Source organism: Budorcas taxicolor, chromosome 15 (genome assembly GCF_023091745.1).
Source record: "Budorcas taxicolor isolate Tak-1 chromosome 15, Takin1.1, whole genome shotgun sequence".
Lineage (NCBI taxonomy): Eukaryota > Metazoa > Chordata > Mammalia > Artiodactyla > Bovidae > Budorcas > Budorcas taxicolor.
The window spans coordinates 30,185,827-30,243,895 of NC_068924.1; the positions used below are offsets into that span (position 1 = coordinate 30,185,827).

At 52.1% G+C, this 58,069-nt stretch overlaps 1 protein-coding gene across 1 annotated transcript; it reads left to right on the forward strand.

Moving 5' to 3' along the window:
- The first annotated feature begins 31,563 nt into the window (after positions 1 to 31,563).
- Positions 31,564 to 51,461, forward strand: OAF (out at first homolog). The gene is made up of 4 exons (XM_052653060.1): positions 31,564 to 31,830; positions 47,870 to 48,004; positions 49,045 to 49,225; positions 50,441 to 51,461. The coding sequence occupies exons 1-4, from the start codon at positions 31,564 to 31,566 to the stop codon at positions 50,704 to 50,706; spliced, it is 849 nt and encodes a 282-aa protein (XP_052509020.1). The 3' UTR covers positions 50,707 to 51,461.
- Positions 51,462 to 58,069: the final 6,608 nt, after the last annotated feature.

The following is a 58,069-nucleotide window of genomic DNA, read 5'->3' on the forward strand; positions in this document are numbered from 1 at the left end:
TTCTTTACCAGCTGAGGCACCAGGGAAGCCCAGGAGTGGGGAAAGGGAAATAGCAAACCCGAATCCTCCAGAACTTGATGGAGACTCTTGTCCACGCCTTCTCCAGGAAGCCCTCGAGGACTTGCCATGCCTCCGTTCCCCTCACCCCACCCCAGGTTCGCACCCACTGGGGCTTCTGCATCTCCATTACCAGGCTATTAGGTCATTCATAGACACTCACTCATCTCTCTCCCCAGCTCTGTCTGGTGTCCCTAGAACAAGGACTGTCTCATTCGCCAGCTCCTTGCGTGTTCCAAGCATGGAGAGAGTCCTCTAGAACTGGACGTGAATGTAGGAACCTGAGTATGTGTGGAATGCTGGCACCGTCATTCAACTGTGTCCGGCGCAGGGCCAGGTGTCTGACTTTCAGTAAAGGTAGTCCCTGGGGAAAGCAGTGTATGAAAAGAGGACTTGCAAGGAGGCGTGTTGAGTGGAAAACAGGGGCATAAGAGGATGGGATCACGAAGCAGGAGGCCTCATGACGTCTGTTCTACAAAGAGCTGAGGAGGAAAGGTGTTTGCTAGGTCCGCCAAGGCACGGAGCATTTGCAGAACAGTCTTTTCACAGAGGGAGTCAGATGGTGGAGGATGGGCTCGTAGACTTCTGAACTGACCCAGCTGCTGCTGCTGCTAAGTCGCTTCAGTCATGTCTGACTCTGTGCGACCCCACAGACGGCAGCCCACCAGGCTCCCCTGTCCCTGGGATTCTCCAGGCAAGAACACTGGAGTGGGTTGCCATTTCCTTCTCCAATGCATGAAAGTGAAAAGTCAAAGTGAAGGCGCTCAGTCGTGTCTCTTAGACTCTTAGCGACCTCATGGACTGCAGCCTACCAGGCTCCTCCGTCCATGGGATTTTCCAGGCAAGAGTACTGGAGTGGGGTGCCATTGCCTTCTCCAAACTGACCCTGAGGAAGGACCAAGTGTGATGTCTACAGCTAGAAAATATGTCTTCTCTCTGGCCTGGGGGCACCTCCAGGCAGGCTCACGGCTCCAGCTGTCTCCGTTGGTTGCACCAAGCCCCACCCGGCAGCAGGAGGTGCCCATGAGCTCTGAGCTCAGCACCACGCCACCGCTGCAGCTCAGCTGATTGCTGTCACGTTAGGTGTTAGTAAGGTGTCCGACTTCTCAAAGTTCCTCGTCTGCAAAGTGGTACTGAGTGGGGATGATGACACATCCTGGGCCTCGTGTGGTTGTCGTGAGAATTAAATGAGGTGCTGCTTGCAAAGTCTTTCAGCGCAATACCTGGTACCCGGTGTGGGGAGAAATCTCCACCAGCTGCTGCATTCCCCCAGCTTAAAAAAAAAAAAAAAAGGATTTACTTATTTGGCTGTGCTGGGTCTTAGCTGCAGCATGCAGGATCTTTAGTTGCAGCATGTGGGATCTAGTTCCCTGACCAGGGATCAATCCAGGGCCCCCTGCATTGGGATCTTAGCCACTGAACCACCAGAAAAGTCCATCCTGCATCCCTTTTGAAGCCTGTTTTTCCCACGTGTAAACTGGAGGTCAAATTCTTTCTTGGCACTTCATTTCATCCACTCCTCCACCTCCAAACATGAGCACCTTTTCTCTTTAGAAGCTGTCCATTCAGGCATGGACATGGCGACTCCCCTCTGTCCTAAGAATTGCCCTGCTGGGCCCTGTCTCTCTCTGTTTCTCTACCTCCTTTTACATTTTTCCACGTTCTTTAAAACCTCCCTCTCCAGCCCTCACCCCTCCTCCTCTCTCTTCTTTTCCCAAGTCCTGCCTTTGGCCTCTCTGTCTCTCCCTCCCTCCCTCCCCTTCCCCCCTCTGCTGCTCATTAAAAAAAAAAAAAAAAATCATTCTAAAAACGCCAAAAATGCACTCATCCTCCAAGGACCCCAGTCCAGCACAAAGGGCTGGTTCTTCAGGCTTCTCTGGTGGCCTCCCTGTTGCCCACTGCCTTTGACTCGTTGTGGCCTCATTCACATGACTGGGAGGGCTAACTGGGGAATTTCCCATGTGGTCGGGCAGGGAGGAGGCTGGGAGGGCAGGAGTTGGATGCAAGAGGTTGAGGACGAGCTGTTTCAAATCTTCCCGAGCTTTGGTTTATCCTCAGGGAGAAAAACAAACTGCTTACTTGATATCACAAAACCTAAAGAATTTTATCAGATTGGCAAGAAAGATGTAGGTTGGCAATCGGTGAGACTGCAGACCAGGATGTCCACCATGTGGAATGTTCCATCTGGAGAGCAGAGTTGGAGAACAGAGCAGGGGTGGGTGGGGAGCCCTTTGGGCCTGGACGCAGGGGAGGGGCCCTCAATCCCTGAGAGGCCCTCTAATGTGCACACACTGGGGTTCTTCTGGACGCCACCCACACACAGCCCTACCTTCCCACTCAATGCCCTCTGGCCAAGTCCCTGACCCACAGGGCACTGACCTGCAGGGTGCCTAACTCCTCCCCTCCAAAGCCACTGTGACTTCACCCCAGTCAAGTCCAGAAAGAAACACATCTGATGCACTCAGGTTTGGGGCAGGAACCTGGGGCAGAGGACAGGAGCAGAGGATAGCGTAGGAGCCCTCTCAACCCCACAGGAACCCCCCTTCTCACAGGGGCTCTGGGCTGCCCCTGGACTGTGGCCTTCCCAAGGCTGCCCAGGAGATGTGGCAGAGGCCTTGGCTGCAGCCTTTCCGGCCCTCCTGTCCTCCGGGATCTCAGAATTTCCCAATCGCCTCCCGGCACTTTTACTCAACACCCTCCCCTCCTTTCCCCATCCACCCCTTAGCGGCTGGGCTGCTGGAAGCCAGTGGTGTTCCCGAGTTAATCAAAAACTCCTGGACTTTGCCCTTGAATGGAGGCCATCATCCCTTTGTCCCAGGGCGACAGGGTCAGCTTGCTCCTCTCGGACTTAAATAGCTGTAGAAGACTAAACGGTGGGTGAACGTGAGACCTGAATTAAAGTTGATCCAGGGCCTCCTGCTACTACCAGGCACTGGACTGGGTGCTCAAGAGAAAACTGACCTCCCAGCTGTCCTATTGGGGATGCGTGTGTGTATGCTAAGTTACTCCAGTCGTCTAGACTCTCTGAGACCCGACGGCCTGTGCCCCACCAATCTGCTCCGTCCATGGGATTCTCTAGGCAAGAATACTGGAGTGGATTGCTCTGCCCTTCTCCAGGGGATCTTCCCCACCCAGAGATCAAACCCACGTCTCTTAGGTCTCTCACAGAGGCAGGCGGGTTCTTTACCATTAGCACCACCTCCCCTGTTTTGCCTATAAGAAACTGAGGTGCAAAGCCTTGAAGAAGCTTGCCCCAGACCTTGAAAATATGAAGAGTGGAGAATGCTTTGAACCATCCAATGGAGTTATTTTGGGGGGGAGGGGGGGTTGGTTAACTCATGATTGGTTTAGAACATTCTAGAAATATCCATAGCTTCTGGACAGAAAGCTGAAAATAGGTGTGATGTTCCAGCTCAAAGAGATGAGTGAATTTATGCACAGCCTGGGCTCATAGGCAGAGGTAGGGGCCCCAGGAGAACCAGGAAGGCCCTCGAGGATTGATATTCTTTTAGACACGGAGGCCATCAAGATGGTGCTGTGTATGGATGAAGAGCGTCAAAGAGCACCCCAAACCCAGGACACCCCTACAAGGGTCCTGGAGAATATTGATCTCGCCTGAGAAGATCAGGACTTTGGGATACATTGCTGGAGAGGCCAAGGACATAATTAAGCCCCATCTGGAGCAGACAGGGCCTGAAAATTGATGCCCAGCAAAGCAAGGGCACTTAGAGAGCTCAAGTTCTCCGGCTCCCCTCCACACGCACTGCCTGGCCACCCACTTGCTGGGCATCCTGCAGCTGCACTAAACTCACCCCTCCTGGACTCCCCTGGTGGTCCTGTGGTAAGGAGTCTGATTGCCAAATGCAGGGGACACGGATTCGACTCCTGCGCCGGGAAGATTCCAAGTGCTACAAGGCAACTAAACTTGCGTGTCCTAGAGCCGGTGCTTCGCAACAACAGAAGCCCCCACAATGAGAAGTCTGCACACACCACAACTCGAGAAATCCTGTGAGCTGCAATGAAGACTCAGCACAGCCAAAAATAAACAGATAAATAAATTAATAAATAATTGAAACTTAAAAAATAAACTTGCTCCTCTTTCCTTCCAAGGCCCAAGCAAACGTCAGTTCTTTTTGCCTCCTTCCACTTTATTTTTCCCATCTGTCCTCTCCCCCTTCCCCCTTCCTTGGCCCGCTCCCCCATCCCACTCCCCCATCTGCCCTAAAGAGCAAATTCCTATCCTGACCGGGAAGCTCTGCTGGAATCTGGGAGGCCTGGTTTCTGGCTGAGGGAGAAGAGGCAGATTCAGGGGCAGGCCTGAAGAAACTGGGAGGCAGAAGGAGGGGCTGGCCAAGGGGCGAAATGAGTTCCTGGCCGGGGAGAGAGGGAACTGGTGGGACAGTGGCCTCAGAGCCTATGAGGCTTGCAGAGAGATTTTGGGGTGCAGGACAGGGGTTTCTCAGGCTCCCTGTCCTACAGAGGGGGCCATGGTGGTGAAGGGGCAGCTGCGGAGGGGGGTCACTCCCACCTACACCAGCCCGCAGTCCCAGCTCAGCACCCCCAGGTGGTCTGGTCCAGGCTGCCATGGGAAGCAAAAGTCCAGAAGAGGGGCCCAGCCAGGGGGAGACCCAAAAGTCAGAGGCAAACAGGCAGCCCTGGGCCTCCCCGGCACAGCAGCCTCGCCAACTCGGGGTGCTCACTTGGGGCCCTCAGGCTCCCCAGGCCTGTGTCTGAGAATACTGGAAGTCCCAACAGCAGGGCTGGCTGGCTGCCTCCCTCCGCCAGGCCCAGGTTAACCCTTGCACAGCTGGGCAGCTTCCTGTCTCATCCCTTCGCTTGCATCCCAGCACAGGGCAGGTTTCCTCTGCCTGCCTGCCAGCTCCTCGAGGCTGACACCTTCCTTGTCCCTGGCTTCCTCCACACAGGCAGTCCCCTGCCTCCAGTCCTCCCAGAGAGCCTGGCAGTCCCATCTCTGCAGATGACTGAGCCTTTGGCCTCTTCCCAGCCCAGTCAGCCTTTGAGAAATAGGCTTGGTGTCCAGAATTGTAATGGACGGGCCTTAGCAGCCCTCCCATCCAGCGCCTCCTTTACAAGGAGGAAAATGAGGCCCAGGGTCACACAAGTGCTGAGGGCAGCTCCTGATCACCTGGTGAGGAGGCAATCCGGGGTGCCCAGGGCCCAAGAGGAGATGCGGGCAGCCTGAGTCAGGGAAAGGGCAGCGGATGCAGAAGGACAGAGGCACGGCCTGGCTCTCTCCCTGGGCAGGACAGGCCTGGCCTGTTACCTGGAAGGGCAAGTATTGCCTGAGATTGTTTGTGGGGGGTTTCCAGGTGGCTGGAACTGAATCACAACCTGCATGCGCCACCCATCCTCATGTGGGTGCAGTGAATCAGCATGCATTGTCCTGCGGGTGTGGAGTGGTCAGCATTGCACACGTGGGACGGGCCCCAGAGCATTGGGTGTCTGTGTCTTCAGGGACCGCTCACCCGTACTGGCTCACCAGTGTGCTTATATGTGTCCCTGCCTGGCCTCTGCGGGTCTTACGGAAATTAGGTATGTACAAGAGCGTGCCTGCATATGTGCACACACCAGTGGAGGGCTAGCTACTTGGCTGTGTGCTTCAGACAGAGACAGGGAAGCACTGTTCTGCTCCGAGCTCCAGCCTACTCCAGTGCCTGAGTTTCCAGCTGCCCCAGCTGAACTGCACACAGATGTGGGCTGCTTTGCTGCAGTCCTAAGTAGACCTCCCGGGATTTTTCCAGAGGAAACGCAGAAATATTGTGGTGTCTGCTCTGAGTAGTAGGAGAGAGAATGGGGATGGGACTTGACAGTAGGGCTCCAAAATAGAGGGACCACAGGCCAGCGGGAAACTGAGGAAGTAAGAGCCTCCCCCAAAGGACGGGCTGGGACCCAGGGGCAGGGGTGTCTGATGGTTTTCGGCTGTAGGGCCCCGGGTACCACTGGGGAGAGTGATGTCTTTGGTTGTCTCCAGTGTCCAGAGTGCTGGCCCCAGTGCCCAGCCCACCGCGGCCCCTCCTCTCCGGGCCCCTCCCTCTCGGGGCCCTGGGCAAGTGCTCCATTGCCCTCTGGGCAAACACACACCAGCACCTCCATCCCCTCCGCACCATGAGCTGGGAGGCACCACGCATACACAGGCACCCCAGCCACCATGGCACCGCCACCCACACACCGGCCACACACACACACACATCGTCACCACATTCATACACACACACACACACACACACACACACACACACACACACACACACACACACCCTCGTATCATATGCCAGTATTTCAACACCGCAATCAAAGCCACCATACAAACGCCCCCACTGCACACAGACTCCAAACCATACACACCCTCTCCCACAAACAATGACCCTGCATGCCCACCCCACCCCCACTCTTCATCAAAGTTTGCCCCCATAAACAGTTCCAGACCTTTCCAAGCCAAGGAACAGTCCTGATACTGTTCTTAGGCTTCTCATCAGAGCAAACTATTTAAAGCTTTAAAAGAATTTGACTGGTTCTGTCCCACAATTGCCTGGACTGGTTTAAATGCAACTCGCCCCCTCCCACTACCACCCCCCCACCAGGGATGAATTCTCCCATTCAACCCATCCCTCTCCAGGGCACAGAAGTGTCTCTCTTCTGGGCAGTGACCCTGGGCTGGACCCTGTCTGCCCTCTGCCCTCAGAGGTGGGAGGCATCCTTGCGCATCTTCCCTCAGCAAGCCTTCCTAGAGCACTTACTCTGTGCCTGGCATGGGCAGGGCAAGTGGGAGGCACAGGGCTGGAAGGGAAGCTTTCTCTACCCTTGGGAAGCTCACCGCTCAACAGCAAATGGGGCGTGGGCTGTACTGAAGCCACCAGACACCCTGCCAGGAAGGGAGATAAAGTCCAGAGGTAGGAGAGAAGGCTGCCAGCCCCCCAAGGCAGGCAGCCTTCCTGAGGGAGTGGCTTGTGGGCAGGCCTCCACCTCTGGGGGGCATTTACCTCTGCCTGTGTAGGAGCAGGTCAAGAAATCTGGCCTCAATCCCAACCCACATCTCTAGCACATCATCCTGTTTTACTGAGTGCATAACACTTCTCTAAATTTACTGTGTCTGAATATCTGTTTTTAGCTGTGTCCATCCTGTAATATAAGCTAAGAGAAAGCAAGTCCATTGCACTTAGGAGGGGGTCTGTGTGTTTGCACGCTAAGTCTCTTCAGTCGTGTCTGATTCTTTGTGACCCCATCGACGGTAACCTGCCAGCCTCCTCTGTCCATGGGGTTCTCCAGGCAAGAATGCTGGAGTGGGGTGCCATTTCCTTCTCCAGGGGATCTTCCCGACCCAGGGATTGAACCCATGTCTCTTATAGCTCCTGCATTACAGATGGATTCTTTACCACTAGCACCACCTAGGAAGCCCAGGAAGGGCTCTGGTGCTCTTTAAGTGAAGGAAAGTGAAAGTGAAGTTGCTCAGTTGTGTCCAAATCTTTGTGACCCCATGGACGGTAACCTACCAGGCTCCTCAGTCCATGGAATTTTCCAGGCAAGAGTACTGGAGTGGGTTGCCATTTCCTTCTCCAGGGGAACTTCCCGACCCAGGGATCGATCCCAGGTCTCCCACATTGCAGGCAGACACTTTACCATCTGAACCACCAGGGAAGCTAAGTGAAGGAAGGGAGATAGAAAGGGAGGGAGAGAGCTTGGTGTCCCAGTGCCAGGGGACATGGAACGCAGTGTTGCAGGAGGAGACGGTGCTGGGCCTTGAAGGCCAAGCTGAGGAAGCTGTTAGGTTTGGCACAGGGCACTGATAAGAACAGACCAGTGAGCCCCTGAATTACCAAAAATGGAATCCAGCTGCTCGCCACTCCAAAGCCAATAAAAAGGCAAGGTTGGAGGAAAGGAAAGTTTGCTTTATTTCAGGGGCAGGCAACCTGAGGGGGAGGGCAGACTCTTATCCAAAGACTAACTCTCCCCCACTGGGAGTCAGCGGCAAGAGCTTTCATAGGTGGAGAGACGGAGCTACATGCAGAACCACCGCAGTCAGCTCAGACTGTCATCTGGAAATTCATCATAGGATGACTTGACCAGCATCACCTCGACTGTCTTAAGCACAGTTAGTCCTCAGTTCCAGAGCCGGTTTTTTCCTATTTCTTTGAGGCCAGTTATTAAAATTGTGGCGTGCTAATAAGTGCCCCCTGGCACTGGGACACCAATCTGCGGTCTGGTCATCATATAGTTAACTTCTTCCACCTGGTGGGGGTTTCAGGATTTATGAGACAGCTTACAGGATGTGGCTCAGAACATTATCTATAGCCCTGGACGAGGAATCAAAGGTCCTTGACTTGACTTTATGACTAAACTATTATTATTTAGTCTTGTTGGACTGTTTCCTTTGCTTCTGCACTTTCTCACTTCTCTGATTAAACTGGTTCTTTAGCTAAAGTTTTTCCATAGACAAAAGGCAGGCTGAGGGCATGGCGCGGGGGCGGTGGGGGGGGGGGGTGGCTGCAGGGAAGGAGCATAGGGTCCTGCTCTGTTTCACCTGGGCCAGCTATTTGAGAGTGCAAAATGCTTTTGATTGGGGGGCATCAGGGTCTCAGAGGCAGCAGATTGATAGATAAACTCCACGCAGTAGCAGGATTTGAGTGCATGGCTTTTTGCTTTATGGGGCTCTATATAAACCTATTACAGTGTTAGATTTACATCATAGGAGTGAGACAGACAAAAATAGAGCTTCAAACTAACAAGATAAAGTCAGATAAATTTCTCCTTAGCTTCTCACTCAGACCAGCCAACAGGAATCAGTCCTAGGTGGAGATGGGTTATGATGCAAAAGTTCTGTCTCTAAGAAAACACATTTCTATGGAGCAACCCCATTACTGCCTTCATCTAGAGCACTGAAGGAATTTGGGCACACTAGATCTGAGAGGGCAGTGGCTTTGTCCCTCATCCTGTCTTAGGGGCCCCCTTCTACCGTTAAGAGTATGGACCAAGTTAGTACCAGGGTCTCACTCTCCCTGGGAAACAGTTCACTTGATTATTTTATTTTTTTTAATATTATTACTTGGCTCTACTGGGTCTTAGTTGCAGCACTCAGGATCTTTAGTTGTAGCGTGTAAACTCTTCATTGCAGCATGTGGGATCTAGTTCCCTGACTGGGAATCAAACCCAGGCCCCCTGCATTAGGAGCATGGAGTCTTAGCCACTGGACCATCAAGGAAGTCCCTATACTCGATTTTAGAACCAAAAAGATCAGTGGGAGCTGAGAGCAAATCCTTTTGTGAGCAACCTGCCCACTTTCCCAAGCAGGGCAGGATAAATGCTATAGGGGGGTTTCACCCTAAACATTTTACCTTCAGAGGGAGGTTTTATCTCAGCAAACATCAGCCAGGAGGGCCTGGAGGTGCAGAAGGGGCACCCCGTGGCATCTTTAACGCATCAGCCTGCTGTCCTGTGTACTGAAGACTCCCCAGGCCTCCAGCTCTGCATCCTACTGCTGAGAGCTCCAGGACTGTGTGCAGAGCCAGGGCTGGGAGGAGGGATGCTGGGTTCTGGTCTTGACTCCTAGGACAGCCCTCTGAAGGGGGGCATCTCACATCTCCGCTGGAGCCAGGTCAAGTCAGAGAAGCCAGGGTCCTTCCTGGAGGGAAGGGACAGAGCAGCAGGACAGACCTGGCCAGGAGAGACACAGTGCGGGGGGGGTGGGGGGGTGGTGGTGGGAGCCCACAGGCACTGGACTTGTCAGAGAGACAGACCCAACCCTGACTCTGCACTGATCTGCTCTCCCGGTCAGGTCGCTTCCACTCTCTGCACCACGGTTTCCTCATCTGTAACATGGAGACAACCATCACCACCCTGTTTGCTGAAGAGAGATGCTTGCAGGTCCAAGGGGACAGGAGAAGAAAGGTGCTTGTGTTCCACACAGGGGGCAGATGAGGCTGCTCCCTGCTCCCTTCAGCACCAGAGGTGGTAGCAGGACAGACTAGAAGGCCCCTCACCCAGAAAGGGCAAAAGCAGAAGGGAGCCGCAGAGGATGAGACGATTAGATATCATCACTGACTCAACAGACATGAGCTTGAGCAAACTCCAGGAGATGGTGAAGGACAGGGAGGCCTGGCATGCTATAGTCAATGGGGTCCCAAAGAGTCGGACATTACTGAACAACAACAACACCCAGGATTAATTAAGAGGTTCTTGTTTCTCAGCATCTGCCTGGAGACTGAGTCCCAGCACCACCACTCATTGGCTGGGAACTCGGACCAGACAGCTCAGCTCTCTGGACATTATCTTTGACCTGGGAGAGGGGGTGATGCTGCTGGATGACTGCTAAGCTCTGCCTTTGTCCTCTGGTCCCTCCATCCCAGGCTCCCAGGGAAGGTGCCAGCCGGCTGGCAGCTGAGAGTGGCTGCAGGTGGGACAGGGGAGGCGGGCCTGAATGAGGGGCCAAAGGGGGGGCCCCATTTGTTACCCTGGCACCTTGGCTGAGCACCCTTTCTTTTTATTTCATGTGTGTATTTGCTTATTGGCTGTGCTGGCCTGTGGCTGCCTGAGGGCTTTCTCTAGTTGTGGCAAGCGGGGGCGGCTCTTCATCGTGGTGCTCAGGGGCTACTCTTCTCACTGCGGTGCCTTCTCTCGTTGCAGAGCACGGGCTCTAGGTGTGCGGGCTCAGGAGCTGTGGCACAGGCGTAGTTGCCCCACGGCAGGTGGAATCTTCCCGGACCAGGGATCGAACCCAAGTCCCCTGCGTTGGCAGGCGGACTCCTAACCACTGGACGACCAGGGAAGTCCCCATCCTTTCTTCTTTCAGTCTGCCACGTTCGTTCACTCACCTGCTTCTGCAGCAAACAGTTATACAACGTGCCAGGCACCGTCCCGGGTGTGGGGAAACAGAAGTGAGTTTGTTCCCAGCCTGGTGGAAGACCACACGAGATGTAAACAGATGGTTCCCAGCCAGCCTGGAGCATGGGTAGGGCCCCCATCCACGAGGGACAGCTCTCTCTCAGACACTCAGTCAGCTTGCTGCAATGATGGGAAAACACAGAAATTCCTCGGCACTGAACAGCTTAGGAGCGGTTAAAAAAAAAAAAAAAAACATGCCAGAAAGGTTACTGGGTGGGATAATTAATGTTTTGCTGAGAAGAAAAATATTAGTGTGTGTTTCTCTGCATGCAAACACCTCAGCCAACAAGACGATTCAAAGAAAACAAGTGGAACCATGGGGTTTTTCTCACAAAGGCTTAAAAAATAAAAGGGAAAAGAAACAGACAGTAGTCACAGACACACCTCCTCTGGTGGCTGAAAAAACATTCCCTACCAGGTGAGAAAACCAAGACCCAGCGCTGGGCAGGGCCTGGCTGCCGCTCCTTCCTGGGTGAAGCCTGACCAGCACCCACACCCCACCCCACAGCTCCTGATCCAGGCTGCCTTCTCATTTCAAGGCACTCATTTCCATTGCCAGGGCAAGGGCAGTGTCTGCCCACACTAGTCAAGCATCTTAAGGAACCAGAGATTTCTAACTTCTGAGGGGGCATTCAGGGTTTCCCAGGTGGCTCAGTGGTAAAGAATCCACTTTGCCAATGCAGGAGACACAGGAGACATGGGTTCAATCCCTGGGCCGGGAAGATCCCCTGGAGGAGGAAATGGCAACCCACTCCAGTGTTCTTGCCTGGGGAATCCCATGGACAGAGGAGTCTGGAAGGCTACAGTCCGTGGGGTCACAAAGAGTTGGACATGACTGAGCACAGCACAGAGGGGAAATTCAGCAGGTGTCACCTCCATTCACCTGGAGTCCTGCCTTCGAACAAAGGATTGCCTTGTCTGCAGCTCATGTTCACAGTGGAAAGACTTGGTTAATAGGAGGGGATGAACTATTTTTATTTCTACTCATATGAACTATATATATACATAAAAAAAGTTCAGAATCCCCAGGCAAAAGGATGGGCCCAAATGAGCCTCTCTCTGGTTTGATGCCAAAGCTGACAAGGGCTGCCAATAAGTGCCAAGAAAATCCACCAGAACCAAGGTGCCTGCTCTCTTCCCCAAGTGCAATTCCAGAGCCGTTGACCCTCAGGGGGACGGCTGTAGCTTTAGGCCTCCCTCTAGAATCCAGGAACTTCCCTGGTGGTCCAGCGGCTAAGACTCCGTGCTCCCAATGCAGGTGACCAGGTTCAGTCCCTGGTTGGGAAGCTAGATCCCACATGCCGCAACTATGACCCAGCACAGCCAACTAAATAAATCAATAAATAAAATACTACTACTAATAATAATAAACAAGTAGAATCAAGTCCAGGCCTACAAGAAACACAAGTTCTGGAAGGGCCCTCTTCCCACTGTGTCTCCAGGATGCCCGGGGGCTGGGGCTTGAAGGAAAGTTTGTAAGACAGGGTTATTGCTGTAACTCCCTCTTCTGCCCTTCCTACAGCCAGGTTGGCCCCAGAGTCCAGGCGAGAGTGAGCTCTCGGCCGTGTGTGGGCCAGGGAGAGCAATGAACAGCCAGGGAAGCCCAGTGCCCCCCCGCCCTCCACTGGGACAGGATCAGGCCTGGGTCTTGCCATCCAGTTTGGGCATCAGTGACCCCTTTCTGTAACCCCAGGGCAGATGCAGAGCCTGTGATCCCTACCACACCCAGCCACTGGCAGGGGCTTGCTGAAGTCTGTGGCTTGGCTCTGGGACCAACGGTCAGCCTGAGGTCTTCCTCCACCAGGGTGCCTGCTGCCCGCTTGGCCATCAGAGACTCCCACATACGGTCAGTGTTCTCCCTCCCTTACTTCCCCTCAACCTCTACATTTAAACTGGGTAATGGACAAGGACTTGCTGTATAACACATAGCTGCTGCTGCTAAGTTACTTCAGCTATGTTTGACTCTTTGAGACCCTTTGGACTATAGCCCACCAGAATCCTCTGTCCATGGGATTCTCCAGGCAAGAATACTGGAGTGGGTTGCCATGCCCTCCTCCAGGGGATCTTCCCCACCCAGGGATCGAACCCACGTCTCTTATGTCTCCTGCGTTGGCAGGAAGGTTCTTTACCACTAGTACCACCTGGGAAGCCCATAACACATAGACCTCTGCTCAATATTATGTAATGACCTAAATGGGGACAGAGTTTGAAAAAAGAATAGATGTTTTGAATCACTTTGCTGTATATCTGAAACTATCACAACATTGTTAATTAATTCTACTCCAATATAAAATAAAAAGTTTAAAAAGAAAAAAAGAAGACTGGTCGTAATGCTTTTCCTTTCCAGTAATTGTACTAGTACTGGATTCCTCCATCTAAACCATTTTACTGAATTTCATTTCTACATTTTTTTCTCTCTTCATCCCCTTTTTCTTTAACTCTTTTTGGTGCGGAGAAGTGATGAGGACCGTGCAAGGACACCAAATTTCCAGTGCCAGAGCCCTCTGTGGCTGTTGGGCTTGTTAAAGGTACAGAATGGGTGTTCCACTAAGCACTCCACACCTGCTCTTTGCATCTGTGAAGACTGGCCTCAGAGGGGCCCAGGGGACTCTGAAAGCCTGCACACTGGCATCCAGAGTCTGCCTAAGCTGCCAGTTTGCTTCAGCTGCAGGTCTGCAAGAAGAGAGGAAAGGGGACCTTCCCTGGTGGTCCAGTGGCTGAGAGGGCTTCCCAGGTGGCACTAGCAGCAAAGAACTTGCCTGCCAGTGCAGGAGACATAAGAGATATGGGTTCGATCTCTGGGTCCAGAAGATCCCCTGGAGAAGGAAATGGCAACCCACTCCAGTATTCTTGCCTGGAGAATCCCATGGACCGAGAAGCCTGGTGGGCTACAGTCCACAGGGTCACAGAGTCGGACACGACTCAAGAGACTTAGCATGCACACGCACAAGTGGTTGGGAATCAGTCTGCCAATGCAGAGGGCGTGGGTTCGATCCCTGGTCTAGGATGATCCCGCGTGCCCTGGGACAACCAAGCCTGTGCATCATGACTCCTGAAGCTTGCACACCTAGAGCTCATGCTCAGCAAAAGGAGAAGCCTGCACGTTGCAGTGAAGAGTAGCCCCTGCTCACCGCAACTGGAGAAAGTCCATGCGCAGCGTCAGAGACCCAGCACAGCCTTAAACAAATAAATAAGTTTTTCAAAAGAGAGAGAGAGAGGAAAGATATTCTGAATTCTGGCACAACCACTCTAATTAGCAGCAGCAGCAGCTCACCTGAGAACTTGTTAAAGTTTTCCAGCCCCACCTGAAACCTGCTGAAACAAAACCTGGGTAGGGGGACCCCGCCACCTGTCACTGACGTCGCGGCCCTCCAGGTGACTCTGATGGAGTCAGCCTCCAGAGAGCCTGGTTGGCCTTGATCCTTCCTGAGAATAGGCCTGCTGCCAGCACCACTGCCACCAGTACTGGAGAGCAAAGGTGGATGCGGCTTCCTAGGAGAGTTCCTGAGGTTCCTGATGCAGGTGGTGAGGCGGGACTCTGGGGGAAGGTTCTGGAAAGCAGCCCAACATTCATAAGGACCTGGAGATCTGGTCCATTCCACAGATCCCCAAGGCAGCACTGTCCACCAAACAGTCAGTCTGCTAAATCCCTCTCTCTTCCCAGGAAAAACACCCCAAACCTTAGAAAGTTAGGTCATTTGCTCAGTCTTTCAGAAAGCCAGTGGCTGAACCCATACTCAAGCAAGAAGGAAACTGACCTGAAAGCCAAACCCAGCATCTGAGGCTACAGGGATTTGCTGGTTCATTGAGTCATTTGATAAACAGCACAGACTGCCTGACATGGTACAAGCTTATCTACATCCAAGCCTGTGTGGTAGGGGTGACCACTTTCATTTTTCTGATGGAGGGAAATTGAGGCTTCCAAGGGCACAGCCGCTCTCCCAAGGTCCACAGCTTGGAAGCAAGGAGCTGAGTCAAACTAGAACCCAGATGGCCAGCTACAAGCCCAGAGCTTGACCCAGAACTGATTTCTCCCCTGAAAAAAAAAAAACAAAAAAACCCTAATGGCCAATGCCAGCAGCTCCTCTTGTCCCTGAGAAAGCCCATGAACAGTGATGGGTCCCCAGCAGTTCCGCCAGGGACACACGCCAACTCTACCCCCAGCACCAGCCTGCTGTCTCCGAAGGTAGAGAATCCGCCTGCAACACCAGAGACTTGGGTTCAATCCCTCTGTCGGGAAGATACCCTGGAGAAGGGAATGGTTGCATATTTCAGTATTCTTGCCTAGAGAATCCCATGGACAGGGGAGCCTGGTGGGCTACGGTCCACGGGGTCACGAAGAGTCAGACATGACTGAGCAACTAAGCACACACATATCACCCTTCGCAAGGCTGAGCACCCACCTCGTGACCCCCACCCCTTCCTTGGGCCCCGAAGTCTCTCCCCACACCCAGTTCTGCACGGCCTTGGGCAGGGAGGGCCCCACCATTAGTTCCAGACACGAAGTCTCCTCTATTTTTGTTTTTTTTTTAATTTGCTCCTGCGGTTCTCCCTGGATGAATGCCCCCCTTTCCCTGGATTTACAGCATCCTCCTGCGGTGAGGTTGATGTCACTTTAATGAGAGTTACAGCTGCCTTCAACTGTGACTGCTGCATTCCAATTTATGGCCAGGCCTCTGGGAGCCCAGCAGGACTTCTCCCTGGCAGGGAGGGGCGTGGCCTGGACTGGGGGTGGAGAGTGGAGGAATGCAGTCTCCTGCTTGTGCCTGGGGACAGCCAGCCCAGCTCTGAACTAGGGCCCCAGGCTCGAACTGGGGCAGCAGGGAACACTAAGAATGGGGGGCGAAGGGAGAGGAGTCTTGTGCACTGTAGGGAAACAAGATCCCTCAGCTTTTCTGGCCCTGCCATGCCTGTGAGAAGCACAGCTCCGAACTGGAGGACCCAGGGCAGAGGAAGGTAGAGGCATTCACAGAAAGCCTGTGGTTCTCTAGTTGAATCCAGATGTGGATGGAGGGAGGGGGAGAGAGGGAGCGGCCCTGGAGCAACCCTGGAGGGAGGAGGGGAGGGGAGAAGGGAAACTGGGAAAGCAGACCGCCTGGCAGGAGTGCCAGAGATGTCCCGGGATCATTTCCGGATCTCAGTGTCCTCTGACGAGGGTCTAAGAGTGTTGCCCCAAATTGGTCTCCATTGTCTCCAGGTAACGGATGAGAGGCGACATTGCCAGTGGGCTTGAGCACCTGCTGAACACCCGCTGCCACGTTTATGGAGAACATGTGGACTTGCCCTCCGCCCAGCGTCTCTCTGCTACGACCCCACGGGTGGGGGTGAATGCCTAGGCATTGAACACAGTGCTTCATTTAATTATCACAACAAGTGATGAGATGGGAGTTATCACTGCCTTTTTTATTATTACCTTATTTTTGGCTGCACTGGGTCTTTCGTTGCTGTGCACAGGCCTTCTCTAGTTGAGGTGAGTGGGGGCTGCTCTCTAGTTGCTGCTAGAGTGCTTAGACGACAGCTCAGGCTTGGGGCTGTCTGATTCCGCTGCTCACGCTCTGCCACCCATGTTGGAGCCACTGCATTTGCCCAAGACCCACCTGTTTCTAGAAATCTGAAGTTGGCTCAAAATTGTCCTAAAGCCATGCTGCAGACAGGCTCCTGGGGGCAAGACCTTGGCCATGCGTTTATAACACTGCAGCCAGCTATGCCCACCTCAGTGCCCTCCTGAGTCTGCTCTCCAGCGGCCTTAGAGAGGGAGGCTGCGGTGCCTGAGAAGGCCCAGGGTGCAGAGTCCCCTAGAGGCCACTGACCCTGGAGAGAGGAAGGGCCTGTCTCCACCCCCCACCACACCTCCTGGTGGCCTCATCCTCCCCAGGAACAGGAAATCCGTGATCAGGTCCAAAGGCTCAGCTGGGAGTGGGAGCCAAGAGCAGCATCAGTGAGGACATCACCCCAGCCCACGCCATGTGGGACCAAGCACAGAGGCAACATCTGACCCCTGAGTGAGAGGCCGTGGCTTGGATGGGACCCAGGACTGTGAGGCACAGAAGGCCCTGGAGAACAGGCATGGGAGCCCAGACTTTGGAGTCAGGTGGCCTGGGTGTGGCCCTGGTTCTGCTACACTGGCTGCGTGACCTTGGACAGAACACTGTGTCTCATTGTGCCCTCCTGGAAAGTGGGGGGCATCATAGCTCCTGTCTCCTAGGGTGCAAGTGGGTATTAAGTGAGAAGTGAGTAAAGTGAAAGTCACTCAGTCGTGTCCAACTCTTTGTGACACCATGGACTATACAGTCCATGGAATTCTCCAGGCCAGAATGCTGGAGTGGGTAGCCTTTCCCTTCTCCAGGGGATCTTCCCAACCCAGGGATTGAACCCAAGTCTCCCGCATTGCAGGCTGTTTCTTTACCAGCTGAGTCACAAGGGAAGCCCAAGAATACTGGAGTGAGTAGCCTTTCCCCAGGGATTGAACCCAGACCACGACAGTGAAAGCCCGGAATCCTAAGCAGGAGGCCGTCAGGGAGCTCCCTGTGTATTTCTAGCATTTATAGTGAGTGCTCCCGAAATGTTCGGTGATACATTTCTAGATTCCATTTCTCATACCACTGCTGACTCCCGTCTCAGTCTCCTTATGCTTATTATAGGTAGGACGATCCTTTTGGATGAAACCATTTAGTTTCCCCAGTATCCCCAAACCTCTCATCCCAGGGACCCAAGGGACTATCAAGGTACTAATTAGCAAAGTCTCAGGACAGGCCCAGGCGGTGAGGGAGCCTTATTGACGTTAATTGGTACTATCAGATCTTTGCCCAGTCAGGATGGAGCAGTGCAGGCTGTGACAGTGTCTCTGCCCTTGGGGTTCACAATCTGTCCAAGACTGCACCGCCCCCAGTGGCTGTGGTCGGTGGCTGGGTAGGCAGCTCCTCCCCTCTCTCGCCTTCACAGGGCCCAGCGTGTGAGAAGGGCAGGGGTGAGGCAGGGATAGAGCTACCGTCTACCATACCGTCTCCTATGAAAGGGTGGGGACCATGGTCTCAGACCAGCCAACACTCCGAGTGCAGCCATGATGTGGGCACTGAGAGATGCCAGCCTCTGCCAAGGGCTCCCAGCTAACTTAATGAACCCAGGGAGCTTGTTTGAAATCCAGAGTCCCAGGCAATACCCTCTATGGTTGAGGTCCCAGCACCTGTATTTTTAATTTTCTTTCTTTTTTTATTGGCCGCACCTTGAGGCCAGAACTTCCAAGACCAGGGATGGAACCTGTGTCCCTTGCTGTGGAAGCACAGAGTTTTAACCCTGGACCACCAGGGAAGTCCCGGGGACCTATATTTTCAACAAGCATCCAGGGGATTCTAATAAGGCTGGTCTGCAGGACCTCATTTTAGAAAAGACTGGTCTGATGTTCGTGTGTCCAATATTGCTTAGTGCAAAGTCAGACGCACAGTACCCAACAATAATAAATGCTGATTGATGAAAAAAAAATGAATGAGTGAGTGAGTGGGCAGAATAGAGACTGAATATCTGTAGGGTCTAAATCAAAGATCCGCCTTCCTCTAGGAATTCCCTTCCTTGGGGAACCTTAAGCCCTTCCTCCCTGGCTCACTCTCTTTTGTGGTTGGGACCAGATTTCTTCTGCTGAAATTGCAAGTGGCTGTCTAAATGCTAAGGAAAGTTCTAGGCCATGCAGAAGAAGCCCCACAGAGTCCCTTTCCCTACTTCATATCTAACCAGAGAAGTCAGGGATCCCTGAGGTTTCTATTTCCAGAAAAACTGCAAGTATACACAAAGGTTTGCCTTTCTTGTTTCCAGAGTTCCGGGCCCTGAAGCTATCCGTGATTAAGGATCCCTGATGAGGTGTCCTTTGATCTGTGAGTCATCTTAACTGCGGGAAGCTGGGCAAAGGTGAGGGGAGGACCCAGAGGAGTGTCTGGGCAGAGGGAGAGGCCGCCAGGGCTCCACAGGCACCCCCCTCGCCAACCTGGGAGAAGAGGGGCCTGGAAGCCAAGGTTCGGCCTGGATTTCTTTGCTTCCTTCTCCGTCTCTCTAGGAGAGCTGAGGGGAACAGGGGGCAGGGCTGGGGGTCTGACAGACATGGGGCAGGAAGCATTGACGTGACCCAGGAGTACCACTGGGAAGGCAGTGAGGGAAGGAGAAGAAAAGAAGTTTTTCTTTCTTTCTTTCTTTTTAAACCTTTTTCCCTTCCCTATTTTTTCTTTTCTCTTTTCTGTCACCACCATGCATTTGGAGCTGATGCGATGAGTCTGTGTATACACTCACTATACCATTTTCTTTTTTTGACCATACTACAAGGCATGCAGGATCCTCTTTCCTCAACCAGGGATTGAACCTGTGCCCCCTGCATTGGAGCCTGGGAAGTCCCAAGAAGCTTTCCTAAACTCCATTTGCCGCAGGCACCAGGCTAACCGTGCATCTCATCACATTTAGTCCTCGGTATAACCTGCCTGCAGGAATTCACATCCGCTTTTCACACCGGGCACAGAGCCTCACTGGGCGGGGGAAGGGTGTCACCCACTCAGCTTCTCACAGCCAGTAAAAGGCAGAGCCAAGATTTCAAAACCGGGATCCTCCCTAAACTATGAGACTGAGACGGGTTCAAACTGCAAACTCTAGGGACAGTTTTTGCTCTGTCCTCCTCAGGCACCACCGACAGCCCTTTCTCAGCTTCCCTTCTGTTATTTGCAGGGAATGAGAGGGAGGTTCCAAGTGAACGGTGAGAATCAGACGCCTTTCCCTCTGCCTTCACCCTGAGGGCCCTGACTAGGTCCCCCCACCCCCACCCAGGCAAGGTCTAGCATTTGAAAGCTGGCTTGGTCTGATTTGTTCAAGGGCATCAGGGCAACCACACACACACACTGCGGCGGGGGGGGGGGGGGGGGGGTCCGGACTTTCAGATCCCTGATTTCCAGGAGGAAGCAAAGAGTTACAAACAAAATGGAGAGCTAGTCCCTGTAGAGATGAGACAGACGCTGGGGCATTTAGGTAGAGCTTGAAGCCCAAGGCCTTAGAGCTGGACTTGGCTTCCATGTGGAGCCCCACTCCTTTCTGGTGTGACCTTGGGCAAGTACTTTGACTTCTCTGAGCATCCATTTCCTCACCTATTAAATTAGTAATAATACCTGCCTCCCAGAAATACCCTAAGAATTAAGTAAGAAAATGAACCCAAAGTTCCCAGGCTCACAGTAAGCACTCCATGGATAGTCACACGACTTTTCACTTCATTTTTTAATAAGTGCGGTATTTGGGGAAAGTAATTTGACATTCCAAAGAGGAGGCATTTAAAATGAGAAACAATTTGTAAAAGCTAGGAGATGATTAAATCATCTCCTTTTCTCATCTGTAAAATGGAAATCATAATAGTACTTACCTCAAAGGGTTGTTCAGGATTTGGTGAAAATTCATGAAAAGCCTTTGACATTCTCCAGCAGAATATTAGCATGAATCATGTATCAGTGATTCCTATTACTGGTCAAACTCTCCTGGTTTGCACAGGGGTGCTATACGCAGGTCAGAGAAGTTGTCCACACTGAGGAAAAGGTAGAACGCTTAAATTCAAGTCAAGGAGATTTGTGTTATACATTCGAAAGAAGTTTCTAGTTGAAAGCTGGCTAAGATCCCCTCAGGACATTATGGGATCCTCTCCCCTCACAGACATTTATAGAGAGATGGAACACTGTTTCAGAGGCTGCTGGACATGGCCCTGGCTGGAGGTGTGAATTAAAGTTTATGTCCAGGGAGTCAATCTTTGCAAAAAGCTCTGTTATTATTCGTATTATACTGATGCATCTTAGAATCATATTCATGTTTCCTTGTAAATCTTTTCTACAAGATCATATAGAAGAAAATGATACAAATGAATAATGAGAGTGAGCTATCAACTATTTGGACACAGTATGTTCCATAACTACTAAGAATGACGTGAACTGCATTAATATATGGAAATACATGTATGAAATAATGTTGAGAAAAGCAGAACAGGAAACACAGAGCTTGCTCTGAGAACTTGATTGAAGACCTAAAGCTCAGAAGATAACCTGAAATAAATATTGATCAAATTTTATTTTCTCTCAAATGGCCTAAAACGACGATGTGTGTGTGTGTGTGTGTGCTCATTCACTCAGCTGACTCTTTGCAACCCCATGGACTGTAGCCTGTTACGCTCCTCTGTCCATGGAATTTTCCAGGCTAGAATACTGTTTGTTTCAATGCTGTTAAGCATCATGAGCTGTTTGTAAATTTTGGAGACTAATCCCTTTTAGGTCACATCATTTGCAAATATTTTCTCCCAACCTGTGGGCTGTCTTTTCGCTTTGTTTATTGTTGCCTTTGCCATGCAAAAACTTTTGAGTTTAAGTAGGACCCAATAGGGGCTTCCCTGGTGGCTCAGCTGGTAAAGAATCCTCCTGCAATGCGGGAGACCTGGGTTCCATCCCTGGGTTGGGAAGATCCCCTGGAGGAGGGCATGGCAACCCACTCCAGTATTCTTGCCTGGAGAATCCCCATGGACAGAGAAGCCTGGTGGGCTACAGTAAATGGGGTCCCAAAGAGTCGGACATGACTCACCACAGCACAGCACCCCAGTGGCTCAGCTAGCAAACAACCCACCTGCCAATGCAGGAGACACAAGAGACAAGGGTTTAAACCCTGAGTCAGGAAGGTGCCCTGGAGAAGGAAATGGCAACCCACTCCAGTATTCTTGCCTGGATAATTCCATGGACAGAGAAGCCTGGGAGGCTACAGTCCACGGGATCGCAAAGAGTCAGACAGGACTGAGTGACCAAGCACAGCACAGCACAGGTCCCCTTAGATGGGGAAAAAGTGAAAATAGTGGCATGTTTTACTTTCTTGGGCTCCAAAATCCCTGCGGATGGTGACTGCTGCCATGAAATTAAAAGGCACTTGCTCTTTGGAAGAAAAGCTAAGACAAACAGCGTATGAAACAGCAGAGACATCACTTTGCCTACAAAAGTCCATCAGTTCCGTACAGTCAAAGCTATGGTTTCTCCAGTAGTCATGCACAGGTGTGAGAGCTGAGCCATAAAGAAGACTGAGCACTGAAGAACTGATGCTTTTGAACTGTGATGCTGGAGAAGACTCGTGAGAGTCCCTTGGATAGCAAAGAGATCAAACCAGTCAACTGTAAAGGAAATCAGTCCTGAATGTTCATCAGAAGGGCTGATGCTGAAGCTGAAGCTCCAATACGTTGGCCACCTGATGGGAAGAGCGATTTATTAGAAAAGACCCTGATGCTGGGAAAGATTGAAGGCAGGAGAAGAAGGGGGCGACAGAGGATGAGATGGTTGGATGGCATCACTGATTCAATGGACATGAGTTTAAGCAAACTTTGGGAGATGGTGAAGGACAAGGAAGTCTGACATGCTGCAGTCCATGGGGTTGAGAAGAATCAGTCACAAATCAGCGACGAAACAGCAACAACAACAATTTGCAAATATTTTCTCCCAATCTGTGGATTGTCTTTTTTTGCATTGCTTATTGTTTTCTCTGTTGTGCAAAAACTTTTGAGTTTAAGTAGGTCCCATTTGTTAATTTTTGGATTTATGTCCATTATTCTGGGAAATGTCTTGAAAAAGATATCGCTATGATTTATGTCAAAGGGTTCTTTGCCTGTGTTTCCTCTAGGAGTTTTATAGTGTCCAGTCTCACATTTAGGTCTTTTCATCCATTTCAAGTTTATTTCTGTGTATGTTGTTAAAGAATGGTCTAATTTCATTTTTTTTTTTTTTTGGCATGTACCTGTCCAGTTTTCCCAACACCATTTGTTGAAGAGACTGTCTTTCCAATGTTGTATAGTCTTGCCTCCTTCATCACAGATGAATGGACCACAGGTGCATGGGTTTATTTCTGAGTTTTCTATCCTGTTCCATCAGTCTATGTTTCTATTTTTGTGTCCTTGAAAAAATGAAATAATGCCATTTGCAACAGCATGGATGGACCTGGAGATGATCATACTGAGGTCAGTAAGCCAGAGAAGGAGAAATATCGGATGACATCCCTTATATGTGAGATCTAAAAAGAAACGATGCAAATGAACAGACTTGGGTAACTTACAGCTGCCAAGGGGAAGGGGATAATAAGGGAGTTTGGGATGGACATATGCACACTGCTAAATTTAAAACGGATAACCAACAAAGACATACGGTCTAGCACAGGGAACTCTGCTCAATGTTATGTGGCAGCCTGGGTGGGAGGGGACTTGAGGAGAGAATGGACACACGTACATGTATGGCTGAGTCTCTTCATTCTTTACCTGAAAACAACACTGTTATTTGGCTATACCCAAATACAAAATTAAAAGTTTAAAAAAACATCATGACAGCAATGGTGGTTCTGAGGTCCCCAGTCTGGGGGAGGAGGAGGTTCTTTTTCTATTAGATAAGGAAGAGATGTGACTCCCTCCCCACCACATTCTGCCCCAACTAGGACCTGACTCTCCCTTTCTCTGATCTAATAGAAGCCAGATGCTATTTTTCTATTTGAAAAACAGATGCTAAAGGCCCTGAGCAGTACCTGTGATGGGAAAGCTGACGGTTCTGTTCAGTTACGGCCCCTGTCCACGCCCAACATGCTCATATTCACTCAGCTCCCTGAAGAGAAAGAAGCAGGTCTTCTCATCCGAAGCCTTAATAGGTACGTTCATTTTGTGAGAGCAGTAAAATGTCTGGCTAAAATACCTGTTTTTGGTGTTTTTTTTTGGTAATAAATTTCCTCAGGGCTTTGCATAAAGAAAAGCATATTTACCCATGAAAAATGTAGCAGACACAAAGCACACTGCGTTGCTGGGGCCCCTTACTTTCCTGCAGGCTTTTTGCCTAAGGTCTCTGCTGGAAATGAGCAGGTGGCTCTGCAAGGCAGGGACAAGACCCCTCTTCTCCAAGGTCTCCAAGCCTTCTACTGGGGCTTGAGGGGACCAGATGCTCTCCAGGACACACATCTATTTCTTTCTCTGTGCTATATTCATCTTTTGTGGTTTTCTAGCCGTAGGGAGCCATGCTAGCCTCTGCAAATTACCTGTGGGCTTCCGTTTTTGATGAGGTGGCCCAGCCTGTTTCCCCTGGAGACCCTGTTCTCTGTGGACCAAATGGCCAGTGAGATTCTTTTTTTTTTGCCAGTGAGATTCTTAAGAGCAGACTATGCCTAAGATGCTCACCCGCAAAGCACAGTGCCAAGTACACAGGGCTCCAGAAAACCTCATTATTGAAACCCTCTGTGTACCAGGTGCTATGCTGGTCTCAAGGTGAATACAAAGATGAGCCCCCTATCCCCAGCCATGAAAGGAAAGCCCTACGTGGGGTCACAGAGGAGGCTAAAGACGGCTTCTAATCTGAGCAAAACCACTAATAGCGGGGCCGGCTTCCCAGGTGGCTCAGTGGTAAAGAATCTGCCTGCAAATGCAGAAGACACAAGAGACTTGGGTTTGATCCATGAGTGAGGAAGATCCCCTAGAGTAGGGAATGGCAGCTCACTTTAGTATTCTTGCCCAGAAAATGCCATGGACAGAGGAGCCTGGCATGCTATAGATCATGGGGTCAAAAAGAGTTAGACGCAACTGAACACTCATGCCTTAGCCCTTATGTATTTATTTTTGGGGGCAGGGGGAGCCTTGCCTCACGGCATATGTGATCTAGTTCCCCGACTAGGAACCAAACCCATGTCCCCTGTAGTGGCAGCATGGACCCCTAACCACTAGACTTCACTTCCTTTCTTTCATCCTTCTGGTTCAAGCACAAATGCTGTGGAATCATTAAAACAAAAGGCAGAAAGTGAAAAGTACCTGTAGAGATACCAAAAAGTAACCAAAGGGCCTCTTCCCCCCATCCCGACCCAATAGCCCAAGCCAAATGTCCTTGACCCCTCCCTCTCCCTCACCCCCAAGTCAAATCCAATTTCCAAATTCTACTTCCAACATGCAGCTGAAGTGCAACACCTCTCTCACCTGCTGCTGCCACCGTGGTCCAAGCCATCATGACCTCTCCTCTGGACCTCTTCCACAGTGCTGATCATGTCATTCCCTTATAAGACAGCTTTCAGTGACTGCCCCCTTGTACTTAGGAAGAGAAAACAAAACAACACTCACATCCTACCGTTGCCTGCAAGGCCCCGCATTATTTCCAGCAGCTCTCCTCCCCTCGTCTCACCTCAGGCACTTGGCAAAATTTCTGGGAAGTCCACCAGGCTCAGGCTGGTTCAGAAGTTATTTCCTTTGCCTAGAACATTATCTTTTCATATCAAGCCTGATTCATCTTTTAAAATCAACCTAGACAATGCGGGTCTAGGCTAGAGTTTCCTCCAACTCTCCACACTACCGGTGCCAATGATAATCTTTTAAATAATTGTCATGTATTTATTTTTGGCTGTGCTGGGTCTTCTTTGCTGCCTGGGCTTTTCTCTGGTTGCGGCAAGTGGGAGGCCACTCTTCAGCTGCAGCGTGTGGCTTCTCACTGCGGTGGCTCCTCTGGTTGTGGAGCGTGGTCTGTAGGCTGCGTGGGCTTCAGGGGCTGTGTCTCCTGGCCTCCAGGGCACAAGCTCAATAGTTGTGGCACGTGGGCTTAGCCGCTCTGTGGCATGTGGGATCCTCCTGGATCAGGGATCGAACCCAAGTCTCCTGCATTGGCAGATGGGTTCTTTACCACTGAGCCATCAGGGAAGCGCTAAAATTATCATGTAAGTACTTGTTTCTTGGAATTCCCTGGCTGTCCAGTGATTAGGACTCGGTGCTCTCACTGATGAAGGCCCCAGCTCAGTCCCTCATTGGGGAACTAAGATCCCCACACAGTGCAGCATATGTATACATATACATATGTATATATATATATTTGGTTCTGCACTTCTTTTTTTCAATGCTCACTTCTCTTGCAGCTGTAGGTTCCATCCCAGGATAAGGAAACACTGCATCTGCATCACTGCTGTGACTGCAGCATCTAGCAGAGTGTCTGACTACATGACTAACTGGTGGATGAATGGATAGATGGATGATGCATGGGTCGACGGATGGACAGATGTGTGTTGGATGCATGGATGCATGAACATCCAGTTAGAAGAGCAGGAACAGCCTCCTGAAAGAACTATCTTGGAGAAGAAGATGGTTATGTTTGGGAACTTCAAGAGTCTGAGTCTGAAATCAATGAGCTGAGATGTACCTTCTCTTGCAATTCTGATCACGAAGGCTTCCTTTTCCTCCCTAAAAGTCATCAATTCAGTCCAATTCCATCTAAACTTCCCCTCAGCCCAATTTTCTGCCTGGGAAGAATGGCTTCTCACCCAGCGGTCCCGGTCTCTCTCTCCTTTCTGCTCTCTACCCTGGCCCGCTGCTTCTCCAATTCACTTTCCCACCACGCCCTTGGATTTATGTAACTGAGTAATTGTGTGATGCTGTACATCTAATTTGCACTTGTGCTTGGGCAGGGAAGTGACGAGAGCTTTGCGGTGGCCTTGAGGGGCAGAAGAGATCTCCCTCGCCCCATCTCCACACACCCTTCTCAGGCTCAAAGCGCCAGTGGCCAACTCCATCTGCACAGGCCCAGCACCAAGCCAGTCACAGAAAGAAATTAAAAGAAAATTCCTTCCATTATTGCAAAGTCAGGCTCCCTATTGCATTCTCCCCATCTCCAGGCAGAGATCACTGGTTCAGTCTTTCAACCTTCTGCAGGGCTCTGTCAGCACCTGTTTTCTTGGTCACAGACTGGGAAATGGCGTGGCATGTCTCTTCCTGCCAAATCGAGGCACACTAAGACCAAACAGCAAAGGCGAGGTGCTTGCCTGGGTTGGGCTGCCCACTTCCCAGTTTCAGTGGTCTTCATAGCTGAAACTGGAAGACCTAAAAAGAATAAACAGAAAAGGTATTCTGGTAATATGTTGTGTGTAAGTGTGTGTAGAGGGTGGGCCAGGGGAAGGGGGAAGCTTGTGCAGGTCAATCAGAGACTTAATAGTTGATATAAGAGGAATGAATAAACAGTTTAAAATATTGGGTCGGCTGAAAAGTTGGTCTGGTTTTCTGTAAAATCTTATGGAAAACCTAACGGTCAGCCTAATGATAACAGCCACCGTTTCTCAGGCCTCGAAAGTAAGCGTCGGTCACTCAGTCACATTGGACTCTTTCCCACCCCATGGACTGTAGCCCACCAGGCTCCTCTGTCTGTGGGATTCTCCAGGGAAGAATACTGGAGTGGACAGCCATTCTCTTCTCCAGGGGATCTTCCCAACCCTGGAATCAAACCCAGGTCTCCCACGTTGCGGGTGGATTCTTTACCACCTGAGCCAGCAGGGAAGCCACCTTGGGCCTCTGCTACCTGACAAACATGATGTGAAGTGTTTTGTACGTAATGTTCCATTTAATTTTCAAAACGACCCAGTGATGGAAGCACTTAGACACCCATGTTATAAATAAACAGGCTCACTGAGTCACAGTGCTCCTAAGTGGTTAAGCTCTAGAGCTGAGATGCTGATGTCTTGCTTTGAACTACAACTTATAACTGCTTTCCTAGGGCTAGAGATCATGAAGGAAACTGGTTTATAGTGTGGCAGAGGACTCACGATTAGACATAAAGAACATTCTGACAATGAGAGCTGTTGGTTATAGTCAGAGTAATTGGGCTCATTAGAGCTCTTCCTCCAAGGGCCTTTACATTTAGATGAATGGAGGCTTCTATGCCTGGCTGGTTTAAGGGAAGCAGTCTCTGTTCCCAGCATGGGACTGGCTTGTTTGAACTGACAGCCTCACTGGGGTACAAGATTACCACACACAGAACCGTTAGATGAGAGAAGATAGCACAGGATGTGTGCCCAAACGCGGCTGGAAGAAAGCAAGGGCTGCAGGCAGGCAGATGCTATTGTGGTTAAAAGCAAGGACTTTGTGGTCAGGCGGCCTCATGTTTGAGTCCTTTCTGGTTCCCCTACGTGTGTGACCCTGGGCATGTTACTTAACCTCTGGATGCCTCGGTTTCCTAGTCAGTAAAAAGAGGCTAAGAATAGAACACACTTTGGAGTGTTGCCATGAAAATTAAATAAGATGATACATGTAAAGTGCTTGGCACAGAACTTGGACACAATAAGAACACAATGAATGGTAGCTGCTATAATAATTGTTATTGTTGGAGTTCAGAGTAGGGAGAGAATAGAGCAGAGCTATAGGTCAGTAGCCTGGGAAACTCTTCCTAGCAAACTTGAGCTTTTTGTCCTAGTCTTGAAGAGTTGGTCAGGCAAAATCAAAAGAAAGGTGAGGGACAGAAGTAGGGCTTGCAAAATGGAGTGAGACTTCAAATTCTCTATCTTAAAAGAAAAATTTAGTGTGATCTGTGGTTGAACTCAAGGAGGACACTGATTATGCAGAAGAGGTGGCAGAAAGAGATGAAGTATCTATCCTTGCTTCCAAACCCATAATTCGAATAGTGACAATAGATTCTTTCGAATTGTGGTGCTGGAAAAGACTCTTGAGAGTCCCTTGGACAGCAAGGAGATCAAACCAGTTAATCCTAAAGGAAATCAACCCTAAATATTCATTGGAAGGACTAATGCTGAAGCTGAAGCTCCAATAATTTGGCCACCTGATTCAAAGAGCCAATTCATTGGAAAACACCCTGATGCTGGGAAAGATTGAGGGCAAAAGGAGAAGGGGGTGGCAGAAGATGAGATGGTTAGGTAGCACCACCAACTCAATGGACATGAGTCTGAGCAAACTCCAGGAGATAAAGAAGGACAGAGGAGCCTGGCGTGCTGCAGTTCATGGGGTCGCAAAGAGTTGGACACAACTTAGTGACTGAACAAAAACAGCAAAAGACAGTCTTAAAAACCTAGAAAAGAAACCAGACACACAGGGCTTCTTTCCTTACTTCTTCCGGGATCTCACTGGGGTGAAGAGGAAGGGGCCTGGGAATATGGCTGGGGGCAGAGCCTGATGATGGATGGGGGACAGGACCTGAAACAGGAAGTTAGGAAATGTGGGTGAGGCCCTAATGACTCATGTGAGCAGACCTAATTCTAAGGCTGGATTGAGATGAGTGTCCTGTCAGGCAGGAGGCCAGTTTTGAGACCCTGGGCATCCCTCCAGCCCTGCCAGCTCTGGGTGGGAGGCCCTCGGGGGGCACTCTGTGCTAATCCACTGTTCTCTTGGCAGCCCACCTCATCTCCTTGGGAAGATAAACTCCTTAGGGACCAGGATATTTCCTCAGGAAAGATGCTGTTTGTTTTAGATCCGCTAAGCTTAACTCTCTGGCAGGTTATCAGCTATCAACCCCTGAGATCAAGCATCACTGGGCATTTGTTAAAAATGCAGATTTTCAGTTCTTTTTCTTAAGAAGTCAGGTTGACTAGATTTAGGGATCTAGGTATCTGTGTTTTTAATAGGCACCTAGGTGATTCTTTTCGTAAAACAAATTTGGAAAACATCAAATTAGATAATCTTCTGAATCCTTTTCAGTCTTAAATTTATGCAGCAGAGTGTAGTAAGAAGTCCAGTTCAGATGCTCAGTCATGTCCGACTCTTTGCAACCCCGTGAACTATAGCGCGCCAGGTTTCCCTGTCCATCACCAACTCCCAGAGCTTGCTCAAACTCATCTCCATCAAGTCGGTGATGCCATCCAACCAATTCAACCTCTGTCATCCCCTTCTCCTGCCTTCAATCTTTCCCAGCATCAGGGCCTTTTTCAATGAGTCAGCTCTTCACATCAGGTGGCCAAAGTAAACTGTAGTTTCGGCTTCAGCATCAGTCCTTCCGAAGAATATTCAGGACTGATTTCCTTTAGGATGGACTGGTTGGATCTCCTTGCAGTCCAAAGGACTCTCAAGAGTCTTTTCTGGCATCACAGTTCAAAAGCATCCATTATTTGGCGCTCAGCTTTCTTTATGGTCCAACTCTCACATTCATACTGGAATGTACTGGAAAAAACATAACTTTGACTAGATGGACCTTTGTCAGCAAAGTAATGCCTCTACTTTCTAATATGCTATCTAGGTTGGGTATAGCTTTTCTTTCAAGGAGCAAGCGTCTTTTAATTTCATGACCAGTAGTAAGAAGAGCTCTGGGCTAGTAATAAGGAAGTGGTTCTGGGCACCCCTTGCAGTTCAAGGCATCTAACTCTGCTGGCACCCTCATGGTCCCTGGGTGCTTGGGTACCTGTTGTCATTGTTATTAACCTGTGCTGGGGAAAACCTAGATGAGAAGACGGCTGAAGAGAAGGGTATTCAACATCTGTGGTAGAGATCTGGGAAAGATTAGGGGACCACAGAATAAAGAGAAGTGAAGCGAACATCAAGGAACAATAGGTTCTGAACATCCCCCTGGCGTTTTCTCTTCTGGAACTGTCAGGACTTTGTAGGTCTCAACAACACCCGCTCTACCCGGGGGACACTAAGGCCCAAAGAACTTTTCAAATGTTTCCAAAGCACACAGCTAATCAGAGGAAGCAGGAATCCACATCCCTCCTGCCTTCACCCAGTTCACTGTTGGAGTGCATGGCAAGGCACCCCATTTCTGTGGGCTTGTGGGAGAGCCTCTGATGGTCAGGCGCATCTTGAGTCCCTGGACATCCTCCAGAATGGTCTGCAATCTACTGTTTTCCTGAATTTGCTCAGCCTATCGGTGGGAGAGAGAACAGGGGTCTGGGGAGGTGGGCAGGACTGGGGAGAAGTCGCGAATGGGGAAAGTAAGGGCGCCCAGACGGAAAAGAACCTGCGCAGGGGCTCAGAGAATGCGGACACTTCAAGGGCCATGTCCAGAGAGGCGGCCTGACTGATCAAGATTTCACACCTGATGGATGTCAATGCCAGCAGAACCTCAGCCCCTCTCTCCTGATCTATGGCAGTCAAAAGGCTGAACGCGAGGTGAGGTCCGATTTTGCAGAAGCAGTGTAGAAATTCGCCCCCTCGGAGAAACTGAAAAGACCAAACAAAACCCCTAAAACACCAAGCCCGATTCTTTCATCCACGTGGCACAAGAACGGGCCAAAAAGAAGGACGGGGCCGGGGGAGGGGAGGCGGGGGAAGAGTCACCCGTCCCGCCCCTGCTGGGAGGAAGGGATCTGCCAGGAGAGTCAACTCCCGGGCCAGCCCGGTCGCTGCCGGGGCGCGACGGGGAGGGAGCGCGGTTGAGAAACCCAGTTCCCACCAGGCCGCCGCGCGCCAGTCCGCCCCGTGCCGGTCCGCCCCGCCCGCCGCCGAGCGCGGGGAGAGCCGCCGCGGGCCCTTTAAGGGCCGAGAGGTGCGCGGTCTCTTTAAGGCAGGTCCTGGTGGTTTCTGTTTTCTGAAGGAAGTGACGGGGGGTGGGATTGAATGAAAAGTGCAAAACAGAGTCTCGGAGCTCCGGAGTCGGGGGCCGCGGGAGGCGCCGCGCTGGGACTGGGAGGCGGACCGGCCCCGGGAGCGCGGAGTCCGCCTCGGAGCCGCCGGGGGGCGCGCGGCGGAGCGCAGCCCACGTGCCTCGGCGCCACGTCGCTGGCGCCCCGCGGCTGAGCCCCCAGCCCCAGGGGGAGCCGCGCCCGCGCGCCGTGAGCTAGCCTCCAAGTTCAGGCAACGTTTGGCCCCGCAGCCCCCTGCCCGCTCGCGGCGCGCCGGGACCGCGAGGGCGGCGGCGGCTCCCGGGGATGCGCCCGCCCGGCCGCTGCGGGGTCCCCCGGGCGTCCCCCGCGCTGCTGCTCCTGCCGCTGCTCGTGCCGCTGCTGGGGGCGCCGCGCGGCGTGGGCGCGGGGGCCGGCGCTAGCTCGCCGTCGGAGCTGCGGGTGCGGGTGCGGCTGCCTGACGGCCAGGTGACCGAGGAGAGCCTGCAGGCGGACAGCGACGCCGACAGCATCAGCCTGGAGCTGCGCAAGCCCGACGGCACTCTCGTTTCCTTCACCGCCGACTTTAAGAAGGTGAGGCACCGTCGGTTGCCCGGCGGCGAGGCGGAGGGGGAAATCTGCGTGCCTGAGAGGGTCCCGTCTGCTGGCCGGAGAACTGGGCCAGGAGAGGGACAGGGACTCGACTTAGCCAAGGTCACGCGGGCTCTTCTCCACACCTCTTTGCCCTGCTCCCCAGCGCCCGTCATTCTCCCCCACGAACTGCTCTGCTGCCCTTCAGACTCTCCCTTGCGGCCTTTCACCTTTTTACCCTGGGCGCCCAGGCCCTCTGACCAGCTGGCTCCGCACTTCCTCTTTCAGGTCTCCCCGCGCCCTCCAGGTGCTGACCCTACTAGAGTCAATGTTAATAACCCTGTTTCCCTTTCTGGAGTAATTCCCTCAGGCTTTATCAGGAAAAAGTCCTGGGCCAGGCATCAGAGGTCCCGGGTTCTCACTGTGACCTAGGGCAAGTCCCTTTCCTTCTCTAGGCCACCTTTCACACCTCTGTACAGGAACAAGAGGGTGACTCCAGGTCTCCCAGCCCTGACATCTTGGAGTCTATGTACCACCTCTCCTTGTTTCACTTCCCTGGGCTGGGGAAGGGGGTTCCTGGGTGGAGCTACGTGTCCCCCAGGCCAAGGAGAAGCCACCTCTTCTCTTTGGAAGGAAAGTCTGGGGAACTTGCAGTGGAGGACCTGGAGAGAGGCCCTGGGTGAGGTCCCCAGGCTCTGGGAGAGATGCCACCTCTTACCCTGCTTGAAGGGCTGACCAACCCTCAGTTTTGGCTCAGATTCTGGGGAAGGGGATAAAGACCAGCCTGTCCTGTGTGTGTGTGGTGAAGGGAACAAGTAGGTGGGAAGGGTGTGTGTGTGTGTGTGTGCGTGTGTGTGTGTGTGCGTGTGTGCGTGTGTGTGTGTGTGTGTGTGTGTGTGTGTGTACACCAGTAGGTGGCAAGGGGATAAAGACCAGCCTGTCCTGTGTGTGTGTGGTGAAGGGAACAAGTAGGTGGGAAGGGTGTGTGTGTGTGTGTGTGTGTGTGTGTGTGTGTGTGTGTGTACACCAGTAGGTGGCAAGGGGATAAAGACCAGCCTGTCCTGTGTGTGTGTGGTGAAGGGAACAAGTAGGTGGGAAGGGGGTGTGTGTGTGTGTGTGTGTGTGTGTGTGTGTGTGTGTACACCAGTAGGTGGCAAGGGGATAAAGACCAGCCTGTCCTGTGTGTGTGTGGTGAAGGGAACAAGTAGGTGGGAAGGGTGTGTGTGTGTGTGTGTGTGTGTGTGTACACCAGTAGGTGGCAAGGGGATAAAGACCAGCCTGTCCTGTGTGTGTGTGGTGAAGGGAACAAGTAGGTGGGAAGGGTGTGTGTGTGTGTGTGTGTGTGTGTGTGTACGTACACCAGTAGGTGGCAAGGGGATAAAGACCAGCCTGTCCTGTGTGTGTGTGGTGAAGGGAACAAGTAGGTGGGAAGGGGGTGTGTGTGTGTGTGTGTGTGTGTGTGTGTGTGTGTGTACACCAGTAGGTGGCAAGGGGGTAAAGACCAGCCTCTCAAGTAGGTGGGCCTGGTCCCCTGGATTGTGAGGTGGGGTAGAGAATGGAGGTGCTCAGGGTTATCAGGAAGCGGGCCTGGAAGGGCAGCGAGTAACGGTGACCCAGGGGCAGGAACCCTGGCGGGAAAGAAGGTGGGTGAGGTGTGGCACTCAAGGGAGTCTCCTGATCAACTGGAGCATGCTCCCCACCTCCCTCTCCTGTAGAAAGAGGCCCTGGGAGGCTCTAGGGAAGGGAGAGGGGAAGCCGATGAGACGGCCAGCAGTGGGGAAAGCCCAGGGCTCGGGGGCAGCTATCTGAGCCGCCTCTCTCTCCTTCCTCTTGGAGACCAGAGCTTGAGAGGAGTCAGGGCAAAGTTTGCAGAGTCACCTAGGGACCCAGCCACATTGCCATAGATGATATACCAGGTTAGGGGCCAACGATCCCATAGACAGTGGAGGTGGGGCTTGACGGCTGCTCTGTCCCTGGACTATTGGGCTGTCACTGACCAGGGATGCAGGGAGACCAGTTGAGGGGGTGGGGTGGGGGTTGGCGTGCTTGAGTGTTGCGATTGGGAGGGCTGTGTGATCCCTTCCGTACTGAGCAGGCCTAAGCTGGGTTCTCAATTCAGGCAGGGGCAGGTGAGTGTGTGAGTGGAGAGCGGGAACCTGACAGGGCAGGAACACCTCCTGCCTCCCCGCTTAAACTCCAGGGGAATTTTGTCAAATCTGTTCTTTTCCTGGAAAACCCAAATAGGGGAAGCAGGAGTCTAAGCATCCCCTCCAACCTGCCACTGAAACCCTTTGTCCTTGAGAGTGAGCCTCAGGCCAGCCCGGGAGTCTCCCACCCTCCTGCCCCACTGCGCATTGTTCTGTGGCAGTTCAGGAACCCTCGAGAGACTTCCCCATCCCTGGGACCACTCCAGCAGCCAAGACTGTGGGTAGGACACCCGTCAGAGAGTCAACAAGTAGGGCTCAGCTTTTATAGCCTCTAGCTGCAGCTTGGAAGGTTTTATTGCTCTATCCTGAGGGTAGGGGAGAGGCCAGTGGCAGTGGGGTGCAGGCCTGGGGATTGGGGCTGAGGGTAAAGTGAGGGGCCAACTGCCCAGTTAGAGAATCCATTTGGAACTGATTGTAAGAGCCTCATTTTAATCCCCGCAGCAGTTCAAACCTCCCTGCAGCTTTTCAGAGTAACCTCTGACCCAGAAGCTGGCATTTCACACCCGCCCTCTGGCATCTCCAGTTTCATCAGCAAGGGAGGGAATTGAGAGTGAAAATCACCGAAGGGAACCAGCTTTCCAAGGTCCCTTCCTACTCTGGATTTCTCAGCTGGCCTGGGGTGGGGTGGAGTTGGAGAAGGCTGGGGGTGGAGTGGAATAGCCTTTATCCCCACCCTAGTCCATGGTCTGCATTGGCCAGAGCAGCTTTTATAAGGGATCTTTTTGGAGTGGGTCACCTCTCTTGTTGCTCGCCCAGTCCTCAAGGTCTCTGGCAGATTTCCAAGAGAAGCTTCTATCTAGAAGTAATGACTTTTCTTGTAGGAAAAAGTCCTGGATCTGGTGTTTCTTTTATTCCACGTACCAAATCCGTTTGGGGGTGGTTTGGGAACAGTCCCTAGTCCGTTTGGGGATAGTAACATTGGCCGCTTTGTCACCTTTGGGAAACAGTCCAAACTGAAAGGAGACAGACGTAGTTTAACTCTGGGAAAGCTACTTGATCTCTCCAAGCCTTCATTTTTTCATCTGTAAAATGGGGATGATAATGGTACTGTTCCCATGGCCATTGTGAGAACTAAACTGAGCCACGTACAAGAAATACTCACTGTGTATCATCTGCCGTACCCAGTGCTCCAGAAATAGAAGCCACCGACTTTCATAATTATCACTGGCTCACGTCACATCTCAGCAGGGACCCTCTGTGCTAAGCTCGGGTGCAACGATGTTGAACAACAGACCCAAAGTCACACGGAAAGACAGCACTGAGCCTATAGTCCCTCATCAGAACCTTCTCTCTGAAGCTCCAAGTATTAGAGTTCCCCCGCAGAACAGAAATAATAGAAGAGAAATACACCCAGGCCCGCAGAACAGAAATAATAAGACGGAAGTACACCCAGGTGGCTCAGTGGTAAAGAATCTGCCTGCCGAGCAGGAGACATGGGCTGGATCCCTGGGTGGGGAAGATCTCCCTGGGAGAAGGAAATGGCAACCCACTCCACTTTATTCTTGCCTGGGAAATCCGTTGGACAGAGGAGCCTGGTGGGCTACAGTCCACTGGAGTTGCAAAAGAGTCGAACACGACTTAGTGACTAAACCACCACCACAGAGCTGTAGAAGAGATTTTATTTGAGGGGTTGTTGGCTCACACGATTATGAAGGCGGAGAAGTCTGTAGTCTGTCAGCTGGAGGCCCAGGAAGGCCTGTGTCTTTCCAGTGTGAGTGCAGAGGCCTGAAAACCAGGAGCACTGACGTCTAAGGGCGGGAGAAGATGGATGTCCAGCTCACGCAGAGAGAGCAAATTTCCCCTTCTCCACCCTTTTTGTTCTTGTCACGCCCTCAATGGATTGGATGATGCCCACCCACTCTGGCAAGGGCCACCTTCTACTCAGGCTCCTGTTTCACATGCTAGTATCTTCCCAAGACACCCTCACGGACACACCCAGAAAAGATGTTTTATCAGCTCTGTGGGCATCTCTCAGCCCAGCGAAATGTACACGGGAAGTTAGCCATCACACTCCAGAGTTGCTGGCCAGCCCCTCCGCAGGGAGCAGTCATCCCTGTTGTGTCCTGCTACTCAGGGCAGCAGCAAGGCCCCCTGTGCTGGATGCAATATAGCCCTCCTCCAGCCGGTCGCACCCCTGTCCCAGCGCCCTGTCCACACCCCTCCAACCCTCTGCCTCCTCCAGCACTACCTGGCCCTCCCCACCCTGCCACGCTGGACCTGAAGCCAGTAAAACTGTCACAGTGATCAGCCCACTGTAGGACACAGAGCCCGGGCAAGGATCACACACTCCACAAGGCCCTCCAGGCTACCAAATCACCATCGTGCGTGACTGTAAGCCCTGCCCACAGGCTGCTGACCATCAGTTCAGGGCACAGCTTTCAAAAACCATGCTGCAGCTCGGTGGCTCCCAAACTTCGCTGCACATTTGAATCGCCTGGGGAGCTTTAGAAAACCCAGTGCCTCCGCTGCACTCCAGACCAATTAAGTCCAAATGTCTGAGGGTGGGAACCAGACAGCAGGATTTTTAAAGAGCCCCTGGTGATTCCAATGAGCAGCAACGTTTGGGATGCCCTGACAGAGTTGCTCCAGGGATGGAGGGACTTGGAGGAGGCGCGAGGTTAGACTGTGAAATGAAGGTCAAGCCCCAACTCAGTCATTTAGTTGAAACCTGTCTTTCTATCCACAATGACCCTAATGTGTTTAAACGCGACCCAGGGCCGTGTTCTCGGTGGCCTCAGCACAAGAATGCTGATTCATCATATGGTCTCTGTAGGCAATGCTCTTCTTTATAATCCAAAGCCTGTGCATGTAATCATACCCAGATGTACAGACTCACTGGGCATGTCACCATCCTGACTCTCCAGCCCAGCTTTTGATCTGACAGTCGCCTTGGTCCCCTTCCCCCAGGTTGCTGTCCCCATCCAAGTTCTCTTCCCCTCTGAGTATCTCTTATCATCTGAGTGTCCAGAATCTGGGGGAGGGGGATGAGTCATGTTCAGGCGGTGTGGTTTGGTGCTGACGGGGCAGGGAGGGTGGGACTGAAAGATAAGAGAAAGTCATGTGTAGCTACAAAGGGCAGGTGGGGGTGGTGGTGAACCATGGCTGCAACAGGAGGAGGGAGAAAGGAGCCAGACTCCAAATGTGTGGAGGGTGGGGGCCAAGAGGGGCCACGGGCTGGAGCCAAGATGTGTGTGTGTGTGTGTGTGTGTGTTAGTTGCTCAATCATGTCCGACTCTTTGTGACCCCATGAACTGTAGCCCACCAGGCTCCTCTGTCCATGGAATTCCCCTGGCAAGAAAACTGGAGTGGGTTGCCATGCCCTTCTCCAGGGGATCTTCCCGACCCAAGGACTGCACCTGGGTCTCCCGAATTGCAGACAGATTCTTTCCTGCTTGAGCCACCAAGGAAGCCCAGAGCCAAGATAAAGGGGTCCATACAACAGGGCGGGTCAGCTCGAGGTCACTTCAAGGGACCCATGCCCTGGGCACCCATGCCTTGGGGGGTGGGGGTCAGAGGAAGGAGCAGTCCAGAGAGCACAGTCATCCGTGCCTTGGGGGCTCCTCGTCTGGGTAGGGGGAGCAGCTGCGGGCTGTGAGAGAGTCAGCAAAGATAGGGAATGTACAAATGGCCAGACTGATACCTGCGGCTGTTTGTTCTAACAGGATATCTCATCACAGGGGTGTCAGGCAGGACAGCCTCTGAGGGTGCAGTGTCCGCCTCCCCAGCTTAGGTTGGGTCCCTGCAGTTTGGTGATCAGTAGTGGAGGCACGTGATGGAGAGGGTGTCTTTCGGGGAACAGATTACGGTAGAGGTGCTTTCAGCAGAGGCCCAGAGCTTTGTGGTGCCCAGGGCATTTCCCCACGGGAGTTTATGAGGAGTCATCAGAGAGAATCACCTGGCTTGTGCCCGTGGGGCCCCAGGTTCTAACAGCAGTCCCTCTGCCGTGTCTGAGGAAGCCCTCCCTGTGTTAGGGATCAGCAGCCCTGCCCCAAGGTGCAGCCTGGCCTGTGCCTCCCACTCTCTGAGTACTTATGTCCAGGTGGAGTCCTGGCAAAGGATCCCGGTTGTCCAGTGAGGACTGCCACCTGGGACATGTGAGTGACCTTCTGTTATTGATGGGGGAGAAACGGAAGTGAGGGTCTTCCTGTGAGGCTTCCCAAGGGTCACAGAGGTGGTGCCGGTGAGACCGAGGCCAGCTTTGAGGGAAGAATCACAGCTGTCTGGGTCTCACACACTGAGTGGTCACTCAGATCACACACTGACAGTGGCATTCACGCACCTGGCCTCATTTGATCCTCACCACTACATCGAATGGTGAGTATTGCATCCATTTCGCAGATGTGCAAACTGAGGCTCATGCCTGTGTAGTGACTTGGACAAGATCAGTAGCTAACAATTCAGGATGGGGACCCAGGTATTCTTCCACTATGTTCTGACTGCCTGTGCTTGCTGTGACATATAAATGGGCTCCTTCCCGGAGGCTGAAGAAACCCAAACATGGGAGGGAAGAGGAAGGAGGAGGCTGAAAAGAGCCTTGGGGCAGAGGGACACATCTATGGAGAAACTTTCCTGCTTACAGACTTGGGCTGGACCCCTCCCCGGAAGCTCACCACATGCCCCACAATGAATTTTGAGTTTTGACCTCTTCACTGAGCCTGGGATATTCCCTTTTGCCCTCCCGCCGTGGCTCCTGGAGAGACCATGGGAGTGAGGGGACCATTTTTTAAATAGATACTTCTAAGCACTTGCGGTACATTTTTCTGCCCTTGACCAGCCATGTGGCTTGACAAGTCACTTAACCTCTCTGAGCCCCAGGCTCAGACACAACACAAATGGCATATGACGGCTTGGAGACATGTTGTGAGAAGTGAGTAAGAGGCCTCAGCAAAGCAGAGGCCAGCAGAGGCAGGTGAGAAGAGAACTAGCAGTTCCAGCCAGGGCCCCAGCCCTCCTTCCTAACACAGCCAAGCAGATTGTTCCTCTTCTGGGGACCCAGGCATCCTTAGGACTCCCGTCCTTTCAGTTAGCAAGTGTTGAAGTGGCTGGCCCCCACAGGGGGGCGGGAGGAGATTCTGATGAAGGGCTGGGGGCGAGGGAGGGAGGCGCTGGGGCTGGGAATGCGAGTGAGCGGGAAGCATGGAGCCCCATCTCAGGAGCCCTGAGTCAGCGGGACGTTGGGGTGCATTTGATCCACATAAAGCCACACATTGTTCCTGGAGCAGTCGGGACAGTGGTGACCTTTGGAATTTGGCTGACGGAGCGCTGGGGGCCTGGGGGAGGGCAGGGGGCACTGCCCCCAGCAAGTGGTTGCACGGATGACCTGTAACAGGGAGTCTCTGTGTAGGCATAGCCTCTGGGGTCTGCAGGCATCTCATAATGGGGCAGCCTGCCTCCCCAGGCACCAGCCGGGGAGTGTGCTTGGCTTGGCTTTGGGTTGATTTCCATTTGCCTCTGTGCCTCTCCAGGGGTCCAGCCAGAGCAGCCCAGGTGCTCCTGTGCCTGTCCTGGGGTGGCCAGTGTGGGGTGAGGAGGGCCCTGCTCCCTGGCTGCCCCTCCAGGCTGACCTCTCACCTCCCAGCACAGGGAAGCCAGCCCCTCTCTAGGTATAAAGCGGCTCCAGCCAGGAGCCGAGCAGTAAATATTTGGGTTGGCTCAGGATGGGCCTCAAAACCTCATACTCCGGTGTGCCAGGAAGGAGAGCGAGATGGCAGAGGAAGCTCCCAGGAGACGGTGTGTGCCATCCGAGGGGCAGGGGGAGAGAGGAGCAGGTGCTCCGCGGGGACCTGGAGCGTGGCCTCCAGCCTGGGCTGTGTAACCACAGTGCCCCAGAGGTGGGCTGGGAGAGGGCTTTTGAGGGAAGGTCAGTTCCACCATGGGCTTTCCTGGTAGACTGGCTGGTAAAGAATCTACCTGCAGTGCAGCAGTCCCCAGTTTGATTCCTGGGTGGAGAAGTTTCGCTGGAGAAGGGGTAGGCTACCCACTCCAGTATTCTTGGATTTCCTTGGTGGCTCAGATGATAAAGAATCCACAATGTGGGAGACCTGGGTTCGATCCCTGGGCTGGGAAGATTCCTCTGGAGGAGGGCATGGCAACCCACTCCAGTATTCTTGCCTGGAAAATCCCCATGGACAGAGGAGCCTGGCGGGCTACAGTCCATGGGGTAGGTAGCAAAGAGCTGGACATGACTGAGCAGCCCAGCAGAGCACAGGAGCTCCACTGTCTGGCCCTCTTTGTTTTCAGTTCCCCTGTGGTCCAGGGCTGGGTGGCAGCGAGGTCTGAGATGGGAGAGCCTCCCCGCACTTCCCCATGGTGGGCTTTCTGGAAAAGGTGGCTGAGGAAGGGCGCTTGGAGTCGGGGGGAGCTGGGAGCTGGCGGTGGGAAGGAGGGCAGGATGAGTCGGGGGGCGGTCGGCCAGGCTAGGCTGGTGAGGTGAACTGGTAGAGGCCAGTGTGAGTACCTGGAGGTAGGTGAGTGTAACAGCCTGTGTGCGGTGGGTGCAGAGGCTGATGTGTAAGAAGGCGTGGAAGATGCTGTGTGTGTGTGTGAGAGAGAGAGACTTTGGGGGAAGAAGGGAGGGCGGGAGAAGGGTGTGGAGAGACTGTGGGGAGAAATGGGCGTGTGTGACTACATGCAAGGGGTGCTGCGCTGATCAAGAGAAAGGGGGTGACATGGAGACTCCTGGGAGAGGCCATGGGGGCGGAAACATGCTCCTAGGAGCAGGGGTGCAAGAGAGGAGGGGCCTGCGGCCGAGCGGAAGTGTGGGCCCCAGCACAAGGGGCGTGGGGGGCCTGGGTGCCGCTGGGTGAAGGGTGGGAGATCGTTGAAAAATCAGCACCTCTGGGTGAAAGCTTGTGGCCACGTGGCCCCTGAATGGGGGCAAGCAGGTGTCTGTCTGTGTGTACAGTTACGATTCGACTTGGCTGTAACATAAAACCCCACAGCAGTCAAAACAAGAGAGGCTTGTTTCCCCCTTTCATTCTGGAAGCTGGCAGTCGGGCTTGTGTGATAGCGCCAGGGTCATCAGCGCTCCCACGGGCTCTGACTTCGGGGTCGCCTCCTGTCCCCAACACCGAGCTTTCCCTGGAGCCTCTCCCCCGGAAGGCAGCAGCAGAAGCCTGGCTCACGTAAGTGCAGAGGGCTACCCCCTGCCTTTCCCAGAACAGCCTTCTCCCTGTGAGATACAGAGGGTTAGGGCAGGGAGTGGATGCAGGGGAGAATGGAATATCTGGGAGAGGGCTCAGCGGGGAGCTGGGAAGAGCAGAAAGATCACGCGGTTGAGGTAGAAAATCTGGGCGCCTGGGGCTGGCCCTGCAGCTAGGTGACCTTGAAGGTCACGTCCCCTGCTGGAACCTCACTGGAGCATGAAAAAGCTCCCCTGAACCTCTAGAAGCCAAAAGCGTAGCTGTAGCTGCCAGTATGCAGGAGCCTGGGTACAAGGAAGCCCAAGAAGAACTGTCTTCTTGTTGGGGGCAAGAGGTTTCGATCGAGGCCCCAGAGCATGGGTGCCTTCACTCAGCTTTGTGTTAGACTGAGGACAATGCATAGATAAGGTGGAGCCGCTGTCCTGAGCCAGGGGCTCAGCGTGGAGGGCCTGGGGGACTTGTTGCCCAGGCAGAAGACACTACACGAGGACTGGTGCCCTTCCAAGGTGTTTAGATAAGATGCACGCTGGCCTAGCACAGCTCAAGTTTCTGATTCAGCTCTAAGCCAGGGATTCGTGCATGTCACCTCCAGGCTGAAAATCCAGTGATTATTTCCAGTGGTCTGCTAGATGAAGCTCAGACTTTCACTGGGCTCTCAGACCCTGTCCCTGCCCTCCCACCAGCCTCTTCCTTCCACCACTGCCTTCCCCTCCCTCCCTCCCTCCCCTCCCTGGTACTCCCATCACTTTCCTTAGGACCCTGGCCTGCTCTTGTGTGTTCAGTCCATCCTTCATTTATTCATTTCCAGATATGTATTGAGCACCTGTTGTGTTCTAGTGGGTGGGGATACACTGCAAATAATATACTATCCCAGCCTCAAGGAGTTGAGTCTGGAAGGAAAGACAAGGAAAGAGGTCCTTCCAGACACAGTGGGAGGAAGGTAGGGATTGGACCTGGCCAACTCTGCTGGAGAGTTGGTGGGGGTGATGGATGCATGTGAACTGAGTCCTGAAGGATGCTGGGCAGGATGGGACAGGGCATCCCCGACAGGCATCACCTCATAGAAAGGCACATGGCCTCGCTTATTCTGGAAACCACCACCTCTTTGGTTCAATGCTCAGAACTGTCAGCAAAGATGTGGATGCCAGCCTCTGGGGGGTACACTTTATGTAAAGAAGCCTTGGAAGGGCATTGTGTGAAGAGATGGATGAGGGGGCATTAAGATGCCTTTGTACACCCCAGCTTCTGTAATTTATTCATTATTCATCTTCTGTAATTTATTCACCTGAGGTTTCCCAGGTGGTGCTCATGGTAAAGAACCTGCCTGCCAATGCAGGAGGTGCAAGAGACGCAGGTTCGATCCCTGGGTCGAGACGAGCCCCTGGAGGAGGAAGTGGCAACCCACTGCAGTATTCTTGCCTGGGAAATCCCATGGACAGAGGAGCCTGGTGGGCTGCAGTCCACGGGGTTGCAAAGAGTCAGACACGACTGAGCACACAGCGCACACACACACATTTTCTGTAATTGCCTCTCTCTTGCCTAGAAAGCCCCCTATCCTCTCATTGTCCAGAACCAGTGAAGTATCCTTCAGTCTAGTACAGGGGTTCCCAGCCTCCAGGATCTAGTGCCTGATGATCTGAGGCGAAGCTGATATAACAATAGCAATAAAGCACACAACAAATGTAACGCGCTTGAATCATCCCCAAACCATCCGTCCATGCCTGCCTCCCCCGCCCCAACCTGGTTCGTGGGGACATTGTCTTCCACGAAACCCGTCTCTGGTGCCAAAAATGTTGAGGACCTCTGCTCTAGTAAGTCTTCCCTCCCTCCACCCCTCCCAGCCCCATGCCTAAAGGGACCGGAGCCCTAGAGTCGGACACAACTGAGTGACTTTCACTTTCACCTTTACCCTATAGCACTTTGCATAAGCCTCAACCCTAGGCCTCATCATGGGCGCTGACTTCAGTTGTAGGTCAGCTTCCCCTATGAGTCCCTTGAAGACTGGGGCCCTGACCTTGGTGTTGCCTACTGCCCTACCCTGCCGCCTGTGAAGGCCCTGCCCCAGGTGATGCTAGTCAGCGCTCTCCCACCGATTTGCTGATTACCTGCAAGCTCCAGCAGAGTCACCTGACTTCTCTGGGGCTCTGGTGTGTCTCTGGAAGAAAGCTCTTTTTCCTTGCCTCTGCAGGTCTGGAGTTGATCACAGTTGGAGCTAGGCCAGGGATTGCAACAATTCTAGAGAAAAACTGAGGGAGTCCAGCCCATGCTGTTCTGAGACCTTTCACTCATCTTTCCTCACAGGAATTCCTTGAGGTGTAGGTATTGTTGCTTGTACTCATTTTACACATGTGGAAACTAAGATACAGAGAGGTCAAGTGAATCCCCCAGGATGACATGGCGTGTATCAGCAAAGCCAGGATTTGAATGTGGGCAGCACTGGCTCCAGAGCATTTGCTCTTAACTATCCTGCTCTCTGAGAACCTTTAAACCACCCACAAAGGACTTCAGCAAATCCTCAGTACAGTAAGTTCCCTACATACAAATGAGCTCCCTTCTGGGAGTACGTTCATAAGTCCAGTTTGTTCATTAAGGCCATCAAGGTTAGCCCAGGTACCCAACTAACACAGTTGGCTATATAGTACCGTACTGTCTTGGGTTTATACTTTTCACACAAATAATACATTTTAAAAAACACAAAAAGTAAAACATTTTTAATCTTACAATACCGTACTTTGAAAAGTGCAGTAGTACTGTACAACAGCTGGCATACAGGGGCTGGCATCGAGTGAACAGGCAAGAGGAGTTACCGAATGGAGGAGGGAGAGGAGGTGGGAGGTGGTGGAGCTGAAGGATCATCAGAAATAGGAGACGGAAGGCAAGCTGCAATTTCATTCATGCCTGACGTTGATGGCTCGGGTTCTGGATCCTTGCTGGAACCAGATGCATCTTTGAACATTCACAGCTTGAAAGTTCGTATAGGGGACTTGCTGTATCTCTGTGACCATCCCCTCTGTGTGGCCCAGTTTCAGCCCTGGTACCGTCCCCTCCTCTTCTTCCTGGTGGCCTGCTCCTGGGGGGCTGGAGGTTCCTAGGAGCCCGTGGAAGAAGAAGCCTTATAGAAACTGCCCATCTTGGATGTCCTAGCCTTGAGACCTGGGCCTGAAAAGCCTGCCATGTGCTCTTCCCAGCTGTGTCGTCTGCCTTGGGCATTAGGCCGCATCTGGGTGGATCATCCCAGGGGATTCTTGGGCAGGGAGGAAAGCTGGGGGCTTAGCATCTGGTCAGATGTTCCCTGAAGCAGGGGGCCCTCTCCCCTGCCCTGTCCTCTGTGCTGGAGGGAAAGGGGGCCCTAGGAGTGAGTCTGAGGTGTGGGGAGTAGAAGGTAGGAGAGACACTGGTCATGATGATGGAGCCACAGAGATCCAGCTGCTTGGACTGCTGTCTCCCTCCCAGGCTCAGCACAGGGAACTTGGTTTCCTGGAGATACAGATTAAGAAGGTTGGAAAATTCAGAGTTTACAGAGGCCCTGGGCAGAGCAGGAAGAGGGATTAGAAAGGTGATCCTGTGTCATCTTACCCTGATGTTTGCATCAGATGCTGTTGACTGTTAGTCACACACAGCCTTGAATGGGAGCCACCATCGTCCCGGGGCAGGTCTGCAGAGGACACGCAAACCACACGGCAGGAAGAGGGCCCTGCGTTCTCTTCTGTCACTCACTGGCTGTGTGGCTGCGGGCAGGCCACACTCTCTCTCTGGGCCTGAGATTTAGTTTCTTTAGAAAGTGAAAGTGGTAGTTGCTCAGTCGTGTCTGACTATTTGCAGCCCCAGGGACTGTAGCCCACCAGGCTCCTCTGTCCATGAAACTCTCCAGCCAAGAATACTGAAGTGGGTTGCTGTCTCCTTCTCCAGGGAATCCTCTTGACCCAGGGATCGAACCTGAAGCTCCTGCACTGCAGGCAGACGCCTTACCATCTGGTCTGTAACTGGGCATCAAAGACATTGGATTAGTTGACCTAGAAGCAGTTGTGCATTATGGTTGTGAGAGTTTGGATTTTGGAGGCAGGCTGCCTAGGTTAAAAATTTTGGCTGCATTTCCTCTTGGTCTCATGACCTTGAGCAAGTTATCCATTCCAAACACAGTAATAATCATAGTTCCTACCTCCTGTTGTTGTGAAGATTTGAATGGGACAGTATATCCTTTTTGACTCATGGTAACAGTGACTTCTCCCTTCCAGTTATAAACTTCAGTAAATCTTTGTCCTGCAGAAATAAATGAGAGACATAGAGGAAATCTATCTCAACAAGAAATTCTCATCCCCTTGCTTCACCTGCAGTCAGGTTACCATTTTGGTAGCATTTTGCTGTTGTCATTGACATTGTTATTTAATCTAGAAGCAGGGAAAATATTCTGACAGATTTTGTTCACCCCCTGGTCTGCTCTAGAATTTTAAATACTTTCTCTGGCTAGTGGAAGATGGGTAGTGTCCAACCAGGAGGCCAGCTCAGGGCAGCCCACAAACCACAGGCTATGGCACGTGCCTGTGGTATCGGAGAAGATGCTGTGAATATCCCAGATGGCATTCTCTTCAAGGGTCATGGCTGAAAATATGCGGACTTTGGATCCTGCCTGGGGGTCCTGCCAGGGACATCCGCCTAACTCAGCCCCAGGAGGGGAAGTCTGGTATCAAGTCTCCCCTGGCAAAAACTGAGCGGAAAATGCACCCAAGTACCAACTCCAGTCTCCCCTCAGCCGACCTGAGGGTGTGGAAGATTGGATGACCGAGGCTTGGCGGGGCAAGGAGAGTCTAGCCTCATGGCCCGAGAGCGGATTTCCTGCTGAGAGGAAGCTGTGGTTACCCGAGCTGTGATTCACCTTCCCTCCAAGCCTGGGACCAGGAGGAACCTAACATAACCTTTCTCACCAGCTGGGCCTCAGTCTCCCTGTCTACTACAGTCTTGGTGGAAAATCTCCCTGGACACTCCCACCCCTCAATGTTCCAGAGACCATTTACAGTGAAGGGAAGTAGCGAAAGTCCTTGTAGAGTCAGAGGAATTCCAAAGGGCATGGGGGGTGGGTGGGGACATACTTCCCTGGTGGTCCAGTGGTTAAGACTTCGCTTGCCAACGCAGAGGGTACCAGTTTGATCCCTGGTCAGGGGGCTGAGATAAGATCCCACATGCCTTGGGACCCAAAAACCAAAACAGAAGATCGAAGCAATATTGTAACAAATTCAGTAAAGGCTTTAAAAATGGTCTACATCAAAAGACTCTAAAACAAACAAACAAAGAAAAGGACAAAAAGGGCACGGGGATTTGTGGGATGATAGCACTGACCAGTCACCTGCGGTGGGCCAGTGGCCCCAGCCAGCGCCGCTGGGCGCTTGACTCAGGGCGGGCATTCTCTGTGTTTCCCTTCACACCTCTCTATCCTCACCACAACCCTCCGGGTAAAAGTGGCATCATCCCCACTTTACGAACGAGGCTTAGAGAAACTGGGAGGTGAGCTGGATGCCACTAATACACTGCAGGCTTGGAGGGGAACCCTGGGCCCCTCACTGCCTACACGGGAATCCAGGGGGGCCCCTCAGACCCTGTTCTCAGAGCATTTCACTTGGCAGGAAGCGCTCAGTGAACCGAGATGTTTGGTGAGTGAGCCTAGGGCACGGTCGTTGAAGGATTCGCATCTACGTAGGCTCTATACCCTCTGTGTTGGTGCAGGACCACTAGGGTTCCTGGAGGAACTATCAGTGTGACCAGGGTCCCTCCCAGTCAGGGCGGATCTTCACACACTTAGACCACTGCTGACTGGGACCTGCTGATGTCTCATCGAGAGCCATCAGCCAAGGCACAGAGCTGGGTGGGAGCAAGGGATACCTAGGGTGCCCAGGGTTTCAGCAGCCAGTTTGGAAAGGGAACCCCATCCCACAGCCCCTCTCCCTTCTTCCTCTGCCCCTCTCTGGCCTCCCTGATTCACACAGTGAGTCAGTGACAGGAAGGAGCCCTTGGCCTGCTGGTCAGGCCATTAGTAACCCCATGGGGAAAGGGGAAGTGGGGAGGGAAGGGGAAAGGTGAGCCATCACAGCACCCTTGGCAACAGCTGCCGCTGTGTCTGCCCTTAACCCCATCCTGACCCTGCCACCTTCATCTGAGATGCTGGTATCTAGGAGCCTGGATGACTAGAGCACTGGGGGCATTCTCCCCAAACCTACTGAATGGGAAAGTCAGGGAGAGGAACTTTGAAATCTGTGCTTGTAAAACGTGCAGCCTCTGCCTTGTGACACCCTGGTCAGGTGGTCGTAGGGGCCCTGACTCACCCTGATCAGGGAACACGGGGGTGCCACAGAAGGGAAGCATCAGCTGTGAGTAAACCAGGTGCCAAAGGGGTGGTTTCCTTTAAGGTGAAGTTCCGTACTTTTAAACAGCCTTGTTTTTGGAAAGCTTTCTAGCGGTACACTATGTGAATTTTCCAGAAGGCTTTGGAACATCTGGGGTGTGTTCTTTTAAGTCACGGGTTTAATGGGAAAGAAAAAAATTCCCAGGACAGCGGGAGGGAGGTATCCATTGCAGGACAGTGTCCAGGCCTGTGTCCCCAGAGGGAGGGCAGTCTGAGCTGAGCACTGTGTGTGTGGGGGCACTGGTGAGGAGACCTCACCCCCTCCAACCAGCCCCCATCCTTCTGCCCTTCCCCATCAGGATGTGAAGATCTTCCGGGCCTTGATTCTGGGGGAGCTGGAGAAGGGGCAGAGTCAGTTCCAGGCTCTCTGTTTCGTCACCCGGCTGCACCACAATGAGATCATTCCCAGTGAGGCCATGGCCAAGCTCCGGCAGGTGAGTGCCCACCCCAGGCCTGCCCCAGAGCCCACACACACCCCTGCAGCTGAGCCCTGGCCTGGACCGCACCCACCCCAGCCTCAGTCTCCCTCCCTGCCCCATCCACCTAATCCCTGGCCACACACTCAGCCTCTAATCCTGAACCCCCTGATTATGCCCCAGGCCACACCTGATCCCATAACCCCAGATCCCTAATCTGCACCGAACCTCTATCTCTCAAATCCCTCCTGCCCCCAACCTCAGTCCCTCCCCATTTATGATGGAGGCAAGTCAGATCTGCCTTCAGCTGTGGCACTGCCACTCACCATCTCGGTGACTATAGACACGTCACCTCCCAAGTCCCTATTTTCTTTGTTTTTTGGCCACGCCACAGGGCATGTGGAATTTTAGTTTCCCAACCTGGGATGGAAGCCATACCCCCTACATTTGAAGCTCATTTTTAGCCACTGGCCCTCCAGGAAAGTCCCTCAAAGCCCCTGTTTTCTTACTGAGAGATGGGTTACAGTGAGAATTAAGTGGGATGGAGCATGTAAAGTGTTCAACGCAGCTCTGGAACCCCTCAGCCTGTTGCCTGCTCCCAGTCCCTTCCCTGACCCCGGGCCTCTCGCCAGCCTCAGGTAAGCCCCCTAAACTCTTCAGCAGGACCTGTCCTAGGTCCCACCCTTCTGTCTGCTTTTCCCAGAGAAATTCAGTTACCTGGATGTTGGGAAGTACAGGACGCCAGCGGTCATTGACCCTGGGACAATTGGCCCGGCTTGCCCACCAACAGCACCCCCCACCCCCCAGCAACATGTCAGAATTCTCCCTTAGGTCTCAGAGGTCAGCTCAGTGGCGGGCTGAAAAGGCTCAACGGTGCCTTGGGTATCAGCTTTTCCACCGTTTGGAGGGGGGCTGGTTCCCCCTGACTGTCACCCTGCAGGTGGCCCCAAGGATCTGAAGGCAGCCAGCCTGGGCTTGTCTGACAATCAGCGACCAGGGAAAGAGTGGGCAGGGGGCTGACTGAGGCCGGGTGGGAACAACTCTTCTCTTCCACCCAGAAAAACCCACGGGCCGTCCGGCAGGCTGAGGAGGTGCGGGGGCCAGAGCGAATGCACATGGACATCGCCGTCAACTTCAGCCAGGGGGCGCTGCTGAGCCCCCATCTCCGCAACGTGTGTGCCGAGGCCGTGGATGCCATCTACACCCGCCAGGAAGATGTCCGGTTCTGGCTGGAGCAAGGTCAGCTGGGTGCGGCCCACTGCTGTATCACCTCAGATATGATGGGGAGCAATGATGAGATACGGGAGTTCTCCACCCAGCTGGGACTGGTTGGGGAGGGCTTCCTGGAGGAAGTGGCGCCTGCGTGGCTCTTTATTAAGGGGAGTCAATGAAAGGGATCGATTCCATGTAGGAACACGCAGAAAGGTGACTCTGCTAGGCCCTGGGGAGGGAATTCCCCAGGCAGCTCCACCCCCCTGCCCCATCTGTGCCCTGAGTGAGAACACAGGTGAAACCTGTCGAGGACATGCGCAGGAACCAGGGTCTGGATGGGGCCCAAAGACACCTGTTCCCACCTGGCTACCTCTGCTGCCGCCTCTCAAGAGTTCAGCTCCACTCCTTCACTTCACACCTTCTGGGGACCCAGCGTTTCTCCCCCAGGACCCTTGAGAACGCCTCCCATCCTGGTGTGGTCCCTGCCTTCCTGGCCTATGTGACCTCACTCCTGGCCCATCTCCCGGTCATCTTTCCCAGTCCTATCCTCGGTTCCTCTCTGTAGGGAGGGCAGAGAGATGTCACCATTCCAGCGCCAGGTCCCTGGTCCTTCTGCCTGGCTGGCTGAGCATAAGAGAAATGCCTGCTCCTCCCAGGGCACCACTGGATTTAGAAATGCCCGACAGAGCTGTGGCCGTGCCCCCGACAGCACCCGCCGCTCCCCTGTGGGCTACACCCCAGACCAAGGTGCAAGCCACATGCTGTCCCCCAGGGACCAGGGGCTGGCCCCTCCCGTGGTCATTGAGCCGAGCCTGGGCTAGGTTGCTGCTCTGTGCCCCCAGCACCCCGCCCATGTGTGCCCTGTGTGCTGGTCACCCTGACTTCCCCAGCATGTTTGTGCTGGCCCTTCCCTCCCTGGCCCTCCTCAGATACCACCTCCTTTAGAAGCTTCCCTTGCTTTCCTGCTCCTTCTCCCCACGCCTCTGTGCCATCATGTCCAGCACAGTAATGGTTTTAAGCGTAGGGTGGCATGGCACTGGCAGGGGCAAGTGGAGGCCTTGAAGTCAGACAGTCCTGAGTCCCTGCTTACTGTGTGACGTCAGCCAGGCCAATAACCTTTCTGGGCCGTTTTCTCATCTGTAAAACAAGGGTGATAACACTTAGCTCGTGGGGGTGCTGGGATGCCCGAAGGGGCCATGTGGGGAGGCCCCCGCCCCCCCTGACCCCCGCCTTCTCTCCCAGGTGTGGATGGCTCTGTGTTCGAGGCTCTCCCCAAGGCCTGGGAGCAGGTGTCGCTGCCTCGCTGCGGGCAGGCGGGGGACCGCGGGAGGCCCTGCGTCTGCCGCTATGGTCTGAGCCTGGCCTGGTACCCCTGCATGCTCAAGTACTGCCACAGCCGCGACCGCCCAGCGCCCTACAAGTGTGGCATCCGCAGCTGCCAGAAGAGCTACAGCTTCGACTTCTACGTGCCCCAGAAGCAGCTGTGCCTCTGGGATGAGGACCCCTAGCCAGGCTGGCACGAGGGGTGGTCCCCGAGGCAGCTGCCCGGGACCCACTGCCCCTCTCCCAGCCGCCAGAGGGGGTGCCCCCCCACCCCCAACACCCGAGGCCTTATTGCTCTTCCTTCCGTCACCTAATCCCGGAGCCTCTGGCCCCCTCACCCGTGACTGTGAAGGGGTGTGGTGTGGCAAGGGTTAACTCATGAAGGCAGCCCCCACTCCTGCCCCGTGCCTTCCTTGGGGACCCAGGGAGAAGGGGGCTTCTCCAAGCTTGCCTCCCCTCCTCCATCTCCCCTAAGTGTTCACTTTCAAGCACCCAAAATGTGATGGCCTGTGACTCTCCTGTTTAACTCTTCGCAGGTTTAGACCCTGAAAGGTGTCTGTGCCTGTCGTACCCACCTCCCCACACACAGCCCCTGCCCCACCGTTGGGAAGGACCTGGCCCCTGTGCACCGTCCCACTGTGCAGCAAGGAGGGGAAGAATCATTGCACCAGAGGGGGCGCAGCCCCAAGCACGGATCTCAACGCCTTCCTCTCGCTCTGGCCTCTGAGGCCGCCGTCCCCACCCTGACACAGACCGTACGTGCCTTTCTGCAAACCTGGACTTTGCCAAGGGAGCAGGTGCCGGCTTGTTTCCTCTAAACGGAAATATTTTTGTAAGGTTCTGGGACAGGGAGGGAGCATGAAGTATGAGGAAAACTTGAATTCCAGATTTTTAATGCAAAATATTTATCATTTGTACCAGAAATAAAAGTTTAAATTTTTACTTGACTGACAGCTGTAGACGCAGAGTTCTGAGAGAATCTTTAGCCAATGCTGCCACCTGGTGTCAGGAGACGTGTCCCTGTCCAGGGAACCGTCTTGGGGACAAGCCCGTCTAGGGACAACTCCTGAAGCACCTACTGTGTGCTCAGTCTTGGCGGGGGGAGAGGGGAGGATGTAGCTGGGGGTGGCTATTACTAGGAAAAGCTATGACAAAACTTCTACACTTAAGATGAGACAGACACAGGTGGGTAAGCAGTAAAAGACACCGTGAGATCGATGAAAATTCTGAGCCAGACCACTCCAGGGATCAAATCCTGGAAACAGGTTTATTGTTGTTTTTTTTTCCTAGTTTAGGGCTTCTCAGGTGCTGTTAATGGTAAAGAAGAATGCAGGAGACATAAGCGACCCGGGTTCGATCCCTGGGTTGGGAAGCTCCCCTGGAGGAGGGCATGGCAACCCACTCCAGTATCCTTGCCTGGAGAATCCCATGGATAGAGGAGCCTGGCAGGCCACAGTCTCTGCTCTCACGAAGAGGCGGGCATGAACGCAGCACACACTCGCTGAACTGTAATTGATTTACAGGGTTGAGTTAGTTTCTGTTGTACAGCAAAGTGACTCAGTTGCACACACACACATATATATATTAGTTTGCATTTGTTACTCCCAAACTCCCAATCTGTTCTTCCCCACCATCCCTGCTCCCGTGGCAACCACAAGTCTGTTCTGTATGTCCGTGAGTCTGTTTCTGTTTTGTAGATACGTTCATTTGTGTTATATTTTAGATTCTACGTGTAAGCGATATTATATGGTATTTGTCTTCCTGATTTACTTAGTATGATCATCTCTGGGTTCATTCATGTTGCTGCAAATGGCATTTTAATTCTTTTTTTCTGACTGAGTAGTATTCCACTGATACATGTACCACTTTTTTTTTTTATCCATTCACCTGTCAGTGGACATTTAGGCTGTTTCCATATCTTGGCTATTGTAAATAGTGCTTCTGTGAACATAGGGGTACATGTATCTTTTTAAATTAGAGTTTTGTCTGGATGCATGGCCAGGAATGGGATTGCTGGATCATATGGCAATTATATTTTTTAGTTTTTTGAGGAAACTCCATATTGTTTTCCATAATGGCTGTACCAATTTACATTCCCACCAGCAGTGTAGGAGGATTCCCTTTTCTCCACACCCTCTCCAGCATGTTATTTGTAGACTTTTAAATGATGGCTATTTTGACTGGTATCTCTAATTTTCTTGAAGAGATCTCTAGACTTTCCCATTCTCTTGATGAAAGTGAAAGAGGAGAGTGAAAAAGTTGGCTTAAAGCTCAACATTCAGAAAACTAAGATCATGGCATCTGGTCCCATCACTTCATGGGAAATAGATGGGGAAACAGTAGAAACAATGACAGACTTTATTTTTTTGAGCTCTAAAATCACTGCAGATGGTGATTGCAGCCATGAAATTAAAAGATGCTTGCTCCTTGGAAGATAAGTTATGACCAACCTAGACAGCATATTAAAAACCAGAGACATTATTTTGCCAACAAAGGTCCATCTAGTCAAATCTATGGGTTTTTTCCAGTAGTCATGTATGGATGTGAGAGTTGGACTATAAAGCTGAGCACCAAAGAATTGATGCTTTTGAACTGTGGTGTTGGAGAAGAGACTCTTGAGAGTCCCTTGGACTGCAAGGAGATCCAACTAGTCTATCCTAAAGGAAATCAGTCCTGAATATTCATTGGAAGGATTGATGCTGAAGCTGAAACTCCCATACTTTGGCCACCTGATGCGAAGAACTGACTCATTGGAAAAGACCCTGATGCTGGGAAAGATTGAAGGCGGGAGGAGAAGGGGACGACAGAGGAAGAGATGGCTGGATGGCATCACCAACTCAATGGACATGAGTTTGGGTGAACTCCGGGAGTTGGCAATGGATAGGAAGGCTTGGCGTGCTGCAGTCCAGGGGATCGCAAAGAGTCAGACATGACTGAGCAACTAAACTGAACTGATTCTAACTGGAGTGAGGTGATACCTCATGGTAGTTTTGATTTGCAGTTCTCAAACAATTAGCGAGACTGAACATCTTTTCATGGGCCTACTGCTGGCCATGATTCTCATTTGCTGTGCAGTCTTGATTTGTTACTTTACCTCTCTGCACCTCAGCTCTCAGCTACAAAATGGGCTTAACTGTGAGACTCCAGCGGATTTTTATGTGTTAAGTGCCCTTCACAGAAAGCATGCTCACTGTGCTAGCTGCCATTAATATTGTTACTGTTCATGAGAAGAGCAGCAGTTTCCTCATTTATAAACCCAAGACAACTAAGCCAGGCATCTTTTTAAAAGTCATCTACTTTGTAAAAAAAATTTATTACATATTTTGGCAGTGCTGGGTCTTAGTTGTGGTATGCAAGATTTTTTTTTTTTTTAGTTGCAGCATGTGAATTCTTAATTGCAGCACGTGGGATCTAGTTCCCTGATGAGGGATCAAACCAGGGTCCCTTGCATTGGGAGCATGGAGTCATAGCCACTGGACCAACAGGCAAGTCCCAGCCAAGGGACTCGAAGGCCTCTTCACTTCCAGAGTATCTCCTAGTATGAAGAGGCTGTAATATGAAGTGCTGGGCCAGATACTAAGGACTTCCAAGGAGGAGGGATGTGCGTGGCTGAGTTGATTAGGGAAGGTTTCCTGGGATGGGATGGGATGGGAAGAGGTTGAGACCACAGGCTGGTCAGGATTTGTCAAGGTAGAGGGAAGTGTGAGCACAGGGAAGAGACTGGAGTGTTTCAGGGGTGGGCAAGTTCCAGGGGTCACAGTTCCTTAGAGGGAGGTGCCTTCCCCACAGACATTGCAGAGGGAAAGGGGCTTGCCGGGCGGCCCCATTATTCTGCTCCCCAGCACCCCCAAAATAGTCTGCTGCTGCCGCTTGAACTGTGCTGGTCAGAGAGTTGTGCAGGGAGCCAGGTGTGCTTGGCCATGGTCAAGTTAGGGGTTGAGGGGTGGGGAGATATCCTTTTCAAGTGGACATGCCTCTTTCTGTACCTGTTTTCAAGGACCAGCTTCAGTCCTGCCGGGGAACTAGCAGGGGAGGCGTTCTTCCCCAAGCCTTTTCCCCTGCCCAGGGTCTTCAAGGCACCTGGATAGGGTGGGTGGAGCCACAGAGGAATCTGGCCAAAACTGGGGTTGGGACTGCTCCCCAGAAGCAAAGCTTGAGGCTAACAATGCCCAGCCCCATCTCGGGATGACTTCACCACCTTCCAAGACCCCAATTCCATCTGCTCACTAACAGATGCCCTCTCTAGGGCATCTTCCCAAATGCTGGCATTCACCATGTAGTGGCTGCTGGGCATCCTACTGTAAACTGCTGGCCCTTTGACTTGTTCAGACAGTTCAGTTCAGTCGCTCAGTCATGTCCGACTCTTTGCGACCCCATGAATCGCAGCACACCAGGCCTCCCTGTCCATCACCATCTCCCGGAATTCTTGTTACTAAGTTGCTAAGTTGTGTCCCACTCTTCTGAGACCCCATGGACTTTTAGCCTGCCAGGCTCTCCTGTCCATGGAATTTCCAGGCAAGGATACTAGAATGGGTTGTTATACCCTTCTCCAGGGGACTTTCTTGACCTAGGGCTTGAACTCGGGTCTCCTGCGTTGCAAGGAGATTCTTTTTTCTCTGAGCCACCACAGAAGCTGGGCTATTGAATTGCTTCCTGTGACTGGTTCCTATGGCCAGTATTCGGTAGATACTATACAATCACCTCCAGATGGCGCTGTTCCAGCTTTTTCTACATTACCACTAGCAGTGTGTGAAAGGCCCCGTTTCCCCACATTGGGGCTGTATCAGTCAGGGATCTTCAGAGAATCAGAACAGATTATATGTGTCTATACATGCAGACATATATACATATATAGGTAAATATATAAACATATACACACACGCACATATATATACAGTTGATATATATATGTATGTGATACAGTTGATAAATATGTGTGATATATGTGTATATATAGCAACACACATACAGTTGATATATACATATATATATACAGTTGATACACACACAGACACAACTGAACTCATTTCACATGCTAGCAAGGTAATGCTTAAAATCCTTCAAGCTAGGCTTCAACAGTGGAGAAGGCAATGGCATCTCACTCCAGTACTCTCACCTGGAAAATCCCATGGATGGAGGAGTCTGGTAGGCTGCAGTCCATGGGGTTGCTAAGAGTCTGGTACGACTGAGTGACTTCACTTTCACTTTTCACTTTCATGCATTGGAGAAGGAAATGGCAACCCACTCCAGTATTCTTGCCTGGAGAATCCCAGGGATGGCGGAGCCTGGTGGGCTGCTGTCTATGGGGTCGCACAGAGTGGGACACGACTGAAGCGACTTAGCAGCAGCAGCAGCAGCAGCAGCAGGCTTCAACAGTATGTGAACTGAGAACTTTCAGATGTACAAGCTGTATTGAGAAAAGGCAGAGGAACCAGAGATCGAATTGCCAACATCCATTGGATCATAGAAAAAGCAAGAGAATTCCAGAAAAACATCTATTTCTGTTTCATTGACTACACTAAAGCCTTTGACTGTGTGGATCACAACAAACTGTGGAAAATTCTTAAAGAGATGGGAATACCAGACCACCTGACCTGCCTCCTGAGAAACCTGTATGTGGGTCAAGAAGCAACACTTGTGGATACGGAACAATGGACTGGTTCCAAATAGGGAAAGGAGTACATCAAGGCTGTATATTGTCACCTCTCTTATTTAACTTATATTCAGAGTACATCATGCGAAATCCTGGGCTGGATGAAGCACAAGCTGGAATCAAGATTACTGGGAGAAATATCAATAACCTCAGATATGCAGATGACACCATTCTAATGGCAAAAAGTGAAGAGGAACTAAAGAGCCTCTTGATGAAGGTGAAGGAGGAGAATGAAAAAGTTGGCTTAAAATTCAACATTCAAAAAACTAAGATCATGGCATCTGGTCCCATCATTTCATGGCAAATATATGGGGAAATAATGGAAACAGGGACAGACTTTATTTTCTTGGGCTGCAAAATCACTGTGGATGGTGACTGCACCCATGAAATTAAAAGACATTTATTCCTTGGAAGAAAAGCTATGACACAGCTAGACAGCCTATTCAAAAGCAGAGACATCACTTTGCCAACAAAGGTCCATATAGTCAAAGCTATGATTTTTCCAGTAGTCGTGTATGGATGTGAGAGTTGGACATTAAAAAAGGCTGAGCACCGAAGAACCGATGCCTTTGAACTGTGGTTTTGGAGAGGACTCTTGAGAGTGCCTTGGACAGCAAGAAAATCAAATCAGTCAATCCTAAAGGAAATCAGTCCTGAATATTCATTGGAAGGACTGATGCTGAAGCTGAAGCTCCAGTACTCTGGCTACCTGATGTGAAGAACTGACTCATTGGAAAAGACCCTGTTGCTGGGAAAGACTGAAGGTGGGAGGAAAAGGGGATGACAGAGGATGAGACGATTGGTTGGCATCACTGACTCAATGGACACAAGTTTGAGCAAACTCCTGGAGATGGTGATGGACAGGGAAGCCTGGCGTGCTGCAGTCCATGGGGTTGCAAAGAGTCGGACATGACTGAGCGCCTGAACAACAACAAATATCCAGTTAAGCCTTGAACAAGGCAAGGGCTAGGAGAGCGACCCTTTACAGAATCAAAAATCTAAGTATGGGGGACTTCACTGGTGGTCCAGTAGTTCCAAATCCACCTTGCTATGCAGGGAACACAGGTTCAATCCTTGGTCGAGGAGTAAGATCCCACATGCCACAGGGCATCTAAGCCTGCATGCCGCCACCAAAGACCCCGCATGCTGAAACTAATACCCGATGCAGTCAAATAAATAGATAAATAAATATTTTTTAAAAATCTGAGTATGATTTATAGTTGGCCCTCCATACCCATGGTTCCTTAGTTTCCGCAGCTCTGCATCCTAACATTCAACTGTGGATCGTGTGGTCCTACAGTATTTACCATTGAAAAAATCCCCAGACAACTGTACTCAGGCTCTTCAAACCCATCTTGTTCAAGGGTAAACACACACACACACTAATTGGTTTTAGCTCATGAGACTGGGGATCTGGCCAGTCAAGTCCTGGCAGCTGGCAGATTAGGCAAAAGTTGATGTGGCAGCCTTGAGTTTGAAATCTGCAGGGCAGGTCAGCAGCTGGAAACTCACTCAATTTCCATGTTGAGTCTTGAGGCAGAATTCCTTCTCCAGGAAACCTGTCATTGCTCTTAAAGGCTTTCAACTGATTGGATGAGGCCCACCCACATTATCAAGGATCATCTCCTTTACTGAAAGGCAACTGACTGCACACTAGACATTAATCATTTCTACAAAATACCTTCACAGCAACACCTACTCTAATATTAGACCAAACAACTAGCAAGGTAGCCTAGCCAAGCTGACACAGAAAATTCACCACCACATCTGCTATCACTTTATATTATCACCAAGTGTTGGTATTTTGACTACGAGAAGCATCAGCGTATTCTACAAGTTTACTCTCCTATATGAACAAGTGACCATAGACAGGAGCCTGGCCGCGCTGGTTCCCT

Bases quoted from the DNA above. Each gene is read 5' to 3' on its own strand.
- OAF (XM_052653060.1), top strand. From the start codon at position 31,564: ATGCGCCCGCCCGGCCGCTGCGGGGTCCCCCGGGCGTCCCCCGCGCTG. The intron at 48,005-49,044 runs GTGAGTGCCCAC...TCTTCCACCCAG, and splicing joins CCATGGCCAAGCTCCGGCAG to AAAAACCCACGGGCCGTCCG. The intron at 49,226-50,440 runs GTCAGCTGGGTG...CTTCTCTCCCAG, and splicing joins CCGGTTCTGGCTGGAGCAAG to GTGTGGATGGCTCTGTGTTC.